A 72,089-nucleotide genomic window follows, 5' to 3' on the forward strand; every position below is an offset into this window, starting at 1 on the left:
GCAGGCACCCAGCCCGCCACAAGGAGTCACTAGAGCGCAATGGGACAAGGAAATCCCGGCAGACCAAACCCTCCCCTAACCCGGACGACACTGGGCCAATTGTCATGGGTCTCCCGGTCAGCTGTGACACAGCCTGGGATCGAACCTGGGTCTGTAGTGACTGCGATGCAGTGCCTTAGACCGCTGCGCCACTTGGGAGGCCCAAATTGAAGCTGTTCTGAGGGCAAAACTGGGTGCAACTCAATATTAGGAAGGTGTTCCTAACGTTTTGTACACTCAGTGTATATCACTACATTATAAACTGGGTGGTTCGAGCCCTGAATGCTGATTGGCTGACAGCCTGCTCTAATTACGTTGGTAACCAGTTTATAATAGCAATAAGGCACTTCATGGGTTTGTGGTATATGGCCAATATACCATGGCTAAGGGCTGTATCCAGGCACTCCGTGTTGCTTCGTGCCTAAGAACAGCCCTTAGCCATGGTATATTGGCCATGTACCACGCCCCCTCTGGCCTTATTGCTTAATTATAGTTGTATTTGTATGATAAAGACGATGGGAAAACAGCTTATGCCATGACACCCACCCCAACCAAACAGAATTCCAGAGCTTAATTTGGCTTCAGTGACTTTGACATATTCAAATGTTAATGAATAATGCATGATCATTCCTTACTTTAGGAAGTCAAGTGAAAACACTCAGTCTATTTGATTTAATGCAAGCACTGTTGGGTTCCCCGTGGGACGGAACGTCAACCACCAACCTCAGCCACTCGTCATCCTCACATCCCCTGTCACCCGGGCGATGAGCACTCTACATGCATGCGCCAAAGAGTCCAAAGTGGAGACAGACCAGGAGAGCGGAGAGGCAGACAACAATTGGAGGGTCATTTGGTGGAGGAAATCTTTAGAGCTGTACGCAGGGAGAGGAGTGCTGCTTTCACATCTCACCACAAACAAATCCATAAAACATGTCAGATACAATTTTCAGAATGGGAATGCACACGGATGACAAGCCAACAATACACCACAATGACTATTGAATAATGCATACTGTTATTAAGAAGTAAAAGAATAAGAGTTCATGTGAGTGAGTGAGAGAAGGACATTATACTTAATTCAGGGTAACATCTTGAATAGAACAATGAATGACAGCATAATTTGCAGCATGCACAAGACGTCTACTGGGAAAGCTTCAAGATAACATCAAGTGGACCATAATGAAGATAAAACCATGCAAGTCAAGAAGCATCTCCATCACCAAAGTTAAACTATCTGACAAAAGATTATTCATTGATGATGAACCAATACCAACAGTGTCTGAGCAGCCCATCAAAAGCTTTGGAAGATGGTATGATGCAAGCCTCAAGGACACAGACCAAGCCCAGGTGCTAAGGCAGGAGACCATCAGAGGCCTCGAGAGCATTGACGAGTCCATGCTTCCTGGTAAACTGCAGCTTTGGTGCCTGCAGTTTGGACTGTTACCCCGTCTGATGTGGCAGCTAACTGTCTACGACATTGCCCTCACAAAGGTTGAGAAGATGGAGAGGATGAATCGCTCCTACACAAGGAAATAGTTAGGAGCTCCACAATGCCTCAGCAACATTGGCCTCCACAGAAAAGGAGTCCTTTAGCTGACTCTCTCTGGTCTGGCAAAGTTCAAATGTACTAAAGTAAGACTAGAGATGACACTGACAGTCTCGGGACACAGCAATAAGAGCTGCTGCACCAACCTTGTCAACGGGACGGAAGTGGACTCCAAGGGAAGTAGTTCAACAAGCAAAAGCAGCCCTCTGACACAGGGACATCGTAGGGCAAGTGGAACAGGGAAGTGGAGGCTTCAGTCTCAGAGAAAGTCGGCCCTCCTGGCACAAGGCAACACCTCCAGAGATGTGGAGGCTAGTTGTGGATTAAGTGCGCTTTCAGGAATATGTGTGCCGTCAGGAATAAGCAGCAAGGTGCGCCAATGCTTTCTCATAAGCAGGGGCAGTGGATGAGGTGGGAGAGCATGGAGAGCATAATCCTTGTCAGATCGACATGATGTGCTTCCGTCACCCCAAAATCTCAACCAGTGGGTGGGTGAAGATCCATCGTGCCCACTGTGTTCAACCTCATCCACCAGATTGCTGAAGGACCTTGGTTTCCACGGCAAAGCCTTACGCCAAACCATCAAGGCAACGTCAGAGACTGCTGAAAGGGGTAGCCAGTGGCTCTGGCTAAAGAGAAAATACCCCAGCTGGGCCCCAGAGTGAGCGGGAAGGAGACTGGGCAGGTATAAAGGTTCTGGGATGCCAGAATTTACTGTTGAACCTTCTGGATATGTCGTGGGCTCATCAACAAAACATTTAAGATGGAAGGTGCCCACTTGAAAACCCCAATTAAATATCTGCCCCATCCCCATCCTCGTCTCAACAGCATCAAGCAAGTTTTAGGTTAGTGCTCGCAATCAACTATTGACACAATAGAATTATAACACAATGTCCTGTGTATTCGGAACTAATCTCTGAACATCTTTGCACCTCAGCTTTACAATGTTACAAGTATAAAGGGGAGTTCGAGGAGTTTGACTTCCCTTAAAGTAGGCCTAATGTATACAAAAATACTATGTACCCTGCCAAGGTGTGCTCTCTCTCTCACTCTCTCGCGCAACAGGTACAGCAGTGAGAAAAGACCTTGCCTGTTTTAATCTCTATAATGAATAAGAACATGCCAACGTGGTAATGGACGCCTGCCACCATGCTGCTGAATTATTCACTGTCTGGGGAACCGGAGGAAAGGTGGCCCGGATCAGATGGAAGTACTGTGTCACTGGCCTGCCTGGCTCTTCTTTCTACTGCTGGGAGAGGCAGTCAGCCTGCCACATGAGATATAATGCACTGAGGACAGGTGTTCACCTGGATGGAGGATAGAGAGCAGAGCAAGGTACTGACCTGCTCCAATTCAATTCAGCCAACATTGCTTTTGTGTGTAGGTGCCTTATCTATCTACAAGATCCTGTAATCAGATTTAGCCAATGTAGATCATCTTGAACTGACACTATCCCAATGCAATGAAGGGAAGGATTAAGACCAGAAACCAGAAATATTTGTAAATAACAAGCATGTCCTTTTTGATAGGCAGCTTAAAAGTTATCACTATTTGGGTCAGTCCTGATTAAACTACAAAACTTTTGGCTTTAGCCTGTTAGCTATCTGGGACATTCAGGTAGCTGCCAAAATATAGAAAACACCAGTAAAATAAGTATACCAAGTATACTGAAAGCAGGTGCTTCCACACAGGTGTGTTTCCTGAGTTCATTAAAGGGATACTTCGGGATTTTGGAGATGCCCTTTATCTACTTCCCCAGAGTCAGATGAACTTGTGGATACCATTTTTATGTCTCTATGTCCAGTATGAAGGAAGCTAGAAGTAGTTTCGTCAGCCAATGCTAAATAGCATTAGCACAATGACTGGAAGTCTATGGGTATCTGCTAGTTAGCAATTGAGCTAGCGCTAGTTAGCAATTGCGCTAGTGCTAGTTAGCAATTTCCTTCAAACCCCACGCAGAGACATAAAAATGGTATCCACAAGTTCATCTGACTCCGGAGAAGTACATAAAGGGCCTCTTTGCCAAAATCCCGAAGTATCCCTTTAAGCAATTAACATCCCGTCATGCTTATGGTCATGTATAAAAATGGCTAGAAGAAGTAACTTTCAAAGGCTGCGTTTACACAGGCAGCCTAATTCTGATCTTTTTACCAAAATTGGTATTTTGCCCAATCAGATCAGCTCTGAAAAAGAGCTGAGGTAAAAATATCTGATGTGATTGATCAAAAGATCAATTAGTGGAAACAAAGATCAGAATTGGGCTGCCTGTGTAAACTCAGCCAAAGGAGCATAGGGGATTTAAAGTGTGTGTGTGTGTGTGTGTGTGTGTGTGTGTGTGTGTGTGTGTGTGTGTGTGTGTGTGTGTGTGTGTGTGTGTGTGTGTGTGTGTGTGTGTGTGTGTGTGTGTGTGTGTGTCACCAGATCTCAACCCAATTGAAAACGTATGAGAGATTCTGGAGCAGCGCCTGAGACAGCGTTTTCCACCAACATCAACAAACACCAAATTATGGAATTTCTCGTGGAAGAATGGTGTCACATCCCTCCATTGAGTTCCAAACACTTGTAAAATCTATGCCAAGGCGCACTGAAGCTGTTCTGTCGGCTCGTGGTGGCCCAATGCCCTAATAAGACATTTTATGTTGGTGTTTCATTTATTTTGGCAGGTAACTGTATGAGCAAATAGGAGAGGGCTTCAGTTTCAGAAGAATTGTTAAAGTAACTGGCCAGTGAAAATCGAACTTTAAATGTTTATATTCTGTTAGCTCATACCCAAATAATGTCGTTGACTTGTCCTATACTCGTATTTGTGGCCAAAGCATAACATTTTAGAAAAAACACTTTAAAAACTCCACCTCAAACTTGTATCTCAAACAGACTATATAAAACATGCTCATGATTTCCTCATAGAACATGATGTCATCTCCCTGAGGAGAATAAGCTGTCCAATCAGCGGTCTAGAGGAGGATGAGCTGGCCAATCAGCTGTCTACTTGCGTTCATATACCAACCGGTATATGCCCACACCATTCCAACACGGAAAAACTGCTTTTTAACATACTTAATTGGAAGGAAAACGATTTCCCTCATATTGTTAGTAATTATAGATCATATTTCATAGAAATCTGGAAACACTGGGCAGTTCCTTTGAGATCATATTGTTTGATAACTTATCATTTATTAACTAATCATGTAAATGTTTTATTTCCCGGTTGTTGCTTGAGAGATAGCCATGGGATTAATACATAAACCAAATCATATTTCCAAGGGAAATCCTAAATAGATTGCTCTTTCGTTTTTGGAAAAGTATGTAGTGTGAAGTACAACAGTTCTTTATCTATAATTAGAAAGTTTGATCAATGAAGAAAAGTTTGACAATGTTTTGATGTATTTCTGTTTCTTTTAACGTCTTGAAAAAGTGTTTGTACAGTAAAAAAAAATTGCATTTTGCACAGTTGTTTCAGATTCTCAGCATAACGTGATTGGGTAAGGGATTTGTTAGTCTATTTGTGTTGGCTATTTCATCTACACATTTCATAATGTCATTCATGTTATACAACTTGTGTGGTATTAGATTTCACACATCTGCTATTAATTTGTCCAACCTCTGATTGTTGAAGAGTGGTTGGGGCAGGAAGCCTAGCAGTTAAGAGCGTTAGGCCAGAAACCGAAAGGTCGCTAGTTCGAATCCCCGAGCCCACTGGGTGAAAAATCTGTCGATGTGCCAATGAACAAGGCACTTCAACCTAACATTATTATTATATGTTCCCTCATTTAACTGGGAATCACAAGACTGGCGCTGTCCATGGTGCTGAAGCTAACCACTCTCCTGTTTTATCCTTGATGCAAAGAGAAAGGAAACATGCCAAATTAAGAAAAATAGACTGCATACATTCTCTGTGTTCATTTTATTACGCTTGGAACCACAAGTTAATGTAGAAATCTAGAGGCCTAGATAAAGTAAGGTATTAAGATTATTGAATTGAAGTCTGTGCCCAGTGGGATGGGCCTAATCATGTTTATAATCCATTACCACATGTTGTGCATGGCTGATGCTGAGGACTATAGGCCCAAACGTTTTGTTTCATGGGCCATTTAATTGCGTTCACTTTCAAGCGTGCATCACGCTTGCGCACAGCACCCAGGCCATTCCCATGACTTGTAACTTGTAAGTTGAGTAAAGGGGCAGGTGGGGGGAGAGAGAGGCAGACCGGGAGGCTCTGCCAATGGAAATAGCGCACTAACAGCAGCGAGCCAGAGAACCGAGCCTGCCTCTATGTCAGGGCCACTTACCTGCAAGGTGCGCAAGGAAGATGATGACCATGAACAGCAAGCAGCATTTCTCTATGCACCCGGTGCTGCAGGAGCCCAAATACTCTGGCCTGCACGCGAGTTCGGAAGGCATGCGCAGGGTGTGTCTGCCTGCCCCGCAGGTATGTTAGTCAATTATTTGAGGCACAAATTTATAAATATAAAAAAAAACATTTAAAACGTTTTAAGTGGATCAGAAAGGACTTTGTTCTTATCCACTCCAGTCCTTGTTCTTTCTCTCCCTCCCTCACAACCCCTCCCTCCCTCTCTCTCATCCACATGTCTATTCAAGCAAAGCTGCTGCTTTCATATTAATTTTTATGACCTGTGCTTTGAAGAGGGTTCTCCCTGTGCTTGAAATGTTTTTTAATCCTGAGTTGACAGAATTCCCCACTGACTTCGATATGCTCACTCTTGCTTGCAGCTCCAGGGCAATATATTCGGTTGCTTTGATGAGAGTCCACTGGCACGCGCGGAAGCTCTGGCGGCTGCTGACATTGTCTCTCACGTCAAGAGTCACTCTTTCAAGCCAGACGTGACTTACCATACCATGAGTAGTGTCCCCTGCACCTCCAACTCCTCTACGGTGCCCATCACCCACTCCTCCACCCTGACCTCTCACCACCACCACCACCTCAACCAGAGCTTGGAGGGGGATCTCCTGGATCACATCTCTTCCAGTCTCTCGGTGAGCGGGATGGGGGCTCCGGATTCCTCTATGATGACCACGCAAGCCCACCAGCACCACCTCCAGACCATGGGTCACCTCCACCAGGCTATGGCCATGGGTCATCCGCACTCCTTGTCTGTGCACAACGGAATGTCGTGTGTCAATGACGTGGAGTCGGATCCTAGGGAGCTGGAAGCCTTCGCCGAGCGATTCAAACAAAGGAGGATAAAGCTCGGGGTGACCCAGGCGGACGTTGGCTCAGCTCTCGCCAACCTGAAGATACCTGGGGTGGGCTCTCTCAGCCAGAGCACTATCTGCAGGTTCGAGTCCCTCACCCTCTCTCACAATAATATGATTGCGCTAAAACCTGTCCTCCAAGCCTGGCTCGAGGAGGCCGAGGCTGCTTACCGGGAGAAAAACAGCAAGCCAGATATTTTCAATGGCAACGAACGCAAACGAAAACGCACGTCGATAGCCGCACCTGAGAAGCGCTCTTTGGAGGCATATTTTGCGATCCAGCCCCGTCCCTCTTCGGAAAAAATTGCTGCAATTGCTGAAAAACTGGACCTTAAAAAGAACGTGGTTCGTGTGTGGTTTTGCAACCAACGGCAAAAACAGAAAAGAATGAAATATTCTGCTGTGCATTAGTTCACATAATGCCTAAAATACGACATTTTAAAGAGATAACAGGGATCTATCAACATCTCATGTCCGACTGGAATCTATTACTGAGACTGTAAAGGATTTATTTAAATTGTAATTATCTAAATTATTTTGTCTCGTTCACTTTTCTTGTCCTCTAAAGCGCACATTTTATGTTGTTTAGTTTGGAATTAAACGTATCGTGCTAAAGGTCTCTTGAAGGAATTTTTCGTTGTTGTTGATTTTATGACTGCCTATGACAACTCTTCAATCACAGAACTGAACTATAGGGCCTAACAAATAGTGGGAGAAAATTACTTCTCTCTGTCATGTGATATGTCCTGTTGAATGCTCATAAGACCTGTTAGTTGTTTGGACAATTTCATAAATTACACAAATATTTTCACGTTTAGGCCTATATGTCTCGGATTCATATTTAGGATGGAATTAACGTGTGTTCACTGCATAGGAGTAACACACCCACCTTAGAAAAATATATATTTCAAATGAATGTGCTCTCTTTGTGAACTAGCTGAACTTTATTCACCATCGTGTGTAACCGAGGCAAATCACTATTCACAATATTTATGACACAGCACGAGTTGATTTTCTTTAATAGGCTAATTTGCAAAATGTCACTATTTTAACTAAGGCATGTCAAACTGGCATTGGAAGGCTGCTATATTTTGACATGGCCTATATTGATGTGAAAAATGTAAAACAGTTTAGAGTATCACTGAAATACTATGAGTATTTTTCTTCACTCTTGGATTTCACTTGACAAAATGTGTGAAGTTGAAATTTCATTAATAAATCATTGAATATTTTCTAAAATTCCATTGAATCAGCAATTGATCATTTTGATTACATTTTGCATGATTAATTTATGTTTTAGTCAATTGTAGACAATTAGACATATGTAGGCTATTATCACTTAATTTAAAGACAGGAATTAATTTTAAAACATGTAAGTTGAGCTTAAAGTAATTTTGCAATTTTTGTGAGGTTATGATAGTTAAATACAATACTATCTCCATTTCTCGGGTTGGAGTAAGGGAGTATTAACTCAGGGTTTGTTCCTGGTCTGAACAAATCATGCCTCGAGATACAGGCGATAAAATAATAATAATAATCACAGAGAACATGACTTGTTTTATTTATGAATTCCCAATGCTCTGCTGCATTAAAAATGAATCATATAGCACATAAATATGATTGAAAAAGGTACATATTTCAGTGCTGAATTGATAAACCAAACTCAAACACCATGCAACAATTATAGACACATATAATTTATGTTTTCCTTTTCATTGACTCAGGACCTTGGTCTTAATTAGATCGGTTAATAATTAATGCCCTTGTGTCACTGGGTTATATCTTGGGGTTTGAAATTATTAAGTAATGATGATGCAATATTAATTATATATTGGTATAAAACGAAGTTTGGAGCTGTGCGGAGGGCTGAGAGTGTGTGGGAGCTCGTGACTCGAGGGATAGAGGGGACTCTCACAATGTCAGGTAAGGATTTGAAGATTTCAATTGATCTTTTAAAGCAGTACGAAAATCAAGAGCATTTTCCACCGTTTTTATCTGTGTGTAGTCGTCGTCGTATATTTTTAGTTTTTGTACTCAAGTTAAATCTGTTATTATACCAATAACAATACAATAGAATTTTGAAATAGTATGTAAAACTATTATTATTGTTTAAACTTGTAATAATACCAACTCACTTCATTACTCTCTTCCTGATGAATAAGTGTAGTTGTATGAGTCATTTAGCATTGGATACTTTTTCTGTAAAAATAATTATTTGATTGGATTTGTGTAAATTCGATGCATATGTTAATGGGAGGTAAAAACAAAATAACATATTGTTGATGAAAATAGAAAACATTATTTTGTTATCGAATATACTGTATGTTATTCACCCTAACCTGAAGTTACAGGCTACACACGCTATTCTCCCAAGTGTAATAGGCTCTCCTCTGGATATTTTAGCCAGAGGATCAATATTTTGCAATTGAAAAGAAAATCAGTGGATTTGTTATATTCTCTTTGATCTTGAGATTTGATTAATTGCAATGAGTAATTTATTTTAATAAAGAGGAATTTGAAAGAGGGGAAAAAGCAATGCAAATACATCGCCTACTTGCTCATTATGATAATAACCTAATGGACATTTTCTCTCTTGTTCTGTGTCTTGGGATCATGTGATATGTGGCTGCAGACTGTTTTAAATTAGGTCAAATAAGCTTCACCAAAAAGTTAAATGCTCATATTGTTATATCTAACTGTTTTGTTAGAATTGTTTGAATGTGTTTGTTTATATTTTTTTTAACCAACTTTAGATAATTTTCTGAATGTATTTTATCTTTCTAACACTGTCTGAAGTTGTGCAAACAATTTTACCATATTAATGTTAAAGAAATGACTTGGAAAAGAAGGTGAAATATTGTTTGGCCAGGAAGCTTGTGTAAATTATTGATCGCTGTAATATCCCTATTGATATCATAACCCTCTTGCTATGAGGTAAGTTGAGCTGAAGGTTAGCAAAGACAAGGAGCATGTGGCGAGTGAGGCCCGTTCTATTATTCATTCCAAGTTGAAAGGTATTGCTATTTCTCATGCAATAATTGAGCTGCATTAGTTATGTAGGACATTTACGTATTAAACATTCCTACGTGCATTTTCACTTCAGTTCAATTGCAAAAGTGTTGCGAAATATAACTGAAATAAGGCTCTGAAATCTTAAGCGTATTTTTACAACGTCAAGGAATAATATTTTTGGGAAAAATGTAAGGTATTTCATAACTAGCTTAGATAACTTTAGAACTGTATAAGACGACTTACACATTGAAATTTGGACCACATCAATGTATTAATCAAATATAAAAAATTTAATGTGGTGGGTGGTGGGCTTGTTATGTCTGCATTTGTGAGTGTGAGTGAGTGTTTGAGGGAGAAAGAGAGTTAAGTTTGCTTGAAATGTTTTCATGGAGTGGAGAGAGACGGTGCTTGACAGAATGGAGATGAGAGCACTGTTTAATTGCAGCAGACTGCCTCCCGGACGGTGTTCTGCATTGCACACCCCTCCTCTCCCTCTTAGCCTATCCTGGGTGGTTCAGTCTTCGGCTGTCCCTGTGAGGAGAGCGAGTGGGGTAGGTAGGGGCGCTGGCAGAACCAAGACACCGCCATCTCAATTATTCATAAAGTGCCTGTAGCAACAAATGAGAATGTGACCAATGTGGAGGCAGACAGCTACCTCTGTGCATTTTATTAGTCGTCTCCTGTTATTATCACATGCCAAGCCATTCCAGGCCTCAGCCCACAGCTCTTCCCAAGCATGTCACCGCGTCATCCAGAGGGATTCTGTTACTAGGAAACATGAGGCTGCTCTTCATGCGTCCTCTATTCCTTCCATTTCCTCCCTCTCTACCTCTCTATGCCCCCCACTTTTCTTTGACTTGCCTTTTCTCTCTTCCTGGGCTTTTCATGAACCTTTCTATCAGGTGAAGAATCTTAATTGAGATGTTTCAACAAAGGTGACAATGGTGTGTCTGTATGACAATGGATGCTTGCCACAGCCACGGTATAAGTTACCAACATTATCAAAAACAATCTTTCCCACCTTGGCTACCATCATATCGGTGTACATTCCTACATATTGTACAGTACTAACCAGTTGCTTAAAGTACATAATGCACCCAGGTGGGGATTGTTTTTGTCACTTTTAGACTCTCTACCTGTGAGGAACCTTGTTACTTAAGTATTTCAATCTTTGTTCTACTGAGCCTGGGAAATATTTTTAAAACCAAGAATATAATTTAAAAGAGAATTCCACTCATAATCTATATTTTGGTATTTGTTTCATTAGTCCACTGTTGATACAGTACCAAACTGTTTTGCATGTCAGCAATCAAGTTTTCAAGATATGGAACTTTCAAAATACAGAAAGTGTCACAGTGTGATGTGTTTTGTATCATATGATATGTATTTTCTTTTAAGCACACTGGAATATTAACTGGGCTACATTGCACCTCTTCCTCTCTCTTAATGCTAAACAATACAGCTAGCTGCCCAGAATAGTCTCTCTCCATAGGCTCTTGAATAGCCTCTACATTATGCATGGTGCAGTGGTTATATCAGGCAGCTTGTCCCCTGACCTCCCACACTGATACTCTGCTCTTCATTTCAGCACCAGCACAACAGAGAGAGACTCACAACAGTCCAGACTAAAATCTATGGTTACCGTTGGACCGGACACCTAAATTGAACAATTTGACTGTATGCAAATGTATGCTGCTGCATGTGTGCAGTTTGCTATCTGTAGTTACCATCACCGTTTGGATACAATTTGTTACAAGGGAAAACACAGTATTAAAGATACACATTTCAATCTGTTTTTATAGCTCACATAAAACGATAAATATGTGCAAAGCCAAGAGCATTAGTATATTTTCTTTCTCTATTTGTATTTTTGTTTTACAGTCAAGCGTATGAAACAATGCTCGAATGTCCTCTTTCACTGTGCCACCCAATTCAAACAGTCAGAGGAGAGGGGGCTTCTGGTAGGACATACAGCCTGGGATGCCACCTGCTTAATTCACCGCCTCCAATAATAGTATTATACACCGCATGCATAATTTAACAGCGCTCCATTATAAAAGTGCCCTGAGAAATGAGATTAACCCACTCAGAAATAACTCACACTGGCGTGATTTCCACAGAAAAGCACTTAAAAGAGCTCATGAAACCAGAAACAATATGAACACATCTCTTCACAGTCTGTAGAAATCTTATCCAAAAAGTTAAGAGAGAGCGAGAAAGGAAAGAAGCTTTCAAAATAGCACAGCCATCTTGTTATGTCTCTACTTTTCCAAGTCGATCACATCAGATGGGTTCACTTTGTGACCTGTGGAGTTTGACATTAAGGTCTTGTGACAACAGGCGCCCATAGAAAGCATCCAGACCAAAGAACTAGAGTGGGCTCCAGGCACATTATTGTCAGGAGTTCATGCTGTCACTCTCCATGGACTGGCTTCTGAAGAGACATGAAAACAGGGCGAGTCCATAGAGGGGCCCCGGGATATCCCACAGCAGATTCAGCCAGTGGTCCCCTGCTCCCCAAGCCTGAAGGCTGCCCTGAGGCTAAACTCCCAAAATCACAAGATGAAAAACCCTGCCAATGGATCAGGGTCAGGCGTACAAATAGCTAGTATTCCTGAGCTCAATTATGAGGGGCTTTTATATGTGGTTCTACCTGCCCAGATCAGATCTGGGCACCAGCTCATTACTGTTTTATTAGGGATTCCCTGTGGGATTGTGATCCTAACTGTACCATAGAAAGATATATATGGGGAGGGAAACCTTCCTTCATATTTGGTTAACACTTTATTTGGATAGTCCATCTGTAGATGCTCTAAAGCAGGGATCAACTACATTCAGCCGCGGGCCGATTTTTTCTTGAGCAGATGGTCAGGGGGCCGGAACATAATTATGAATAATTTGTAGACTGCAAATTGACCGCAAGAAGCCCAAACAAATATAATATTTGACTAAAACATAATTTAAAACCTTGCTTTGGAACAGATTCAGTAAAAAATAATAATAATAACTAACAGTCTTTTATGTCCAACAATAAATATATACACTACCGGTCAAAAGTTTTACAACACCTACTCATTCAAGGGTTTTTCTTTATTTTTACTATTTTCTACACTGTAGAATAATAGTGAAGATATCAAAACTATGAAATAACACACATGGAATCATGTAGTGAGCAAAAAAGTGTTAAACAAATCAAAATATATTTTATATTTGAGATTCTTCAAATAGCCACCCTTTGCCTTGATGACAGCTTTGCACACTCTTGGCATTCTCTCAACCAGCCTCATGAGGAAGTCACCTGGAATGCATTTCAATTAACAGGCGTGCCTTCTTTCAAAGTTAATTTGTGGAATTTCTTTCCTTCATAATGCGTTTGAGCCAATCAGTTGTGTTGTGACAAGGTAGGGGGGGTATACAGAACATAGGCCTATTTGGTAAAAGACCAAGTCCATATTATGGCAAGAACAGCTCAAATAAGCAAAGAGAAACAGACCATCATTACTTTAAGAAATGAAGGTCAGTCAATAAGGAAAATGTCAAGAACTTTGAAAGTTTCTTCAAGTGCAGTCGCAAAACCCATCAAGCGCTATGATGAAACTGGCTCTCATGAGGACCGCCACAGGAATGGAAGACCCAGAGTTACCTCTGCTGCAGAGGATAAGTTCATTAGAGTTACCAGCCTCAGACATTGAAGCCCAAATAAATGCTTTACAGAGTTCAAGTAACAGACATCTCAACATCAACTTTTCAGAGGGGACTGTGTGAATCAGGCTTTCATGGTCGAATTGCTGCAAAGAAACCACTACTAAAGGTCACCAATAAGAAGAGATTTGCTTGGGCCAAGAAACACGACCTATGGACATTAGACCGGTGGAAATGTGCCCTTTGGTCTGGAGTCCAAACTTTAGATTTTTGGTTCCAACCGCCGTGTCTTTGTGAGACGCGGTGTGGGTGAACAGATGATCTCTGCATGTGTATTTCCCACCGTAAAGCATGGAGGAGGTGGTGTTATGGTGTGGGGGTGCTTTGCTGGTGACACTGTGTGATTTATTTAGAATTCAAGGCACACTTAACCAGCATGGCTACCACAGCATTCTGCAGCGATACGCCATCCCATCTGGTTTGGGCTTAGTGGGACTATCATTTGTTTTTCCAACAGGACAATGACCCAACACACCTCCAGGCTGTGTAAGGGTTATTTTACCAAGAAGGAGAGTGATGGAGTGCTGCATCAGATGACCTGGCCTCCACAACCCCCCGACCTCAACCAATTTGAGATGGTTTGGGATGAGTCGGACCGCAGAGTGAAGGAAAAGCAGCAAACAAGTGCTCAGCATATGTGGGAACTCCTTCAAGACTGTTGGAAAAGCATTCCAGGTGAAGCTGGTTTAGAGAATGCCAAGAGTGTGCAAAGCTGTCATCAAGGCAAAGGGTGTCTATTTGAATAATTTGTTTAATACTTTTTTGGTTACTACATGATTCCATACGTGTTATTTCATATTTCTGATGTCTTCACTATTATTCTACAATGTAGAAAATAGTAAAAATAAAGAAAAACCCTTGAATGAGTAGGTGTTCTAAAACTGTTGACCGGTAGTGTATATTTTAAAATAATCTTTGTATTCTTGTTCAGAAAAATTGGGGGGGGCCAAATAAAATCACCTGCCGGTGAAATTCGGCCTATGGGCCGCCAGTTGGGGAACACTGCTCCACAGACCATCAGTAACATTTCAACTATCTACTAACCCTAATGCTTACTCTAAACCTAACCCTAGCAAGCAGTTGCTTATCAACCGACAGTTTGTTGATATTATGGCCATCTGTAGAGCATCTACAGATGGACTATCCGGACTATCAAAATAAAGTGTGACCTCTGCAGCTAACCCAAAGAGGTTTCCTTGAGATATACAAATTTATGGCGGGCAAGGACGCGCAACACTCCAGAATATTTCTTAAATCTAGCTCACCCATGTTTACCTTTAAGAAATTATTAAATATTAAGCAAAGCTGAATAATTCAGCGTCTCCACGAATAGAGTCATATTCTCTCTGCCTCAATGAGTTGATAGGTCAGTGAGAAGAAGCTCCACCAGCAGGCTGCAGTGTTGCACTATAAAAAAGTGGCGCTGACGACAAAGGGAGGGAGCTGTTGGTTATATTTATACTGAACAAAAATATAAACGCAACATGTAACAATTTCAACGATTTTACTGAGTTACAGTTCATTTGAGGAAATCAGTCAATTTAAATAAATCCATTAGGCCCTAATCTATGGATTTCACATGACTGGGAATACAGATGTGCATCGGTTGGTCACAAATACCTTTAAAAAAAGGTAAGGGCTTGGATCAGAAAACCAGTCAGTATCTAGTGTGACCACCATTTGCCTCATGCAGCACGACACATATCCTTCGCATAGTTGATCAGGCTGTTGATTGTGTCCTGTGGAATGTTGTCCCACTCCTCTTAAATGGCTGGGCGAAGTTGCTGGACATTGGCGGGAACTGGAACACGCTGACGTACACGTCGATCCAGAGCATCCCAAACATGCTAAATGGGTGACATTTTCAGCTTCCAGGAATTGTGTACAGATCATGCTGAAACATGAGGTGATGGCGGCGGATGAATGGCACGACAATGGGCCTCAGGATCTCGTCACGGTATCTCTGTGCATTCAAATTGCCATTGATAAAATGCAATTGTGTTCATTGTCCGTAACTTATGCATGCCCATACCATAACCATGGGGCACTTTGTTCACAACGTTGACATCAGCAAACCACTCGCACACACGACGCCATACACGCAGTCTACGGTTGTGAGGCCGGTTGGACATACTGCCAAATTCTCTAAATGACGTTGGAGGCAGTTTATGGTAGAGAAATGAACATTCAATTCTCTGGCAACAGCTCTGGTGGACATTTCTGCAGTCAGCATGCCAATTGCACACTCCCTCAACTTGAGACATCTGTGGCATTGTGTTGTGACAAAACTGCACATTTAAGTGGCATTTTATGTCTCCAGCACAAGGTGCACCTGTGTAATGATCATGCGGTTTAATCAGCTTCTTAATATGCCACACGTCAGGTGGAGGGATTATCTTGGCAAAGGAGAAATGCTCACCAACAGGGATGTAAACAAATATGTGCACATAATTTGCGAGAAATAAGCTATTTCAGCGTATGGAACATTTCTGGGATCTTTTATTTCAGCTCATGAAACATGGGACCAACACTTTACATGTGGCGTTTATATTTTTGTTCAGCGTTGTAATGAGGTAGCACATACAGCAATGAATGGCTGCATAGTGAAGCTCCGGCTGCCGCTACTGTATGGCCTCCCTCCCTTCAGAGCTCACTTTGCATCAGAGCTCACTTTGCATCAAGTCACTGAGTGATCATTGTCCAGGGAACAAGGGGCAAAGCACGTTCACTTCAAAAGCTCTTCTGCCCCAGCATTTACAGTATGTCCCACCACAGATAGATGCAGAGCATCTCACATCAAATCATGGCTAGCAAACACAAATAGTGATTTCAAGGGCCATGAGAATACAGTTTAATTTAATTTATTTATTTAACCTTTTTTTAACTAGGCAAGTCAATTAAGAACAAATTCTTATTTACAATGACGGCCTACACCGGCCAAACATGGATGACGCTGGGCCAATTGTGCACCGCCCTATGGGACTCCCAATCACGGCCGGTTGTGATACAGCCTGGAATCGAACCAGGGGGTCTGTAGTGACGCCTCAAGCACTGAGATGCAGTGCCTTAGACCGCTGCGCCACTCGGGAGATGTTAGTGAGATGTTAGTAAGTTTAGTAACGAATAGTTTTCCATTTACATTTCAGCTACTGTTTCACACCAGCTCTACCATTTCAGTGGGAATGAATGACCAGTCTAACCTGTCCATTGACAATTCATGGAAATCCTGGAAACAATTCTGGAAAATGTTGAAGTTAAAAACAAGACTTTAAACTTTAGTCCTGAAAAATCTTTATTGTAATATCAAATTTTGCACATTGTTAACAGGTGTTCATAAATATGCAGCTCAGGTAAAAAAAAGAAAAAAAGATTCCTGTTACATAATGTAATTAAAATACTGCCCTTGGTAAAGTAATTTAACGACACTTTAACTTAAATAAAACTGTAAACAAATAATAAATAAGCATTGTGTTGAGTTGGTGTAGATCTTATGGTTTGGAGTTGATTTTCTGGCCACATCCTTTTAGGTCGTGGAGAAGTCTCCTCAGCTCCACCTGGTTGCCTTGGCTCTTCTCCACAACTTTGCAGTTTTTCTGTAATAAGCAAGCATCATCAGACGTCAACACCAAAGAAACTCCCTCACCCAGCGCATGTGCTTCTGTCCTTCATTTGGTCACGTCTTCTTAAGAGGGAGAAACCGCTGCAGGTCAATGAGCTGCTTCATTAATAGAACACTTTAGTAACTTACATGATTGTTGTAAACCCTCAGTAGTCGGACAATCTCTCCCCCCTCAAACTTGTCCTTTTTCACAGAGGCCAAGATTGTCTCAGCTTCGCAGAAAAACTCCTGTAAAATAACATTTGTTTCGTTAAATAAAGTTTCCACATATTCAAGCACCATTCATAAACATATCTTCATTTTTCACATAAACTGTAAATATTATTCAATTATTGCACATATTATATTTTTAACACCAAATGTCTAAGGGGGCAAAACATTTAAATCACATCACCTTGCATTTTGTTGTGGTCTCAGTCAAATGTGTAACATCTGTCACGAATGTCTGCAGAATATCCTGGAGTAAAGGGAAAAACAGTTGTGAGAGGTTTGTTGCACACTTTTAAAATGAAAAAACAATAAGGCTGAGGAATCCTATAGAATATAAGAACAGTGTGGCTCTTTGATCTGCTCTTACCTCTGGCAGTGTCTGTGTGTATTGTCCCGCCATTTTAATAATTTTCTCTAAGTTGTAAACGTGATTGCTACGTTGCTGGATCGCTGCAGCATTGGCAGGCAGAGCTCTAGAGTCAAGCAGCACCATCGCAACAGAGAGGAGAAGGATCACCGTCTTCATCTTTGGTTGGGTTGATTTGCCAAAGCTAAGTAGTACTAAATAAGTCCTTGTACGTCAGAGAAGTTGAGGTGCCAGCAGGTAATAATTTTAAGCCAAATGTGAGGACTACTCAGTGAACACCGATTATTTATACACAAGACCAAGGATTATTTTTTTTTCATACATTTTATTGCAGCGTCAGCTAATGCAGTCAACTGTATGAGACACATTATGAATATCTTGATTGAGATGTGGTTGATTAGCAAGCGTCACCAAGACAGAGGCGTTTCGCCGAAAACCGGATAAAAGTGGTAACCAACAACGGGGCCTCCAGGTCTAATCTGCCAACTAACTGAATTAATTGCATCCTTTCAAAGAACAGAAATCTCTGCTAAAACAACTGAAGTGAACAGAAACTACTGTGGTCTGCTTTAGGCACAGATCCCAACGCTAACTGGAATACAGTACTGTAGTGCACGTTTTTGTTCTGCAAACAGGAAATTCTTGGATAGGCCGCACACATATTTTTCAGGTCGGCATTTATCAATTGTTTTCATTAAATTTCTAGTGTAATATGCCTATGATAACTCAGTGCAGGTAGGAGGTGAGGGAGGAGACGCTGCACTTGGTGATCTCAGAGCACTGGTCCATGTTCTTCCTGATACGGTAGAAGTGTTCCACGTAGTTGGAGCGCCCCAGGAGCTCCACAAAGTCCTCGTCGTGGGTGATGATGAGCAGCTGGAAGTTGCGCTGGCGCGAGCGGCTCTTGATGATTCTGAGCAGAGAAAAGTAGTGTCAAGATATTGTACAAATAGTATTCCTATACTTTTAAAACGTACTTTTCTTCAATGACAACACCCACCCACTGCACGAATCCTTCAAAATTCTGCCGTCAGGTAGAAGAGTAAAGGTGCAAGCAAAAACAGCCTAAAGAAATCCTTCATCCTCTCAGCAGTAACCATCCTAAATAAAAATCTGCTGAACTAACATGTACTTGCCTTCAAACGTATTAATACTGGGGTGGATGAACATTTTTATGATCGCCTGTGTTCAGGTAAATGAGCTGAACACTGGATGGTTTCCAACCCAAAATATTAGATGACACGACTATAATTCATGTGCGTGTCCTATATTGAACTATGCAGCTGGAATCTGGGGTTTTGTACTCTGCTGTGGTCATACATTTGGGCATGGATAGATAGCCCAGCCTTCCTGGATTGCCGCTCAAGTTGCCGCTCAGCCATTTTCATGCCGCGCAGTTCATCAGTGTACGAGGGGGCCGAGCGCTAGAATGAAACTACTCTTTAGGGGGGCCAAGTCATTGAGAGGTGTAGCAAGAGTCGTCATACCGAGATACTGTATCTTCCAGTGGGCTGGGTATAAGGGCTGATAGAGCTTCTAGAGCCCCAAAGATGAGACTGGGGTTGAGAGATTTGAGATTGTGAAAAGACATAGTACACTAACTGCAGGGGGGGGGGGCTTTAAATCCATATATATTACTTTGTGGTCAGAGAGCTCAATGTCTGAACCAGTCAGGTTGTCAATGGTCAACAAGCTGGGTAAATCCAAGGGAGTCAAGCAGACCAAGGAATTCAGTGGCAAAACTGTCATTGCCAGAGTCTCTTTAGAAACTCTGGGTTAGGTTTGGATCAGATAGTTCAGTTAGAAACTCTGGGTTAGGTTTGGATCAGATAGTTCAGTTAGAAACTCTGGGTTAGGTTTGGATCAGATAGTTCAGTTAGAAACTCTGGGTTAGGTTTGGATCAGATAGTTCAGTTAGAAACTCTGGGTTAGGTTTGGATCAGATAGTTCAGTTAGAAACTCTGGGTTAGGTTTGGATCAGATAGTTCAGTTAGAAACTCTGGGTTAGGTTTGGATCAGATAGTTCAGTTAGAAACTCTGGGTTAGGTTTGGATCAGATAGTTCAGTTAGAAACTCTGGGTTAGGTTTGGATCAGATAGTTCAGTTTGACACTTTGGGTTAGGTTTGGGACAGCGGTAGATGAAGATGATAAACAATTGGTGGGGTGATGACAGTTTCCAGATTGCAAAGGACTTGGCTCAGCAAAATTAGATGACAACTATAATTAATGTGCGTGTCCTACAACTATGCAGCTGAAATCTGGAATTTTGAAAGAATCCCAAAATGTTTGTACATAAAGATACAGTGAGGTCCAAAAGTATTGGGACAGTGACACATTTTTTGTTGTTTTGAAATGATACAATGACTATGAGGTTAAAGTGCAGACTGTCAGCTTTAATTTGATGGTATTTTCATTTACATTTAAGTCATTTAGCAGACGCTCTTATCCAGAGCGACTTACAGTTAGTGAATACATATTATTATTATTTATTTTTTATACTGGCCCCCCGTGGGAAACGAACCCACAACCCTGGCGTTGCAAACGCCATGCTCTATCAACTGAGCTACATCCCTGCCGGCCATTCCCTCCCCTACCCTGGACGACGCTGGGCCAATTGTGCGCCGCCCATGAGTCTCCCGGTCACGGCCGGCTGCGACAGAGCCTGGATTCGAACCAGGATCTCTAGTGGCACAGTTAGCACTGCGATGCGGTGCCTTAGACCACTGCGCCACTCAGGAGACAACATTTTCATCCTTATTTGGTAAACCATTTAGAAATTACAGCACTTTTTGTACATAGTCCCCCCATTTTAGGGGACGAAAAGTATTGGGACAAACTCACTTACATGTGTATTAAAGTAGTCAAAAGTTAAGTATTTGGTCCCATATTCATAGCACACAATGACTACATCAAGCTTGGATGCATTTGCTGTTTGATTTGGTTGCGTTTCAGATTATTTTGTGCTCAATAGAAATTCAGGGTAAATAATGTATTGTGTCATTTTGGAGTCACTTTTATTGTAAATAAGATGTTTCTACCATGATTACAGATAATCCTGAATGAACAGTGAATAAAACCATTTATTTCTATTGGGTACAAAATAATCTGAAACACAAACAGCAAATGCATCCAACAAGTTTGTAGAGTCACAAGCTTGATGTAATCATTGTGTGCTAGGAATATAGGTCCAAATACTAAACTTTTGACTACTTTAATACACAAGTGAATTTGTCCTAATACTTTTGGTCCCCTAAAATGGGGGGACTATGTACAAAAAGTGCTGTAATTTCTAAACCGTTCACCTGATATGAATGAAAATACCCTCAAATTAAAGCTGACAGTCCACACTGTAACCTCAGTCATTGTATCATTTCAAATCCAAAGTGCTGGAGTACAGAGCCAAAACAACAAATGTGTCACTGTCCCAATACTTTTGGAGCTCACTGTAGTTGACCTTTCCTTGGAGTGCATAAGTTTGCTCCAAGGTGACCAAACGAGGGAAATGTTGCCATTCAGATGAAGCAGGCTATTGGACAAATGTACTCACTCCACGAGGGCGTGTGCGAGGGACTCAATGTTCTCCCTGTCTAGGTTGGTGGTGGGCTCGTCCAGGGCCAGGATGCCACAGTTCAGACAGAAGGTCTCAGCCAGAGCCAGACGGATGATGAGGGAGGCCAGGACCTATACGTACATGCACACCGACACGTCATCATCACATTTACCAACACACTGCCACACCTATATCCATAAGGGGGTAATGCCCTCCATGCCCTCTCACGATTATGCCAGATTATAGCTGTCTGATGTGATGAGCTACCTGTGAGCTCAATCAGTTTTAGCTACAGGAAGTAGGTGAAGCATCCAATACCGCACCTTCTGGCCGGCACTGCAGCGACCCCTCATGTCCAGTGCTGTGTCTCCCTTCACCATCACCACACGGTAATTATAGGTCCTCCTCTTCACTCCCGCCCCTGAAGAATTCTCATCCACATCAGAACGGATCTCCACATACTCAATGTCTGGAGGATAGCAAGGGAGGAAGAACATTTAGACTTAATGGATAATCGCATGACTAATTGATCCAGTATGGGGTGACAACACAGACACAAAGCGTGGTCATTACGCAGCAGGGTTGCCCAACCCTGTTCCTGGAGAGCTACCGCTCTTTAGGTTCACACTCCTAATCTAGCACACCTGATTCTAAAAACGAGTTGGTTGACAAACTGAATCAGGTTAGTTAGAACTGGTATTGGGCAGTCCTGTTACACAGCATACTGCTACATGCTGCTGAAGCGATACAAGATGGATGGGGGTTGAGGATACATTTGATCATTTTATAGAATTTATAACATTACAAAATGATACTCCAGGCAGGCACATGCTTTCAGTTGTGCAATTAAAAAACAAATCACTCAAAATAATACTAGCTCAGAGACCTTGTCCTCGGTATGTGCTGCGCCAGAGGTCCCGGATAATTTTGTTGATCTCCTCCATCTTCATACTGTGAAACTTCATTATGGTTCTGTAGAAGAGGACATTGGGTACAACTGAAAATGGGCAAAACCCACAGTTTTTAAGATGACGTTGGCATTGATGCTTTTCAACAGGATTAGGCATAGGCCTAACAGTAAGTGATAGAAAACAAAGTTCAAATAAAGATTGAGAGGGATAAAGATGTTAAGATTGGGTGGGTGTAGAGCTGGTACTATGAACTGTAAATCATAGACACCGACCACTTATCGAGGACATTTCACTGACAGTTATTTACAAATGAGTAGCCTATACTAGAACAATTTGAAGTTTGAAATGAAATAAGTCAAGCCAATATGGGTGACTGCTAACAGGACATTTAAAGCTAAAAATGTCAAAGTAGTAGTAGATAAGGGTATCTGTTGTGCATATTAATGTTAAAAACTTATCGTTTATTTAATTTATCATGATATGGATTATTGTCTGTATCACCAAGCTCTAGGTGGGTGCAAATAAAAAAGATGACCAGGCTTTGCGGTTTCTCTTGAATTCCCTTCGACATTTGGTATGGCCAAAAATACAATATATTATTCTGCTTACTAAATTATCTACAGGATGTGATCATATCTGTAAGTTATAAATTCGTTTCTTAGAAGGCAGTGATTACCATCACCATGAGAAGCTCATTGGGCGTGGGTTAGGTAACATAAGGGGACAGGAGCTCCTTCATATAAATCTGTTACTTCTCATGTTCAATTGGCCAAACAAACAAATGGCTCACTAAGGTGAGTCAATGACTTCTGCAATGAACAATATGCTTTGCGATGCATTTATTTTTATATACTTTTTTTCCCCTTCTTATTTATTATTTTCAAAATAGATCAATAAATCAACCATGACAATGGGACACACTCCACACATTAATATTTTCAATAGTATATATATATTTTTTTTATGGTATCTTGGACAAAAGACAATGCCATTCCTTCACTTCCAACCAAATGCAAACTCACAGGGTTGACTCACACTGATTGCATGGGCTCTATGCTCTGCATTGGATACATGATAACAACCAGAGAGCTGATTATCCCTACCACCGCTATGCTGCTGGCCTGCCTGCTGATGCCACTAAGCCAACACAGATGATATCTCATTGAGAGAGTTGAGCTGTCACTTCCTCCCAAGACCTGCCTTTATGCAGGCTAATCATACTGTCTGCCATCGACAGGGCAATACAGCTTTAACATATACACAGGACGTGTACAGTGCATTTGGAAAGTATTCAGAGCCCTTCCCTTTTTCCACATTTTGTTACGTTACAGTCGTATTCAAAAAAATTAAATAATCCTCATCAATCTACACACAATACTCCATAATGACAAAAGCAAAAACAGGTTTAGACATTTTTGCAAATGTATTAAAAATAAAAAACAGAAATGTATTTACATAAGTATTCAGACCTTTTGCTATGAGACTCGAAATTGAGCTCAGCTGCATCCTGTTTCCAATGATCATCCTTGAGATGTTTCTACAACTTGATTAGAGTCCAACTGTGGTAAATTCAATTGATAGGACATGCTTTGGAAAGGCACACATCTGTCTATATAAGGTCCCACAGTTGTCAGTGCACGTCAGAGCAGAAACCAAGCCATGAGGTTGAAGGAATTGTCCGTAGAGCTCAGAGACAGGATTGTGTCGAGGCACAGATCTGGGAAAGGGTACCAAAAAAATTATGCAGCATTGAAGGTCCCTAAGAACACAGTGGCCTCCATCATTCTTAAATGGAAGAAGTTTGGAACCACCAAGACTCTTCCTACAGCTGGCCACCCAGCCAAACTGAGCAATCGAGGGAGTTGGGTCAGGGAGGTGACCAAGAACCTGATGGTCACTCTGACAGAGCTGCTGAGTTCCTCTGCGGAGATGGGAGAATCTTCCAGAAGGACAACCATCTCTGCAGCACTCCACCAATCAGGCCTTTATGGTAGAGTGGCCAGACGGAAGCCACTACTCAGTAAAAGGCACATGATAGCCCGCTTGGAGTTTGCCAAAAGGCACCTAAAGGACTCGCAGACTATGAGAAACAAGATTCTCTGGTCTGATGAAACCAAGATTGAACTCTTTGGCCTGAATGCCAAGCGCCATGTCTGGAGGAAACCTGGCACCAACCATATGGTGAAGCATGGTGGTGGCAGCATCATGCTGTGGGGATGTTTTTCAGCGGCAGGGACTGGGAGACTAGTCAGGATCGAGGTAAAGATGAATGAAGAAAGTACACAGATCCTTGATGAAAACCTGCTCCAGAGCGCTCAGGACCTCAGACTGGGGCGAAGGTTCACCTTACAACAGGACAACAACCCCAAGCACACAGCTAAGACAATGCAGGAGTAGCTCTGAATGTACTTGAGTGGCCCAGCCACAGCCCTGACTTGAACCCAATTGAACATCTCTGGAGAGACCTGAAAATAGCTGTGCAGCGACGCTCCCCATCCAACCTGACAGAGCTTGAGAGGATCTGCAGAGAATAATGGGAGAAACTCCCCAAATACAGGTGTGCCAAGCTTGTAGTGTCATACCCAAGAAGACTCGAGGCTGTAATCGCTGCCAAAGGTGCTTCAACAAAGTACTGAGTAAAGGGTCTGAATACTTATGTAAATGTGATATCATTCTTCATATATAAATGTGCAAAAATGTCTAAAAACCTATTTTTGCTTTGTCATTATGGGGTATTGTGTGTAGATTGATGAGGCGGAAAAAACTATTTAATCCATTTTAGAATAAGGCTGTAACCTAACAAAATGTGGAAAAAGTCAAGGGGTCTGAATACTTTCCGAATGCACTGTATTACTGTCATTGTGCAGATATGTATGTAGCCTAATCACCTGTTGGTATGTATTGTTGCAGTTTCACAAACCAAGAGTGAAAACTTGTCAACTCACGTATTGTCTTGAAGGGGAGGACAGAGAATCAGTTTCATGTAATGACTCACTTCACATCAGCAAACCATCTGGAAAGTCTGCGGTAGGATAAATCGCCCACATATGTATGACTAGTGAGTCCAGATGAGTGTCACATCCAGGCATCAATACCTAAACTATTGATAACAGCAGCATTATGCACAGTAGTTCCCCTTTCTTTTCCTTTATCCGATTTTAAGTGTTGGCACCAAGTGTTGCCAGATGACCTGACAAATATTACAGATGAGAAAATAACTAAATTATATGGTCATATTAGTTTAGACTATAGGTCTACTCAATTATGATGTATATGATCAGACTAAATGGCTTATCCTTTGTGTTGTTGAGGAACTGGTATGGTTGCACATCCTGTAAGTCAAACTCACACGACTGCCTCTACAACCATGAGTCTTAATGGAAACAGACCCATCACCATCACCACCGCACCACCCTCCTCCCCCCTACCCACCCTGTCAACAACTCACTGGTCCAGGGCCTTGTAGTAAATGTCCAGGTCCTTGTTGGCCAGCTCCGTGGTCCTCATGACGATCATCTTGTCCCGGAAGCGTTCGTCGGCCTTGCCGTACTGGTCCTCGCGGAGCTCCTTGCGGAAGCGGATGATCTCCTCCTCGAAGCCCTTCTGTCGGCCCAGTGCCACACTGCGGTTCTTCTTCAGGTCGTCCACGCGCTGCTCAGACTCCCTGCGCTCACTGACAACCAGGGGAGAGGGACAGAGGACACAGAGACATACTACACACACATTTCATGTTACAGTGATAAAGGGATGGTGTCTCCAAAGAGATTCTGTGTTAAAAGGTTCTATGAGCTGACACCACCAACTCTCTGACTCCCGATGCTCACTAGTAGCCAGGGAAGAGGGCACACTTACAGCCTGATGTGTAGGCCTAGGGTATATTCTGAGGTATTTCAGATGGGTCACTTCGTAACAGGAGTCCTACAAGGGTTTCATCTCCACAAAGAGGGAGTAGGTCCTATGAACTGACACCACTAACATGGAATCTGGTTATGGAAGCTGTGAGGCACTGATTAGCAGCAGAAGCATTTGTGTGTTTTGGGACCACTCCCAGGTGCAGGTGAGCATGGACGAGGAGGCGGTCTTACTTGCGTAGCTGCAGGACCTGCATGTTCCCCATATCCTTCATCAGAGCCTCTCGTTTCTTGGTAACGTCCTTCAGCTCCTCGATGCGCTTCCTCAACGTCAGGTTGTCCTGCAGCCAACGCTCTTGGACCTTCAATGATAATGACAGATACGGATCACATGTCACACTGTCACCCAGACCTCAAGCTTCACAGATTTCAACATTTACAAACATGACCAATAGTTTATTGTTCCATCATCACAGCACACTGGTAACTTCCTGGATGGGGGAGCAAAAGGAGAGACAAAGACGTAATTAGGGGAAAGAGATATGCCACCTGAGCTCACCTTCTGAGTGTCTATGTCCTGCCTGATGTTTCCACTGTCTTTGTTAATCTTCTCCCGTTGCTTCTCTGCCTCGTGGACCTGAGTTTTGGCCTCTTGGAGCTCCCCCTCTTTTTGCTTCAATAGAAACACCACATGACAAATGCGCCAAGAGATTGAGATAATGCTTATGAGGGGATGAGAAACAAACAGAATCCATGTTTACCTCTTTGTATTCATCCTTGCCCTCTTCTGTGTATTTGGTAATGTCCCTTTCAACGTCGGCCATGCTTTTAACTTTGTCTTTGATGCCATTTATCTGGGATGGAGGGAATGAACAGGTGGTTAGAAGTGCTGCATTAAAATAAATAATGATACTGGCATGATTGAGACATGGTATGCAGTTAATCTTGTTCCCAGACACTTCCGCACAAAGGTGCCAAGATTCTAGTGGACCAACACGTCAAACTTTGTTAGCCAATAGAGAAAGACCGGGAAAAACTCCTGCCGCATCAGCACTGGCTTAATCTACCAACCAACTCTCCCCATTACGCGAGCACACCACAAGCACAGAGGCATACCTCGCAGCTGTTTGATTTCACTCCAATTAAATGACAAATACTTTATTCACTATGGTCACTTTGAATCATTGATGTACCAGGCTTATGGAACAAGGTTAGTAAGCGATAGACAAAGTCCTCCAGTGACTGGAGGAACACTGTTTTCAGACTTAATATGCAGTCCTCCATTAGCACTGACAGAATTAGCAAGAAAGGTTGGACACTTAAATAATAAAAAAAGAAAGAAGGGAGGGGTGATGGTGGTACCTTCTCTTGTCCCTCCTCCTGCCTCTGCTTCCTGCGCTCCATCAAATCCAGCCTCTCCTGCTGCAGCTTCTCCAGGGTGCTGGCCAGAGGGGACACCTGCTCCTTAGCTTCCTGAACACAACACAGGGAGGAGACAACATTGATACACTGATAAAGCTATCCACCATGACCATCTCTTAATACTAAGACTACAAAACTTCAGAGCCACTACAGAAGAAGAAAACATGTTATAACCATCAAACCACCTGCTGTTAGACAGTTCTACCAACACTGAGGTTTTAGTATGATTCCAGATAGTTTCCTCAGTCAGGTCACTGCTCTGAGCTGAGTGGAGTTTTACCCTGATCTCTCTGTGCAGAGCCTGGATCTCAGTGGTGAACTCCACGCACTGCTCCTCCAGCTGCTGCTGCTTCTGCATGTTACTGGAGATCTGCAGCTTCTTCACCCGGGTCTCGGTCACGCTGCTCTTCAGGCTCTGGATCTGGTCTTGCTGGTCCTGGATCAGCTTACGCTTCAGCTCAATCTTGCTGGACGCTGCAATGAATCAAATAACATTGGAATTCATAGTAATACAGTATAAGTGCAGTGGAATAGATATTATGATATACCTATGTAACACACGGGATATGAACCCGGGTCTCCCGTGGGAGCAACCAACGTCCAGTGGTGTAAAATATCTAAGTAAAAATACTTTAAAGTACTACTTAAGTAGTTTTTGGTGGTATCTGTACATTACTATTTATATTTGACAACTTACACTTTTACTTCACTACAATCCTAAAGAAAATCATGTACTTTACTCCATACATTTTCCCTGACACCCAAAAGCACTTGTTGCATTTTTTATGCTTAGCAGGACAGCAAAATGGTCCAATTCACACACTTCTCAAGAGAACATCCCTGGTCATCCCTACTGCCTCAGATCTGGCGGACTCACTAAACACACATGCTTAATTTGTAAATTATGTCTGAGTGTTGGAGTGTGCCCCTGGCAATCGGTAAATAAAAACAAAAACAAGGAAATGGTGCCATCTGGTTTGCTTAATATAAGGAATTTGGCAGGTCGTAACTTGTGTCCAGGCGGTGCTGGGTCTCCTGTTTCTCCTGGTTGACCTGCTGGATGGTACGGCTCAGGTCCACTCCCTGCAGCTTGGCAGCATGCTGGGCTATCTTCCTCTCCACATCCTTCAGGTCCAGCTGGAGACCAAGGACACACACAGGCAGAGGAGGTTACCACAACAGGAAGGAGGGGAAAGAGAGAAGCATAGAAAGAAACTAGGGATGGCCATTTGAAATTATTTCACTATTTGAGTAATAGTATTTTTTTTCAGATATCCGGATAGTCGAAATACATTTGAACGTTTATTTTATTTTATTTTGTACTTCAAATGGGGACTTTCTTGCGCGACTCGGGAGAGAGCTGGTGCGCTGTGCTCTGCTTGTTTCAGCAGAAGGGTGGGGGAGCGGCGGGAGAGGAGCAGGGGCCGGTGTGTGAGACAGTCTGTGTACTGCATGGAAGGAGACAGACGGAGATAAAGTAGCCAAACACAAAGTTGTTGCTGCCATAGGTTATGTATCATACCATCTGGTAGTGCCTGTCCTGACTGCATCAAATTGATGTAAAGAAGCTAGCTACTGTAGCCAACTAAGTTAGCAGTTTTTTATTTATTTTTTAAAATGGGGAGCACTCATACAAACTGTCATAAAACCGTTCTTTTATAAAAATGACAACTGTAATGGTCTATCCCTGTAGGCTATGTAGCAATGTCACATAGATCATTTTATTTTATACAAAGCCTTTTCATTGTTAAAGGTGCAATATGCAGTAGTGCTTTGCGATTAGTGCTTTTCTAGGTCGGTTCGGTTTCAGTTATATGATTTAAAAAATAATCATGGTTTTTGATTTCGGTTTAAATTCTTGTTTTACATGAAATGCATTATGAAATAATGACAATTATTTTAGAGCTTTTTAATGGAAATTCCAAAGCCCAAAATAGTGAACATTCAATTAGGGCTGGGCAGTATACCGAATTTTACTATATACCGGTATTGATGCACAGACGCTTGCCTTCAGTCTGCATGGTCAATGCGTCACATGCAACAATGTTGGTGACAACAATGCGGTTTCCACTTTGCTTCTTAATAGAAATCCACAAGTGTTATATAATTACACTATTAGTAACAGCTAACAGCTAGTTTGTCTTTTCTTAGCAAGTTGTGGCTAAGTCATGTTAGCCGCTAGCAAACTAATAAAATGTACTGAGTCAGACTAAACGTAGCTAGCTATACAGCCTGATACCAAATGATGGTGTAGGCCTAAATCAGCATGTTGTTTGTGCAACAGTATCAAGACCAAAGAGGAATAGGCGAAGCCTGAATACGTTAGCTACATGAAGTAGCTAAGAATTGTCTTTTTTTAATGTAGCCAAAGATTATAGGGTCACCTAGGAAACACTGACCAACACTTTGGTTCCTACCCTGTCACAATGACTCCTCCCTGGCATTTTCATTCGTATTCATTCGTGCCCACTGTGATCTTTTTTAAATATTTTTTATCGTGATATCCAATAGGTAGTTACAGTCTTGTCCCATCGCTGCAACTCCCGTACGGAGGCGAAGGTCGAGAGCCATGCGTCCTCTGAAACATGACCCTGCCAAGCCGCACTGCTTCTTGACACACAGCTCGCTTAACCTGGAAGCTAGCCGCACTAATGTGTCGGAGGAAACACTGTACACTTGGCGACCAAAATCAGCGTGCATGCGCCCGGCCCGCCACAAGGAGTCGCTAGAGCACGATGGGACAAGGACATCCCAGCCGGCCAAACCCTCCCCTAACCCGGACGATGCTGGGCCAATTGTGCGCCGCCTCATGGGTCTCCCGGTCGCGGCCGGCTGCGACACAGCCTGGGATCGAACCCGGGTCTGTAGTGACGCCTCTAGCACTGCGATGCAGTGCCTTAGACCGCTGCGCCACTCGGGAGGCTGGACCACTGTTATCTTCTAACTATAGAGTTAGAATAATCATAATTTTTCCATGATTCCAACAGTTCACCCAAGTGTTTTGATCTAAATCACAAGTCAAATTGCAATTGCAACATTTGGTTAAAAATAAGGCCTAGATTTTTTGCCCATATCGTTCAGCCCTCCGTGGCAGTGTGGAAATGATCTCAAATGAGTGCAGGAAATGCAGAAATTGATGAAAATGCAGAAAATTATTTTTGGTTGAAGTGTAATTGAACAGTATAAAACAATCAGAATGGAGACCCATTGAAATCACTTAGAATGTGTGTTATAAGCAAACTTATAACTTTTATTGTTCAAAAACATAAAATATAGGCAAATATTTGACATATACTGTAATATTATATTTTGGTCATATCCCCCAGCCCTAGGGGCCAATTGCCAAAACATTAAAAATATTCCATTGTCTCCGTCAGGTCCACATGGGTAGACATCAATAGGAAAAATAGGAAATTACTATGAAATAAAATATTTCAGTTGTGTATATTACTTATTATGTTTAATTCCTTAAAGTCATCATCTCATCTCTGCTCAGGCAGTAGCAGCCAGACAACGTTCTCTCTGTACTCCCCAGTGTTCTGTCTTCAGTCATCTTATTTCGCTAGGCTAGCTTCAGAGCTGTCTGACGAAATGCTTTTACTAGTTCTTCAAAGAAGACAAGGCATACTTTCACCAACTGTCTCTATCCCTCACTCTAATTGTTGCGTACATTCCTCTTTCATGCGGTCTATGCTGTCCGTGTGTATCTAACCTAACGTAGCAGGCGTAAAAGTGTATCCATCTCTGCCTGAGCCGGAAAAAACATGTGCAACGGATTACGGTCATTGCAGTCAATTACCACGTTTCTGCTCTGCACTAAGTTTAATATTTGCTTAATGAAAACTACAACTCCGTTCAGCCCAGCGTCCCACATAGTTCTTGAGTTGACTTCTCTCGTGAATGATTTCACAAAAAAACTAAACCATTATAAATGGAATTCCAAGTAATTGAACCAAACTTGGTCAATTAGTTATTTAATAACCAAAGAAAAAACTGAAATGTCGGTTAAATCGCACAGCACTAATATGCAGAAATTTCTGCCATTTCCTGGTTGCTAAAATTCTAATAGTTTTCCTAATTTCAGTTAATGTGACAAAAAAAGCACTGAGTGTAGAAAAGTAATATATATCCTAACATTGAGTTGCACCCCCTTTGGCCCTCAGAACAGCCTCAATTTGTCGGGGCATGGAATACAACGTGTCGAAAGCCTTCCACAGGGATGCCGGCCCACAGTTGTGTCAAGTTGGCTGGATGTCCTTTGGGTGGTGGACCATTATTGATACACAAGGGACACTGTTGAGTGTGAAAAACCCAGCAGCGTTGCAGTTCTTGACACACTCACACTGGTGAGCATGACACCTACTACCATACCCTGTTCAAAGGCACTTAAATATTTTGTCTTGTCCATTCACCCTCAATGGCACACATACACAATCCATGTCTCAAACATTCTTCTTTAACCGGTCTCCTCCCCTTCATCTACACTGATTGAAGTGGATTTATCAAGTGACATCAATAAGTAATCATAGCCTTCACCTGGTCACTCAGTCATGGAAAGAGCAGGTGTTCCTAATGTTTTGCACTCTGTAGTGTAGAGAAGCATTGTACCATCTAAACCGTGGTGAAATATATTTTCAATAACATTCTATTTTAAGCTATTTGGAACTGGTGTACAAAACCGAAAGTAAAAGATGCAAAAAATGAAACTTAACAGGAAGCATAGAAATACTGCACATAGAAAGAGATCTACTGCTTCTTAGACTTGCTTTCAATGAGAATGACAGATCTATAACTCATATTTCTGTGTATTTGGTCAGGTCGCCCCCCCCCCCCCAAAAAAAAAAAGTGCATTCGGAAAGTATTCAGACCACTTGAATTCTTCCACATTGTTACGTTACAGCCTAAAATGTATCAAATCAATCTACACACAATAACCCATAATGACAGAGCAAAAACAGGTTGTTAGAATTTTTTGCAAAAAAACCCTACTGAAATACCACATTTACATAAGTATTCAGACCCTTTACTCAGTACTTTGTTGAAGCACCATTGGCAGTTATTACAGCCTCTGGTTTTCTTGGTATGACGCTACAAGCTTGGCACACCTGTCCTGTTGGAAGGTGAACCATCGCCCCAGTCTGAGGTCCTGAGCAGGTTTTCATCAAGAATCTCTCTGTACTTTGCTCCGTTCATCGTTCCCTCGATCCTGACCAGTTTCCCAGTCCCTGCAGCTGAAAAACATTGCCACAGCATGATACTGCCACCACCATAATTCACTGTATGGATGGTGCCAGGTTTCCTCCAGACGTGACGCTTGGCATTCAGGCCAAAGAGTTGAATCTTGGTTTCATTAGACCAGAGAATCTTGTTTCTCATAGTCTGCGAGTCCTTTAGGTGCCTTTTGGCAAACTCCAAGCTGGCTGTCATGTGCCTTTTACTGAGGAGTGGCTTCCGTCTGGCCACTCTACCATAAAGGCCTGATCAGTGGAGTGCTGCAGAGATGGTTGTCCTTCTGGAAGGCTCTCCAAGCTCCACAGAGGAACTATGGAGCTCTGTCAGAGTGACCATCAGGTTCTTGGTCACCTCCCTGACCAAGGTCCTTCTCCCCCGATTGCTCAGTTTGGCCGGGCGGCCAGCTCTAGGAAGAGTCTTGGTGGTTCCAAACTTCTTCCATTTAACCCTCCCGTTGTCCTAGGGTCAAAATGACCCGCCACTGTGTTGAACCAACTTTATTAAATTTTTATATTTTTGGGATCATTTGTGAGAAGGAGGCAGTGAGACTTTAAAGAAAGTATCACTGCCTCCTTCTCACAAATGATCCAAAAAATATACAAATTAAATAAAGTTGGTTCAACACAGTGGCGGGTCATTTTGACCCTAGGACAACGGGAGGGTTAAGAATGGAGGCCACTGTGTTCTTGGGAACCTTCAAGGTGGCAGAAATGTTTTGGTACCCTTCCCCAGATCTGTGCCTCGACAATCCTGTCTCTGAGCTCTACGGACAATTCCTTCGACCTTATGGCTTGGTTTTTGCTCTGACATGCACTGTCAACTGTGGGACCTTATATATACACAGATGTGTGCCTTTCCAAATCATGTCCAATCAATTGAATTTACCACAGGTGGACTCCAATCAAGTTGTAGAAAAATCTCAAGGATGATCAATGGAAACAGGATGCACCTGAGCTCAATTTCAAGTGTCATAGCAAAGGGTCTGAATAACTAATTGTTATATATAAATATAAATAACTTAGCAAACATGTTTTCGCTTTGTCATTATGTAGATTGATGAGGAAATTGTTTTATTTAATCCATTTTAGAATAAGGCTGTAACTTAACAAAATGTGGAAAAAGTCAAGGGGTCTGAATACTTTCCGAATGCACTGTATATCATTTTTCTTCTAAATAATTAATACTCTCGCAAGTAATCGAATACTACGACCGTTTGAATTTTCGAATAACCTAGCCCATCCCTAAAAGAAACACAGAGAGAAACATTGAAAGATTGACATCTCTATATAGTGACTTTCACATTAAGAATGAAGACCACACAGGCCGTGTTATGTTAATTGTTATGTGGTCTGACCTGGTATCTGTCCATGAGGGAGATGTCCTGCAGGCAGGCCTTGGCTGTGTTCTCCTCTGACATCAGAGTGGACAGCAGTGTCTCCTGCTCTTCCACATCCCCCTTCAGCCTCTCAATGTCCCGGTTCACGTTCTGCAGCCGGTTCCTGAGCTCAGGAAGCTCCTTCTCCTGCAGCTCAGCAATAGACTGCCTGGTGGTTACCACAGCACAGAACAGGGCCTGGGTTAGCTACTCATGTGGATCAACTGAGATGAGAGTAGCATATGGCTTAGGTGGAGAAAAGGTTAAGATAATGGGCCATGAGTGGCGCAGCGGTCTAAGGCACTGCATCTCAGTGCTTGAGGCGTCACTACAGACCCCTTGGTTCGATTCCAGGCTGTATCACAACCGGTCGTGATTGGGAGTCCCATAGGGCGGCACACAATTAGCCCAGTGTTTTCCGGGTTTGGCCGGTGTAGGCCGTCATTGTAAATAAGAATTTGTTCTTAACTGACTTGCCTAGTTAAATAAAGGTAAAATAAAATAAAATGAGCAGTGGAGCAGGACATTTACAACAGTTTTGAGTGATATTTTTTTGCCCCAGTCAAACAGCAGCAAGCCATACAAAATGACATATCATATGGTTTTTACTTTCAAATCCATCTATTATGAAGTACCAGAACATGATCCTCTCTCACAGGTTATGTGCAGCGGCTGCCTGATCAAGATGTGTGCCTCCCCTTTGTACGGGCATCCACTACCATCTAGTGGAAGAAAACTACAATTGCAACCTAATCCACACCTATCCTCTCCAATGAAAATGCACAAGCAGTAAGTACTCCCCCGATCCATTCTGACCTGACAGGTTTGAGAGCCATCATGTCGTCCTTCCTCCTCTCCTTCCTCTTCAGGTCCTGCTCTGTGTTCTTCAGCTTGTCAGGGACCAGGCGCAGCTTGGACTGCATGTCGTTGATGACGTCCTGGAGCTCGGCCTCCGAGGGGAAGATGCGCTGGCACACGGGGCAGCAGGGCTCGCCCTCCTCTGTCAGCTGACTGATGAACTGAGTGTACACGGCTGTGGCACCCGCCAGCATGGCTGAGCACACACACAGATAAGGTTCATAATATCTCTGACGTTATTCAAAACAGATCAAAAAATATATACACCTATATCCCCATGGCCGGCAACAAACACCTCACAGTTTAAGAGTAAGGGGATACATTTAAATCACAAAAGGCTACAATACCTCAGGTAGAAATTAAACCTCATATTCAACTTGTGGGCCTGTTAGTTACCTCTCTGCTTGGAGGTCTTCTCCAGGTCGTCCTGCAGCTTGCCCAGGTCCTGCTGGAAATCCTGACTGCCACACACGTTGAACATCTTCTCCTCATAGCTGGCCAGCTGCTGCTCCTTCCTCCTGATCTCTGCTGCGCAATGGCTCTTATTCTGCTCCCCCGACGCCAGCTCCTTACTGCAAGCACATTAGAGAGTCACATACACACTTCAGCACCTTCTTACTGCATCAACACGACCAGACAGAGCAGATACTGTATTCATTTGGCCATGTGTGACAGAAGCACTCACTTGAGCTTGGCCAGTTTCTCCCTGGTGGAGTTGATCTCTTTGGATTTGGTGTAGATCCAGTCCTCCAGCTCCCTCTTCTTAGGGAAGTGACCCAGCAGGGACACCAGATCCTCATTGTGCCTCGACTTGATCTTCCTCACCTGATCTTCTTTATCTGTCTGAGGGAGGGAAAGAGGGAAGGAAAGAGGCCCACAGGCTCACGTTACCACTGGCCAGGGTGAGTGACCTCTTGTTCCTTGTCATGGGTCAGGTTTGGGCCACAAACTAAACAATGAAGAGTACATCTTGTATACTCAGGTAGTTGTGTGTATACCGAAAGAAAACTAAATGCACACCTGCACAGGGCTCACTACATTTCTCACATCTCAATTGTGTAGATTGACAATCTTTTAAGCTGTATAATGGAATTTAGCATTTGCTGGCATCTTTTATTCTTGTTCTGAGCGGACACTACCTTATCCTTCTTGAGCATGTCCATCTGTGTGCGGGCGGTGGTGTGTGTGTTGAGGATCTCCATTTCCTGGTCCAGCCGGCGCTGTGTGCGGTCCAGCTCAGCTTTGTCCTTCTGGAGCTCCAGCACCTCGGCCTTCAGCCCGTCCACATTGGAGCTCTGCACCGCGCTGTCCAGCTCACGCTCCTGCAGACACACACAGGTATATCACGCACTACAGTTTCCCCAACTACTACTTAGAGGCAGGACTACTCTGGATGTTCCTTTGGTCGCCTAAGAAAACAATCTATGGGGACACTATCATTTAAACCCAGAAGTAAACCACATCTAATAAACAGTCAGTAACTTTATCTAAACACATTCACAGAGAAATACCTTTTTTCTCCTTTTCTAGAGCATACACGCATCCTCATAAAAAAACATTGATTTAAAAAAAGATGACATTGGCTATGTCCCAGATGGCACCCTATTCCCTCTATAGTGCAGTACGTTTGGAAGAGTTCACTACTACGATATGGGCCCTGGTCAAAAATAGTGCACTATCAAGGGAATAGGGTTTAGACATCTGTTGTGCTCCTACTGCTTTGGTGAGCTCTGTCTCCAGTTCCTGCAGCAGGGTGGAGGAGCCTTCCAGTCTCTGCAGTTCAGACTTGACGTTCCTCAGCTCCTGCTGCTTCTTGCTCTGCAGGCCTTTCTTCAGCTCCATGGTCCTCTCCAGACCAGTCTTCTTGTCTCGGATCTCATCGATGCTCTGCTGCTTCATGGCCTCCTTCTCTTGTATATCCCTCTGGAACACAGTTTGGAATATGGATGAATGAATGGCTTGGAAGAACATAGTTATTAAACATGAATAGGGCCAGGAGTCAGTTTAGGGTCAGTTTTCTGACCGTCAAAAACATAATCGAAACATGACCAATGGAACAGAGCTGTATCTTTCCAAACTTTGTGTAGACGGGACATTCTCTTACCATGACCTGGTTGGCGGCCTCCGTCTCCTGGTCGAGTCTCTCTTTGACCTGGCGGTTGAAGCTCTGCAGCTGTCTGTCATTGAAGGGGGACCGGTCGTAGCCCTCCATCTCCAGGTAGGCTGCCAGGGCTCTCACCTGGGAGTCACGGTTCTTCATGTTCTGAGCATGGCGATCAGCCTCCAGCTGGAGACGACCTTAATGGAGGAGAAAAACGCAACATGATCAATATCAGAGTAGCACCACTAACGATATTCAACATGATCTATTACGTTTATTGGTTGTGTGTGTAGACCAACATTGGTTAATTGGTTAACACAGCTAATTTAAATAATCAAAGCTTGATGAGTCGGTTATTCGAATCAGCTTTGTAGCGCTAGGGCATAAACCAAAACGTGCACCCGGGGGGCCCAAGGACAGAGTTCGGGACACCCTGGTTTAGTGCAGGGGTTTCCAACAGGTAGATTGTGAGCTACCAGTAGCTAGCAGCCCACCTATGTGTGGCTCGCCAATTCATTCTGAAAGTACATGCATTTTTTTATGTGTCCAATGCAAACTGTGATAAACATAAAGCTCCTGGCTACTGTAGTCCCGTGTGGCTCATTTGGTAGAGCATGGCACTTGTAACAACAGGGTTGTGGGTTCGATTCCCAAGGGGGACCAGCATGAAAATGTATGCTGTCACTACTGTAGTAGTTGCTCTGGATAAGAATGTCTGCTAAATGACTAAAATGTCATGTAAAATGTACTATCCAATCAAAGCCCCACTGACATTATTCCACCCCTGGTTAGCCACCATTGGCTTAAAAATACAAATGTAACAATATCTGCCAATTAATTTCCAGCAATATTGCCCCAGTTTGTCTGTTTGGTGCACGCACGGTTGTCTATCACTCCATGTATGTATGTATGTATGTATGTATGTATGTATGTATGTATGTATGTATGTATGTATGTATGTATGTATGTATGCATGTATGTATGTATGTATGTATGTATGTATATATATATATATATATATATATATATATATATATATATATATATATATATATATATATATATATATATATATATCTCTCCAGTTAGCGATGATCACCGTCTTTTGGGTGGTACAGACTTCCCCCAAAAACCTTCTCAATTAAAAATGTTTTGCATGTCAGCAATCAAAGTTCTCCAGATGTATAACTTTCAAAATACAGCCAGTATGATGCATTTTAGGGTGGAATTTCTCTTTAAGCATTGAAATGGACTCTTCCAACTTCCATTTTTTTTGTTTCTCTATGAATAATTGTAATATTGAGAATAAAACAGAAAAAAATGCTAAACCAGTACAACATACAACGGGGCCACCTTATAGTTATTTGACCAGGTATATTGACAGAAAATACATCTCTTGTACACCAAGCACCCGGGAAAGAGTTGCAGGGTAAAGGAAAGGAGAATAATGTGCCAATTTGAAAGCTATAAAAAAAACGAGTAGCTCGCGATAGAAAAAAACAATTGTAAGTAGCTCTCATACTAGAAAAGGTTGGAGACCCCTGGTCTAGCGCACCGATTAAGCAAATCATCAACACTGACAAGCTGAAATATAAAATGACTTAAATGCTACCATCATAGAACTCTTCATGGTTATATAGTATAGTCACTCCAATGTCACACCTTGTTCTACTAGAAGTTCGGACTTGAGGCGGTTGAGTCTCTGGCACTCTCTCACGGCTCGTTCCATCTCCCTCTGGCACTCTGTGAACCTCCTCTCCTTCTCCTTCACTGTCGTCTGGTGATTTTGGTACATCTCCTGCAGCTGCTCATCTGAGCCCTGGAACACCTGAGTCCGGCCAGGCATGCACACAACAGGGCTTCAGTTACACAGGCCGCACAGATGGTCTGGAACAGGTCTCGGACATGACAGGGACACAGCCATTAAGGATGATGGAAAGATGCATGAAAGGGAGAGAGTTCCAAAAATGTGTGACAATATATTTGTCTGAATAAAGATCTGTACTGTACCGACTTGTCATCTGTAAATTAAAACTGCAGAGTCCGATTCGTTATCTAATAGCGTGATGTATTGTTGTCTCTACCTTCTTGCCCTTTGTGCTGTTGTCTGTGCTCAATAATGTCTGTACCATGTCTTGTGCTGCTACCATGTTGTGCTGCTGCCATGTTGTGCTGCTGCCATGTGGTTTTCATGTTGGGTTGCTACCTTGCTGTGTTGTCATGTGTTGCTGCCATGCTATGTTGTTGTCTTAGGTCTCTCTATGTAGTGTTGTGTTGTCTCTCTTGTTGTGATGTGTGTTTGGTCCTATATTTATATTCATTTTCTAAATCCCAGCCCCCGTCCCCGCAGGAGGCCTTTTGGTAGGCCGTCATTGTAAATAAGAATTTGTTCTTAACTGACTTGCCTAGTTAAATAAAGGTTAAATACAAAATAAAAAGATTATAGTGCATTTCCTATACGTTAATTAAGCTCTTCTCAGAATGGACTATTGGTTCTTTGTTAGCAGGTGTTGGGCTCACAAGCACACTTAAAAAGGTGTTCTCCATTGATGAGAATGGAATAGTGCTCTACACCATGTTCCTGTGAAATGCGTCAGTCACACCTGCTCCATTTTCTCCTCCAGTTCCTGGTTGTCTTCCTCCATCTGCCTCTTCCTGCTGTCTAAAGCCTTGATGTCATTATCGAGCTTCATCACTTTCCCCAGATTCTCATCAATGTCAACCAGTCGGTTCTGAAATAAAACAGGTAGAAATACTTAAATGACCTGTATAAATCTTCAGACTTTTTCGTCGCATGCCTACATTTTAATTGAGTTAACTATTTAGGAATTTTACTTTAAGTACCCTACTTTTAGATAGGACAAAAACAATTTGTTTAGCCTCTAAATTGGCTTCTAAATAACGCTCTATAAAACACTAATACAACATAAGGAGATGTACACCATTCATCTTGTCTAGAACAAATTCTCTATGGAATGAGGTCACACCTCCAGGGGTTCCATCTTGCTCTCAATCTTCTGTACGGCATCTTTGGAGGAGGCCAGCTGGGTCTCCTTGGTGGCAAGCAGCTCCCTGATCTCGAGGGCTTTCTCCTTGTTCAGCTTCAGGAACTTCAGCTCTACCTGGCACTCTCTCACCTCGGTAGACTGCTTGAGCCTCAGCTGCCTCAGTGTCTCCAGCACCTTGATGTACCTGACAGGGGGAGGGAGGGAGAATCGTTGGTTCACAGCTAAATCCTTTATATCCATCAGGGTTGGGGTTAATTCTACAAATTCTACTCTAATTAAATTACCTCTCCCTATAAATTCAATTTAATTCAATTCAAATTCCTCTCAATTCCAATGTTTGGTCAATTCAATAAATTACATTACCAATTCAATATTATCCCCAACAATTCCACTTATTCAAATGTAATTCCCTCAGGCGTTCAGACAGATCATGTCACGCTTCAAACAGCCTTGCTATGCTGGAAACAAACCCTGGAGTAAATGTTTGATAATTCGTGCATTAATTCCATTAACTGGGAAATGTACATATTGAATTCCAATTCAATTAATTTAGAAATATTCAAATTCCAATTCAACAGTTCAAACTGTCTAATTCCAATTCCATTACTTAAAGATTGTTGAAATTCAAATTGAATTACTTAAATTATTCACTTCATAAGTGAATTCAAGAATTGAATAAGAATTTCAAATTAAATTCCCTGGTCACTGAGTAAAGCAATACTAACCACAGACAAAATACAGAGAAAAGACAGTTCTGATAAAATGGGCAGTTGTGTGACTCTGAACAGCACTACTCGATGAGTACCTTGTGGCTGAGAAGATTGCATCAAATTTGGACTTGAGGGGCTTCCCTTCCCCCAGGGGCCAGTTAGACTCCTCTTGGTGACAGAAGATGACATGGTCGAGGACAGCTTTGGACACACCCAGCGCTGAGATCATCTCTCTGTCCAGCTCTGCACACTTAGAGCTCAGGCTCACCTTATCTCCATGCCTGGGACAGCATCAAAGTTTAAAGGCCCAGTGCAGTCAAAAACACACACATATACATACATACATATACACACATATATATATATATATATATACACACACAGTACCAGTCAAAAGTTTGGACACACCTACTCATTCCAGGGTTTTCTTTATTTTTACAATTTTCCACACTGTATAATAATAGTGAAGACATCAACACTATGAAATAAAACATATGGAATCATGTAGTAACCAAAAAAGTGTTAAACAAATAAAAATATATTTTATATTTGAGATTCTTCAAAGTAGCCATCTCTTTCATCGTTACCCAATGCTTAGGTGTCCCTCCACTGCACTCATATCCTTCCATATCCTTGTCTGTACATAATGCCCTGAATCTATTCTACAACGCCTGGAATTCTGCCCCTTTTATTCTCTGTACCCAACGCACTAGAAGACCAGTTCTTAAAGCCTTTAGCCGTATCCTTATTATTTTCCTCCTCTGTTGATGTAGAGGTTAACCCAGGCCCTGTAGCCCCAAGTATCACTCCTACTCCCCAGGCGCTATCATTTGTTGACTTCTGTAACCGTAAAAGCCTTGGTTTCTTACATGTTAACATCAGAAGCCTCCTCCCCAAGTTTGAGTTGTTCACTGCGTTAGCACACTCTGCCAACCCTGATGTTCTAGCAGTGTCTGAATCCTGGCTTAGGAAGGCCACCAAAAATTCAGAAATGTCAATCCCGAACTACAACATTTTCCGTCTAGATAGAACTGCCAAAGGGGGTGGAGTTGCAATCTACTGTAGAGATAGCCTGCAGAGCTCTATCATACTTTATTTTTAATTTTTTAATTTTATTTATTTCACCTTTATTTAACCAGGTAAACCAGTTGAGAACAAGTTCTCATTTACAACTGCGACCTGGCCAAGATAAAGCAAAGCAGTGCGATAAAAACAACACAGAGTTACATATGGGGTAAAACAAAAAGTCAAAAAAAAAAAAATACAACAGAAATACATATATATACAGTGTGTGCAAATTTAGCAAGTTATGGAGGTAAGGCAATAAAATAGGCTATAGTGCAAAATAATTACAATTAGTATTAACACTGGAATTATAGATGTGCAAGAGATGATGTGCAAATAGAGATACTGGGGTACAAATTAGAAAAATAAATAACAATATAGGGATGAGGTAGTTGGGCGGGCTAATTTCAGATGGGCTGTCTACAGGTGCAGTGATCGGTAAGGTGCTCTGACAACTGATGCTTAAAGTTAGTGAGGGAGATAAGTGTCTCCAGTTTCAGAGATTTTTGCAATTTGTTCCAGTCATTGGCAGCAGAGAACTGGAAGGAATTGCGGCCAAAGGAGGTGTTGGCTTTGGGGATGACCAGTGAGATATACCCGCTGGAGCGCAGACTACGGGTGGGTGTTGCTATGGTGACCAATGAGCTAAGATAAGGCGGGGATTTGCCTAGCAGTGATTTATAGATGGCCTGGAGCCAGTGGGTTTGGCGACGAATATGTAGTGAGGACCAGCCAACAAGAGCGTACAGGTCACAGTGGTGGGTATTATATGGGGCTTTGGAGACAAAACGGATGGCACTGTGATAGACTACATCCAATTTGCTGAGTAGAGTGTTGGAGGCTATTTTGTAAATGACATCGCCGAAGTCAAGGATCGGTAGGATAGTCAGTTTTACGAGGGCATGTTTGGCAGCATGAGTGAAGGAGGCTTTGTTGCGAAATAGGAAACCGATTCTAGATTTAACTTTGGATTGGAGATTCTTAATGTGAGTCTGGAAGGAGAGTTTACAGTCTAACCAGACACCTAGATATTTGTAGTTGTCCACATACTCTAGGTCAGACCCGTCGAGTGTAGTGATTCTAGTCGGGTGGGCGGGTGCAAGCAGCGTTCGGTTGAAGAGCATGCATTTAGTTTTGCTAGTGTTTAAGAGCAGTTGGAGGCTACTGAAGGAGTGTTGTATGGAATTGAAGCTCGTTTGGAGGTTTGTTAACACAGAGTCCAATGAAGGGCCAGATGTATACAAAATGGTGTTGTCTGCGTAGAGGTGGATCAGAGAGTCACCAGCAGCAAGAGCGACGTCATTGATATACACAGAGAAAAGAGTCGGCCCAAGAATTGAACCCTGTGGCACCCCCATAGAGACTGCCATAGGTCCAGACAACAGGCCCTCCGATTTGACACATTGAACTCTATCTGAGAAGTAGTTGGTGAACCAGGAGAGGCAGTCATTTGAGAAACCAAGGCTATTTAGTCTGCCAATAAGAATGTGGTGGTTGACAGAGTCGAAAGCCTTGGCCAGGTCAATGAAAACGGCTGCACAGTACTGTCTATTATCGATCGCGGTTATAATATCGTTTAGGACCTTGAGCGTGGCTGAAGTGCACCCATGACCAACTCGGAAACCGGATTGCATAGCGGAGAAGGTACGGTGGGATTCGAAATAGTCGGTGATCTGTTTGTTGACTTGGCTTTCAAAAACTTTTGAAAGGCAGGGCAGGATGGATATGGGTCTGTAACAGTTTGGATCTAGAGTGTCACCCCCTTTGAAGAGGGGGATGACCGTGGCAGCTTTCCAATCTCTGGGGATCTCAGACGTTACGAAAGAGAGGTTGAACAGGCTAGTAATAGGGGTTGCGACAATTTCGGCGGCTAGTTTTAGAAAGAAAGGGTCCAGATTGTCTAGCCCAGATGATTTGTAGGGGTCCAGATTTTGCAGCTCTTTCAGAACATCAGCTGTCTGGATTTGTGTGAAGGAGAAGCGGGGGGGGCATGGGCAAGTTGCAGCGGAGGGTGCAGAGCTGGTGGCCGGGGTAGTGGTAGCCAGGTGGAAAGCATGGCCAGCCGTAGCAAAATGCTTGTTGAAATTCTCGATTATTGTAGATTTATCGGTGGTGATAGTGTTTCCTAGCCTCAGTGCAGTGGGCAGCTGGGAGGAAGTGCTCTTATTTTCCATGGACTTTACAGTGTCCCAAAACTTTTTGGAGTTAGTGCTACAGGATGAAAATTTCTGTTTGAAAAAGTTAGCCTTTGCTTTCCTAACTGCTTGTGTATATTGGTTCCTAACTTCCCTGAAAAGTTGCATATCGCGGGGGCTATTTGATGCTAATGCAGTACGCCACAGGATGTTTTTGTGCTGGTCAAGGGCAGTCAAGTCTGAGGAGAACCAGGGGCTATATCTGTTCTTAGTTCTGTATTTTTTGAATGGGGCATGTCTATTTAAGATTGATAGGAAATTACTTTTAAAGAACAACCAGGCATCCTCTACTGACGGAATGAGATCTATATCCATCCAGGATACCTGGGCCAGGTCAATTAGGAAGGCCTGCTCGCTGAAGTGTTTTTGGGAGCGTTTGACAGTGATGAGGGGTGGTCGTTTGACCGCGGACCCGTTACGGACGCAGGCAATAAGGCAGTGATCACTGAGATCCTGGTTGAAGACAGCGGAGGAGTATTTAGAGGGTAAGTTAGTCAGGATGATATCTATGAGGGTACCCATGTTTACGGATTTAGGGTTGTACCTGGTAGGTTCGTTGATAATTTGTGTGAGATTGAGGGCATCTAGTTTAGATTGTAGGATGGCCGGGGTGTTAAGCATATCCCAATTTAGGTCACCAAGCAGTACGAACTCTGAGGATAGATGGGGGGCAATCAATTCACATATGGTGTCCAGGGCACAGCTGGGGGCTGAGGGGGGTCTGTAGCAAGTGGCAACAGTGAGAGATTTATTTCTGGAAAGGTGGATTTTTAGAAGTAGAAGCTCAAACTGTTTGGGCACAGACCTGGATAGTATGATAGAGCTCTGCAGGCTATCTCTACAGTAGATTGCAACTCCACCCCCTTTGGCAGTTCTATCTAGACGGAAAATGTTATAGTTGGGGATGGAAATTTCAGAATTTTTGGTGGCCTTCCTAAGCCAGGATTCAGACACTGCTAGAACATCAGGGTTGGCGGAGTGTGCTAACGCAGTGAATAACTCAAACTTAGGAAGGAGGCTTCTGATATTTATGTGCAGAAAACCAATACTTTTACGGTTACAGAAGTCAACAAATGATAGCTCCTGGGGAGTAGGAGTGATACTGGGGGCTGCAGGGCCTGGGTTAGCCTCTACATCACCAGAGGAACAGAGGAGGACTAGAATAAGGATACGACTAAAGGCTTTAAGAACTGGTCTTCTAGTGCGTTGGGTACATAGAATAAAGGGGGCAGTTCTCCGGGCGTTGTAGAAAAGATTCAGGGCATTATGTACAGAAAAGGATATGGAAGGATATGAGTACAGTTCAGGTAACCCTAAGCGTTGGGTAACAATGAAAGAGATAGCGTCATTGGAGGCACCGATTGAGCCGGTCTCGGCGTGTATAGGGGGTGGAACAAAGGAACTATATGAGGCAGTTTGAGAGGGACTAGGGGTTCTACAATGAAATTGTATAATAAGAACTAACCCAAACAGCAATAGGCAAGGCATAATTGACATGGGAAATAGCGATAACGTTTGGGCTAAGACTAAACAGAATAAACAGGACAGGGTATCGTGTAAAGGAACAGTCCAGCAGGCATCAGCTGTGCAGCTGAGTGATCGTAAGGTCCAGTGAACAGCAATATGTGAGTCCGAGAGCAGTTCAAATTGGTGCTTCAGCACAGCTAGCAGGGAGCACAGTTGTAGTTTGCGTGTACTAGCGGGCCGGGGCTGGCAGATGGATCTTCGTGGTCGTCGCAACTGGAAGCCTGATGAAACCACATCAGACTATTTAGTCGGCAAACCAGTCGTGTTGGATCGGCGGGGCTCAGTGTTAACACTAGGAGGTCGCGTCCGGTTGACAGAGAGGTAGATAGCCAGGAGATGGGCCTGAGGCTAGCTCAGGGCTAACTGGTGCTTGCTATAGGGCAATGGTAAATCAGCCACAACAGGTTGCAGCTAGCTAGCTGGTTGTGATGATCCGGCGCTAGGGTCCAGTGATTCCGGCAGAAAGTCCAATAAGCTCTGGGTCGATAGCACGCTGGGTCGATAGCACGCTGTGCAGACTGGCCGACGAATTGTCCAGGCTAGAGCTAGAGCTGGCTGGTGGATAGTGTAGGCCACGGACAGTGGGGAAGACGCTAACGGTGACTAATAACAGGTAGCCATTTAGTTGCGGCAACACTAGTATCAGCTTACGGTTCTTGATGAAAGTTATAAAGAAATAATAGAATCCTTTCCACGTTGGGTGAGGCGGGTTGCAGGAAAGTATATTTAGTTAAAGAATGAGAAGTAAAAATTAAGAGATATATACAAAAAAAACAAGAAACGGGATATTTACACAGGACGATGAAATAAAGCGACCGCACTGCTACGCCATCTTGGATCTACTATCCAGGTCTGTGCCCAAACAGTTTGAGCTTCTACTTCTAAAAATCCACCTTTCCAGAAATAAGTCTCTCACTGTTGCCGCTTGCTACAGACCCCCCTCAGCCCCCAGTTGTGCCCTGGACACCATATGTGAATTGCTTGCCCCCATCTATCCTCAGAGTTCGTACTGCTTGGTGACCTAAACTGGGATATGCTTAACACCCCGGCCGTCCTACAATCTAAACTAGATGCCCTCAATCTCACATAAACTATCAAGGAACCTACCAGGTACAACCCTAAATCCATAAACATGGGCACCCTCATAGATATCATCCTGACTAATTTACCCTCTAAATACACCTTCGCTGTCTTCAACCAGGATCTCAGTGATCACTGCCTCATTGCCTGCGTCCATAATGGGTCCGCGGTCAAACGACCACCCCTCATCACTGTCAAACGCTCCCTAAAACACCTCAGCAAGCAGGCCTTTCTAATTGACCTGGCCCGGGTATCCTGGATGGATAATGACCTCATTCCGTCAGTAGAGGATGCCTGGATGTTCTTCAAAAGTGCTTTCCTCTCCATCTTAAATAAGCATGCCCCATTCAAAAAATTCAGAACTAAGAACAGATATAGCCCCTGGTTCACCCCAGACTTGACTGCTCTTGACCAGCACAAAAACATCCTGTGGCGTACTGCATTAGCATCCAACAGCCCCCGCGATTTGCAACTTTTCAGGGAAGTCAGGAACCAATATACACAATCAGTTAGGAAAGCTTTTCAAACTGAAATTTGCATCCTGTAGCACTAACTCTAAAACGTTTTGGGACACTGTAAAATCCATGGAGAATAAGAGCACCTCCTCCCAGCTACCCACTGCACTGAGGCTAGGAAACACTGTCATCACCGATAAATCTACGATAATTTCAATAAGCATTTTGCTATGGCTGGCTATGCTTTCCACCTGGCTACCCCTACCCCGGCCACCAGCTCTGCACCCTCCGCTGCAACTTGCCCATGCCCCCCCCCCTCCCCTCTCCTTCACCCAAATTCAGATAGCTGATGTCCTGAAAGACCTGAAAAATCTGGACCCCTACAAATCAGCTGGGCTAGACAATCTGGACCCTTCCTTTCTAAAATTAGCCGCCGAAATTGTCGCAACCCCTATTACTAGCCTGTTCAACCTCTCTTTCGTATCGTCTGAGATCCCCAGAGATTGGAAAGCTGCCGCGGTCATCCCCCTCTTCAAAAGGGGTTGACACTCTAGATCCAAACTGTTACAGACCTATATCCATCCTGCCCTGCCTTTCAAAAGTATTTGAAAGCCAAGTTAACAAACAGATCACCGACCATTTTGAATCCCACCGTACCTTCTCCGCTATGCAATCTGGTTTCCGAGCTGGTCATGGGTGCACCTCAGCCACGCTCAAGGTCCTAAACGATACAATAACCGCGATTGATAAAAGACAGTACTGTGCAGCTGTCTTCATCGACCTGGCCAAGGCTTTTGACTCACTGCATTCTTATTGGCAGACTAATTAGCCTTGGTTTCTCAAATGACTGCCTCGCCTGGTTCACCAACTACTTCTCAGATAGAGTTAAATGTGTCAAATCAGAGGGCCGGTTGTCTGGACCTCTGGCAGTCTATGGGGGTGCCACAGGGTTCAATTCTCGGGCCGACTCTATTCTCTGTGTATATCAATGATGTCGCTCTTGCTGCTGGTGACTCTCAGATCCACCTCTACGCAGACGACACCATTTTGTATACATCTGGCCCTTCATTGGACACTTAAACCTCCAAACGAGCTTCAATGCCATACAACACTCCTTCAATGGCCTCCAACTGCTCTTAAACGCTAGTAAAACTAAATGCATGCTCTTCAATCGAACGCTGCTTGCACCTGCCCGCCCGACTAGAATCACTACTCTCAGCGGGTCTGACTTAGAATATGTGGACAACTACAAATACCTAGATGTCTGGTTAGACTGTAAACTCTCCTTCCAGACTCACATTAAGCATCTCCAATCCAAAGTTAAATCTAGAATCGGCTTCCTATTTCGCAACAAAGCCTCCTTCACTCATGCTGCTAAACATGCCCTCGTAAAACTGACTATCCTACCGATCCTTGACTTCGGCGATGTAATTTACAAAATAGCTTCCAACACTCTACTCAGCAAATTGGATGTAGTCTATCACAGTGCCATCCGTTTTGTCACCAAAGCCCCATATACTATCCACCATTGTGACCTGTACGCTCTCGTTGTCTGGCTCTCACTACATATTCGTCGCCAAACCCACTGGCTCCAGGTCATCTATAAATCACTTCTAGGCAAATCCCTGCCTTATCTTAGTTCATTGGTCACCATAGCAACACCCACCCGTAGTATGCGTTCCAGCAGGTATATCTCACTGGTCATCCCCAAAGCCAACACCTCCTTTGGCCGCCATTCCTTCCAGTTCTCTGCTGCAAATGACTGGAACGAACTGCAAAAATCTCTGAAGCTGGAGACACTTATCTCCCTCACTATCTTTAACCATCAGTTGTCAGAGCAGCTTACCGATCACTGCACCTGTACACAGCCCATCTGTAATTAGCCCGCCCAACTACCTCATCCCCATATTGTTATTTATTTTGCACATTTGCACACCAGTATCTATTTGCACATCTATCACTCCAGTGTTAATACTAAATTGTAATTATTTTGCACTATGGCCTATTTATTGCCTTACCTCCATAACTTACTACATTTGCACACACTGTATATAGATTTTCTATTGTGTTATTGACTGTACGTTTTGTTTATTCCATATGTAACTCAGTGTTGTTGTTGTTTTTAAAATCACACTGCTTTGCTTTATCTTGGCCAGGTTGCAGTTGTAAATGAGAACTTATTCTCAACTGGCTTACCTGGTTAAATAAAGGCTAAACATTTTTTTTTTTTTAAAGCAACACTTTGACTTGATATCAGCTTTGCACACGCTTGGCATTCTCTCAACCAGCTTCATGAGGTAGTCACCTGGAATGCATTTCAATTAACAGGTGTGCCTTGCTAAAAGTTAATTTGTGGAATTTATTTCCTTCTTTATGCGTTTGAGCCAATCAGTTGTGTTGTGACAAGGTAGGGGTGGTATACAGAAGATAGCCCTATTTGGTAAAATACCAAGTCCACATTATGGCAAGAACAGCTCAAATAAGCAAAGAGAAACAACAGTCCATCATTACATTAAGACAAAGGTCAGTCAATCCTGAAAATGTCAAGAACTTAAAGTTTCTTCAAGTGCAGTCGCAAAAACAATCAAGACCTATGATGAAACTGGCTCTCATGAGGACCGCCACAGGAAAGGAAGAACTAGAGTTACCTCTGCTGCAGAGGATAAGTTCATTAGAGTTTCCAGCCTCAGATTGCAGCCCAAATAAATGCTTCACAGAGTTCAAGTAACAGACATCTCAACATCAACTTTTCAGAGGAGACTGCGTGAATCAGGCCTTCATGGTCAAATTGCTGTAAAGAAACCACTAAAGGCCACCAATAAGAAGAAGAGACTTGCTTGGGCCAAGAAACACAAGAAATTGACATTAGACCGGTGGAAATCTGTCCTTTGGTCTGATGAGTCCAAATTTGAGATATTTGGTTCCAACTGCCGTGGCTTTGTGAGACGCAGAGTAGGTGAACGGATGATCTCCGCATGTGTGGTTCCCACCATGAAGCATGGAGGTGGTGGTGTGATGGTGCTTTGCTGGTGACACTCAGTGATTTATTTAGAATTCAAGGCACACTTAACCAGCATGGCTACCACAGCATTCTGCAGTGATACGCCATCCTATCTGGTTTGGGCTTAGTGGGACTATCATTTGTTTTTCAACAGGACAATGACCCAACACACCTCCAGGCTGTGTAAGGGCTATTTAACCAAGAAGGAGAGTGATTGAGTGCTGCATCAGATGACCTGGCCTCCACAACATTTTTACATTTAAGTAATTTAGCAGACGCTCTTATCCAGAGCGACTTACAGTTAGTGAGTGCATACATTATTATTATTTTTATTTTATTTTTTCCATACCCCCGTGGGAATCAAACCCACAACCCTGGCGTTGCAAACGCCATGCTCTACCAACTGAGCTACATCCCTGCCGGCCATTCCCTCCCCTACCCTAGACGACGCTGGGCCAATTGTGCGCCGCCCCATGGGTCTCCCGGTCACGGCCGGCTACGAGAGCCGTGACCGCGAGAGCTGTGACCGCGATGAAGTGAAGGAAAAGCACCAAACAAGTGCTCAGCATATGTGGGAACTCCTTCAAGACTGTTGGAAAAGCATTCCAGGTGAAGCTGGTTGAGAGAATGCCAAGAGTGTGCAAAGATGTTATCAAGGCAAAGGGTGGCTACTTTGAAGAATCTCAAATATAAAATATTTGTTTAACACTTTTTTGGTTACTACATGATTCCATGTGTTATTTCATAGTTTTGATAGCTTCACTATTATTCTACAATGTAGAAAATAGTAAAAATAAAGAAAAACCCTTGAATGAGTAAGTGTTCTAAAACTTTTGACCGGTAGTGTACGTACCATTGACTTGCATTGGATTTGTGCCACAACTGCTAATAAAAAGGTAAGCATTTGAAACAGTTGCCATGTAAACAAAACCATAGCATGGATTGCTGTCATACCTTGTCTACAGGGTAAGGAAACCAATGTCATTCTGAATTTTGGGTGAAAGAAAGTGTAGTTCACCCAAATTCCAAAATTACATATTGGTTTTCTTACCCAGTAAGCAGTATATGGACAAGGTGTGACAGCAATCCATGCTTTGGTTTAGTTTCCATGGAACTGTTTCAAATCCCATTCAAGTTATGGGAACGATATTAGCATTTTTACAAATTCTGTTCAAATCATCTATAAGTTTTAGATTCACTACATGGACAAAAGTATGTAGACACCCCCTCAAATTACTTTTCAACGTGGCACCGTCATAGGATGCCACCTTTCCAACAAGTCAGTTCATCACATTTCTGCCCTTCTAGAGCTGCCCCGGTCAACTCTAAGTGCTGTTATTATGAAGTGGAAACGTCTAGGGGCAACAACGGCTCAGTCACGAAGTGGTAGGCCACACAAGCTCACAGAACGGGACCGCCGACTGCTGAAGCACGTAAAAATAGTCTGTCCTCGGTTGCAACACTCACTACCGAGTTCCTCTGGAAGCAAAGTCAGCACAAGAACTGTTCGTCGGGAACTTCAAGAAATGGGTTTCCATGGCAGAGCAGCTGCAAACAAACCTAAGATCACCATGCGCAATGCCAACGCGTTCTGTGGAGTGATGAATCACGCTTCACCATCTGGCAGTCCGACGGACGAATCTGGATTTGGCAGATGCCAGGAGAACGCTACCTGCCCGAATGCATAGTGCCAACTGTAAAGTTTGTTGGAGGAGGAATAATGATCTGGGGCTGTTTTCTATGGTTTGGGCTAGGCCCCTTAATTCCAGGGAAGGGAAATCTTAACGCTACAGCATACAATGACATTCTAGATGATTCTGTGCTTCCAACTTTGTGGCAACAGCTTGGGGAAGGCCCTTTCCTGTTTCAGCATGACAATGCCCTGGTGCACAAAGCGAGGTCCATACAGAAATTATTTGTTGAGATCGGTGTGGAAAAACTTGACTGGCCTGCACAGATCCCTGACCTCAACCCCATCGAACACGTAGGTCTGCACGATATGGGCAAACAGAAATAAATTCGAGGACTTATTTTTAACCAAATATTGCAATTGTGATTTGACTTGCGATATAGATCAAAACACTTGGGGGAACTGTTGGAATCATGGAAATATAATGATTATTCTAACGATATAGTTAGAATGTAATTGTAGGCACTTTAAATACAGTGTTGTTTGACATGACAACGAATGATAAAGCCAGGAGGCGGTCATAGAATTGGGAATTAGAATACTAATTGGATCACTAATATGGTGTAATTGTGACAGGTTAGGAACCAAAGTGTTCATCAGGACCCTATAATCTTTGGCTACATTAAATATTCTCTCTTACTTCTATGTAGCTAACATATTCATGCTTCGCCTATTCCTCTCTGATTTAGAAGATACTGTTGCACAAACAACATTTTGACTTAGGCCTACACCAGCACTGGTATCCGTATTAGATAGCTACGTTTGCTCTTGCTTTTAGTACATTTATTAGCTAGCCAGCTAACTAGTGATTAACATTAGCGGCTAAAATGACTATTTTAGCAACTTGCTAAGACAAACTAGCCTTTTGCAAACAGCAAGATACAAACTAATAGTGTAATTACAGAACGCTTACTGAACAAAAATAAACGCAACAATTTCAAAGATCTTACTGAGTTACAGTTCATATAAGGAAATCAGTCAATTGAAATAAATTCATTAGGCCCTAATCTATGGATTTCACATGACTGGGAATACAGATATGCAGGTAGGGCATGGATCAGAAAACCAGTCAGTATCTGGTGTGACCACCATTTGTCTCATGCAGCGCGACATCTCCTTTGCATTGAGTTGATCAGGCTGTTGATTGTGGCCTTTAGAATGTCCCACTCCTCTTCAATGGCTGTGCGAAGTCGCTGGATATTGGTGGGAACTGGAACACGCTGTCGTACACGTTGATCCGCCATCATGGGACACTCGGTTCACAACGTTGACATCAGCAAACCGCTCGCCCACACGACGTCATGCACGTGGTCTGCGGTTGTGATGCCAGGTGGACGTAATTACTGCCAAATTCTCTAAAACGACATTGGAGGCAGCTTATGGTAAAGAAATTCAAATGAAATTATCTGGCAACAGCTCTGGTGGACATTCCTGTCGTCAGCATGCCAATTGCATGCTGAACATTTTAGAGCAGCCTTTTATTGTCCCCAGCACAAGGTGCACCTGTGTAATGATCATGCTGTTTAATCAGCTTCTTGATATGCCACACCTGTCAGGTGGATGGATTATCTTGGCAAAGGAGAAATGCTCACTTACAGGAATGTAAACAAATGTGCACAAAATTTGAGAGAAATATGCTTTTTGTGCATATGGACAATGTTACGGATACAGGTATCCTTAAAGCCACGGGGTTCGTAACAGACAATTTCTGGGATCATTTATTTCATCTCATGACACATGGGACCAACACTTTACATGTTGCGTTTATATTTTTGTTCAGTGTATATTAAGAAGCAAAGTGGAAAACTGCATCGTTGTCATCATCATATTGTTGCATCTGCTGCAGACTGAAGAGTGAACGGTCGGCAAATTATCTCTCATGGTTGAGCAACAACAACAACTGGGCTCATTGAGTGACAGGAGGCAGGGCTTGGTGAGAGTGGGAGAGAGTCGACTCAAGTAGCAGAGTAAACTATAAAAAATAAATACCATTATAGAAGGTAAAGTAAAAACCCAAACTGGTCCGTTCATCAATAATGGTATATAGTCAAATACGGTATACCGCCCAGCTCTAATCCATTGTGATTTAATTATAATGTCAATACTAGCTACAGTGAGCGTGTACATTTTACATTTTAGCAGACGCTCTTATCCGGAGCGACTTACAGGAGCAATTAGGGTTAAGTGCCTTGCTTAAGGGCACATCGACAGATTTTTCACCTAGTCGGCTCGGGGATTAGAACCAGCGACCTTTCGGTTACTGACAATGCTCTTACCCACTAAGCTACCTGCCGCCCCAGGTATATCTAAAAATGACCATATATACTGATTGTTTCAAGCAAAACTACCAGAACTATTGCTGATGGTGAACATGAGCAATCGAAAACAATCAACCAGCATGTAGCCTACCTATAGCCAGATGAGAGTTGTTTCTCCAGCGGTAGCTTAGGCTACGATTCCGGTAAAACACAATTTTCAACAGCTCATTTGACATAAATTACCTAGGCAAATGATATATTGGTTGTCGTTGATCACCGCTCGAAGCTGCGTACAGTGCGCAGTTTGACTAGGCTACTGATATTGCCTGGGATTTTTCAGCATGCAAAATGACTTGTAGATCGATGACCATCAACATAATTACGTGTTAAGTTCAACACAGAAGGAGAGGACGCAGTTGTCACCAAAGGATGTATTTTCGGAAGAATAATTGGTGAACGGGCGATACGTAACGATTTTCTGACCAATGCATGTTGCATTTGGATTGCTGTCCGTCCTCTCCCTGTAGTGCTGTCTTAGGCGTCTCACAGTACGGACATTGCAATTTATTGCCCTGGCCACATCTGCAGTCCTCATGCCTCCTTGCAGCATGCCTAAGGCACGTTCACACAGATAAGCAGGGAACCTGGGCATCTTTCTTTTGGTGTTTTTCAAAGTCAGTAGAAAGGCCTCTTTAGTGTCCTAAGTTTTCATAACTGTGACCTTAATTGCCTACCGTCTGTAAGCTGTTAGTGTCTTAATGACCGTTCCACAGGTGCATGTTCATTCATTGTTTATGGTTCATTGAACAAGCATGGGAAACAGTGTTTAAACCTTTTACAATGAAGATCTGTGAAGTTATTTGGATTTTGACAAATCTATCTTTGAAAGACAGGGTCCTGAAAAAGGGACGTCTTTCGAGCTGATCGTCCTCGCAGTGGAACACCACGTGTAACAACACCTGCACAGGATCGGTACATCCGAACATCACACCTGTGGGACAGGTACAGGATGGCGGCAACAACAACTGCCCGAGTTACACCAGGAATGCACAATCCCTCCATCAGTGCTCAGACTGTCCGCAATAACTGAGAGAGGCTGGACTGAGGGCTTGTAGGCCTGTTGTAAGGCAGGTCCTCACCAGACATCACCGACAACAACGTCGCCTATGGGCACAAACCCACCGTCACTGGACCAGACAGGACCGGCAAAAAGTGCTCTTCACTGACGAGTCGCGGTTTTGTCTCACCAGGGGTGATGGTCGGATTAGAGTTTATCGTCGTAGGAATGAGTGTTACACCGAGGCCTGTACTCTGGAGCGGGATCGATTTGGAGGTGGAGGGTCCGTCATGGTCTTGGGCGGTGTGTCACAGCATCATCGGACTGAGCTTGTCGTCATTGCAGGCAATCTCAACGCTGTGCGTTACTGGGAAGACATCCTCCCCTCATGTGGTACCCTTCCTGCAGGCTCATCCTGACATGACCCTCCAGCATGACAATGCCACCAGCAATTCTGCTCGTTCTGCCATGGCCAGCGAAGAGCCTGGATCTCAATCCCATTGAGCACGTCTGGGATCTGTTGGATTGGAGGGTGAGGGCTAGGGCCATTCCCCCCAGAAATGTCAGAGAACTTGCAGGTGCCTTGGTGGAAGAGTGGGGTAACATCTCACAGCAAGAACTGGCAAATCTGGTGCTGTCCATGAGGAGGAGATGCACTGCAGTACTTAATGCAGCTGGTGACCACACCAGATACTGACTGTTACTTTCGATTTTGACGTCCCCTTTGTTCAGGGACACATTATTCAATTTCTGTTAGTCACATGTCTGTGGAACTTGTTCAGTTTATGTCTCAATTGTTGAATCTTGTTATGCTCATACAAATATTTACACATGTTAAGTTAGCTGAAAATAAACGCAGTTGACAGTGAGAGGACGTTTCTTTTTTGCTGAGTTTATGTATACGTTTTCATTGTTTTTGGACAGAATTATGTGACGTGTTATGTGTTGTTGGAGGTGCGTAGATCAGTTTAGCTCGGAAAATGCCGCCCTCGTAAATCTGCCGCCCTAGGTGGCTGCCTAATCCTGCCTAATGGGCGGGCCGGCCCTGTGTACAATATAGCTTCTGCCACTTCTCTTGAACATATTCTGTGGTTAAGGTAGAGTGACGCTTAAACTCACTTGATCCTGGTGATGACCCCCTCCAGACTTCTGAACTCAGTCTTCTTGCCCTTCTGTGTTGCCTGCATGGACCTTTGAACTGCCACCTTCTCTCCATTTAGGTCGGTGAACTGCAGTCGGATCTGAGCTCGCACGTCAGTCTCATGAGCATCCTAACACACCAAAGACAATATTAGGTACCGCTTATGCATGAAAACCAGGGCCTAGGAACTGGATATGTCAAGGAGGATGTTATACAAAAGGGTTTTCGCTGACAAGAAAAAACTCCAGGCCTTCGTTATGAGTAATGTTGACAAACCATAAACATTCATATTTCTCTGCTTTGCCTTGATGTATAAACAAACTCACTTACAAAGCCAACCAAGATGGACAGAGGTCCTCACCTTTGGATCATGAACAAATGTATTCCCTTTGCTTCCTGGGGGAAATTCACCGGCTGTTACATACTTCAGACACTCAATGATAGTCTGTGGCCAGAGGAGGAAAAAGGTGGATTAACATAAGCCCTTAAATCTACCAGCATGGCTAACTGTCTGCAATACACACCAACAAATTGAAGCAGGCTAGGTCAAAATCATGCAATACTGTGTATCTATCACACCCACTATCCCATCAAGAAGTGTGATAAGGGTTTGTATTTATCGCCTCATCGGCTAATGATCCCTCTCTATGGTAATGTCAATTAATGTAATGCTATGTGATACTACCTTTTTTTCTGCAGGGCAGCATACAGGCTGTATACATCATGCAACTTACCGTTTTACCAGCACCATTGGGTCCCACTAACACAGTCAAGGGATTAAAGAATGATATGACTTGTTTGTCTTTGTCTTCCACTCCAAAGCTCCTCACACCGAGGATGCTCATCTTCTCAATTCTGGACATCTTTGCACCTTTATTGGGTTCAGCTGGGGAACAAGAACTTAAATTAGCAATCTCAGCAGATGCCAACTTCTGATAGCAAAAGTAATTTAATTACTGAATGGGCAAACATGCATGTAGCTGGCTCGGGAAAACACCCCCTAGTCTCTCTGGTCAGATCTTTGTTTAACGTTTGCTAGCTAACCCATCGTGTGATGTAATGTGTTTAGCTCTACACAATGTACAAAACATTAAGAACACCTGCTCTTTCCATGACAGACTGAGCAGGTGAAAGCTATGATCCCTTATTGATGTCCACTTCAAATCAGTGTAGATGAAGGGGAGGAGACAGGTTAAAGCTGCACTATGCAGAAATCGCTCCGCCATTTCCTGTTTGCTAAAATTCTAGTTTGCCTAATTTCAATGTGACAACACATGAATGTACAGTGCCTTCGGAAAGTATTCAGACCCCTTGACTTTTTCCACTTTGTTACGTTACAGCCTTATTCTAAAATGGATTTTAAAAATAAATAATCCTCAGCAATCTACACACAATACCCCATTATGACGAAGTGAAAACAGGTTTAAACATTTTTGCAAATGTATAAAAAATAAAAACAGAAATACCTTATTTACATAAGTATTCAGACCCTTTGCTATGAGACACGAAATTGAGCTCAGGTGCATCCTGTTTTCATTGATCATCCTTGAGATGTTTTTACAACTTGATTGGAGTCCACCTGTGGTAAATTCAATTGATTGGACATGATTTGGAAAGACTCAAGGCTGTAATCACTGCCAAAGGTACTTCAACAAAGTACTGAGTAAAGGGTCTGAATACTTATGTAAAATGTAATTTCAGATTAATTTTTTATTTGCTAAAATTTCTACAAACCTGTTTTTGCTTTGTCGTTATGGGGTATTGTGTGTTGATTGATGAGTAAAAAAAACAACTATTTAATCAATTTTAGAATAAAATGTGGAAAAAGTCTGAATACTTTCCGAAGTGTAGAGAATCATTGTACCATCCAAACCGCTGTGAAATATATTTTTCATAACCAAAAATATTGTATTTTCAGCTGTTTGAAGTTCGTGTACAAAACGGAAACGAAACTTAATTGGAAACACGGAAATTGCTCACAAGAACAGTCTGCCGTTTCTTAGACTTACTTTCGATGAAGAAGATCATCTAAAACTCACATTTCTATGTGAATTTGGTCGGGTTGGCCAAAAAGTTCAACCTTGATACAATTGAGACATGGATTGTGTATGTGTGCTATTCAGACGTTGAATGGGCAAGACAAAATATCTAAGTACCTTTGAATGGCTTATGGTAGTAGGTGCCAGGCGCACCGGTTTGTATCAAGAACGGCAACGCTGCTGGGTTTTTCACGCTCAACAGTTTCCAGTATGTATTAATAATGGTCCACCACCCAAAGGACATCCAGCCAAAAGGATTGGAGTCAAATGGGCCAGCATCCCTGTGGAACGCTTTCGACACATTGTAGAGTCCACGCCTGGACGAATTGAGGCACTGTGAGGGCAAACTCAATAGTAGGAAGGTGTTCTTAATGTTTTGTACACTCTGTATATTGCAACCTAGAAGCTAGCTATTCATTTGGAAACATTGCAAAAGCACAGTATCGATTTGGACTACATGGGCATGTGTGATTAGCAGCACAAAATTGGGCAAACGGGGTGGAGATAATGTCTGACAAGCTAGCACACTTGGAAAGATAACGTTAGCTTAGACTATCAGCGATGTATTTTTCACAATTTGACATGTGAACACAACGACCAACACTTGCAATATGTGAAGAGTGTACTAAGGCATCATGCAGAACAAAAATTACCTTATTTTTTTTAGCTGCGAAAGTTCTTACTAGACTTGCCGCGCTGACCAAAACCGTGACGTCGCAGCATCCGCTCGTCAAAATGCGACTACCGGTGTCATTACTTTCTTGTCCAGTAGAGGGCAGGCAAAAACTCTGTGGGGCAGGTGTGTTGTGGCCTTGGTCGAAAAAAATTAATACTTTATCTTCTTCTTTGGGATTCGCATCCAACTGTTATGTACTTACACCGCCACCTATTGTACTGGTGTGTGAGGCCTTTCACAGCCTACCTACATTATATTATTTGATACAGTAAAACAAAATTGGGAAAAAGGAAAAACCCACCACCCATTCCTGTATTTAACTCTATCTAGTCCTACTCCAGACCAACGGTCTGAGAGGACATACAGTGCCTTGCAAAAGTATTCATTCCCCTTTTTTCTATTGGTGGATGCTCTCTTCTTACAGAGCCAACCCAGGCAGAGTATTGTTAAACTAAGGAAGTGCATTATACCTATGGATACTACAGATATTGATTCAAACGAGGCCCCAGAAGGGTCAACCCCTGAATGAAACTAAGTATGTTGGTGGTACGTTAACCACGCCCCGAGCCCAAAGGAAGGGTTCAACAATAAAATATGGTTAACATCCCCCTATGGGTCTTCATTTCATCATATACCATGGATATTCATATACCATCTGAGGACTCCAATATGGCGTGGGTACCAAACCCTAAGGACTCGGATATGCGTCTCAGCCCTCCCTTCTACTCACCCCATTCATGCCCTCCGAGACCCCCTACATATACAGTGGGGGGAAAAAAGTATTTAGTCAGCCACCAATTGTGCAAGTTCTCCCACTTAAAATGATGAGAGAGGCCTGTAATTTTCATCATAGGTACACGTCAACTATGACAGACAAATTGAGGAAAAAAATCCAGAAAATCACATTGTAGGATTTTTAATGAATTTATTTGCAAATTATGGTGGAAAATAAGTATTTGGTCACCTACAAACAAGCAAGATTTCTGGCTCTCACAGACCTGTAACTTCTTCTTTAAGAGGCTCCTCTGTCCTCCACTCGTTACCTGTATTAATGGCATCTGTTTGAACTTGTTATCAGTATAAAAGACACCTGTCCACAACCTCAAACAGTCACACTCCAAACTCCACTATGGCCAAGACCAAAGAGCTGTCAAAGGACACCAGAAACAAAATTGTAGACCTGCACCAGGCTGGGAAGACGGAATCTGCAATAGGTAAGCAGCTTGGTTTGAAGAAATCAACTGTGGGAGCAATTATTAGGAAATGGAAGACATACAAGACCACTGATAATCTCCCTCGATCTGGGGCTCCACGCAAGATCTCACCCCGTGGGGTCAAAATGATCACAAGAACGGTGAGCAAAAATCCCAGAACCACACGGGGGGACCTAGTGAATGACCTGCAGAGAGATGGGACCAAAGTAACAAAGCCTACCATCAGTAACACACTACGCCGCCAGGGACTCAAATCCTGCAGTGCAAGACGTGTCCCCCTGCTTAAGCCAGTACATGTCCAGGCCCGTCTGAAGTTTGCATTTGGATGATCCAGAAGAGGATTGGGAGAATGTCATATGGTCAGTTGAAACCAAAATAGAACTTTTTGGTAAAAACTAAACTTGTCGTGTTTGGAGGACAAAGAATGCTGAGTTGCATCCAAAGAACACCATACCTACTGTGAAGCATGGGGGTGGAAACATCATGCTTTGGGGCTGTTTTTCTGCAAAGGGACCAGGACGACTGATCCGTGTAAAGGAAAGAATGAATGGGGCCATGTATCGTGAGATTTTGAGTGAAAACCTCCTTCCATCAGCAAGGGCATTGAAGATGAAACGTGGCTGGGTCTTTCAGCATGACAATGATCCCAAACACACCGCCCGGGCAACGAAGGAGTGGCTTCGTAAGAAGCATTTCAAGGTCCTGGAGTGGCCTAGCCAGTCTCCAGATCTCAACCCCATAGAAAATCTTTGGAGGGAGTTGAAAGTCCGTGTTGCCCAGCGACAGCCCCAAAACATCACTGCTCTAGAGGAGATCTGCATGGAGGAATGGTCCAAAATACCAGCAACAGTGTGTGAAAACCTTGTGAAGACTTACAGAAAACGTTTGACCTGTGTCATTGCCAACAAAGGGTATATAACAAAGTATTGAGAAACTTTTGTTATTGACCAAATACTTATTTTCCACCATAATTTGCAAATAAATTCATAAAAAATCCTACAATGTGATTTTCTGTATTTATATTTCTAATTTTGTCTGTCATAGTTGACGTGTACCTATGATGAAAATTACAGGCCTCTCTCATCTTTTTAAGTGGGAGAACTTGCACAATTGGTGGCTGACTAAATACTTTTTTTCCCCACTGTACATCATGAGGATGTGTTTGATGGGGTGGTCAGTACTATTTTTGTGGATACCATCAAGGCCTCTGTAGCCACACTTTTAGATGTGGTGATTGGAGAGTATAAAAGAGAAACATGCTAAGGTTGCAAGATCAATCATCCCAGCCAGCGACGACATCCTTGTTTATATGACCCACCCAAGTACTTCTTCTTCAACCACTTTGATGAACTGGTGAAAAGACTGTGGTCCGATCGTTTTATAACAGAGCCCTGGACTCTGTGGGTTTTGTACCATCTAATTCTAGGGTTTATGGTGTAACAGAGGTTTTTCTACATGAACTGAAGGAGTCGATCTTCATCCATGAGAAACTCAAAGAAATCACTGGTGGACGACAACAAAGACTAGGAAACTTTGGTGGCGGATGTGGTGACTTTCTAGCTCAATAAGCCCCAAGAAAACGAATAACTTTAATTTATTTATTTTTTATTACATAAAGGAATAGGGAACTATTTGCATAATATGTTAGAGAGAATAACAAAAAATTTTTTTTTGAGAAAATGTACAACTCTTATGAAACAAATTATTGAAAATAAAGTGGCCAATGCCTCGCTCTACACAGCCAACAACACAGGGGTTAATGCAGAGCATGTGTTAAAAGTTGAAAAAATCACGAGTCATGTAAGACAAATGTCGGAAGACAATGGTCACAACTGGTCTCACGTCTTGGGGATGATTCTGAAGAACTAGAAACAGCCTTGTCTAAGATTTTAGTTTATTTGTTTGATCTATCCTTTAATTGTAACATGTATCATATTTCTTGTTTATATACTTATATAACGGATGTACAGTACCAGTCAAAAGTTTGGACACACCTATTAATTCAAGGGTTTTTCTTTATTTTTACTATTTTCTACACTGTAGAATAATAGTGAAGACATCAAAACTATGAAATAACACATATGGAATAATGTAGTAACCAAAAAAGTGTTAAACAAATCAAAATATATTTTATATTTGAGATTCTTCAAATAGCCACCCTTTGCCTTGACGACAGCTTTGCAAACTCTTGGCATTCTCTCAACCAGCTTCACCTGGAATGCTTTTCCAACAGTCTTGAAGGAGTTCCCACATATGCTGAGCACTTGTTGGCTGCTTTTCCTTCACTCTGCCGTCCGACTCATCCCAAACCATCTCAATTGGGTTGAGGTCAGGTGATTGTGGAGGCCAGGTCATCTGATGCAGCACTCCATCACTCTCCTTCTTGGTCAAATAGCCCTTAAACAGCCTGGAGGTGTGTCGGGTCATTGTCCGGTTGAAAAACAAATGATAGTCCCACTAAGCCCAAACTAGATGGGATGGCGTATCGCTACAGAATGCTGTGGTAGCCATGCTGGTTAAGTGTGCCTTGAATTCTAAATAAATCACATACTGTGTCACCAGCAAAGCACCCCACACCATAACACCTCCTCCTCCATGCTTTACGGTGGGAAATACACATGCGGAGATCATCCGTTCACCCACACTGCGTCTCACAAAGACACAGCGGTTGGAACCAAAAATCTCCAATTTGGACTTGTGTTTCTTGGCCCAAGCAGGTCTCTTCTTATTATTGGTGTCCTTTAGTAGTGGTTTCTTTGCAGCAATTCGACCAAGAAGGCCTGATTCACACAGTCCCCTCTGAACAGCTGATGTCAGTTGATGTTGAGATGTGTCTGTTACTTGAACTCTGTGAAGCATTTATTGGGCTGCAATTTCTGAGGCTGGTAACTCTAATGAACTTATCCTCTGCAGCAGAGGTAACTCTGGGTCTTCCATTCCTGTGGTGGTCCTCATGAGAGCCAGTTTCATCATACTGCTTGATGGTTTCTGCGACTGCACTTGAAGAAACTTTAAAAGTTCTTGAAATTTTCCGTATTGACTGACCTTCATGTCTTAAAGTAATGATGGACTGTCGTTTCTCTTTGCTTATTTGAGCTGTTCTTGCCATAATATGGACTTGGTCTTTTACCAAATAGGGCTATCTTCTGTATATCCCCCCTTGATTTGTTTAACACTTCTTTGCTTACTACATGATTCCATATGTGTTATTTCATAGTTTTGATGTCTTCACTATTATCCTACAATGTAAAAAATAGTAAAAATAAAGAAAAACCATTGAATGAGTGTCACGCTCTGGCTCCGGGACTGTGTATTTTGAGCCAGGGTGTGTTCATTTGGTTGTGTTGTATTTGGTTGTGTTTCATTGTTTGGTCGTGTGACTCCCAATCAGTGGTAACGAGTGTCAGCTGTCGGCTCGTTATCTCTGATTGGGAGCCATATTTAAACTGTCTGTGTTCACCTTAGTGTTGTGGGTTTTTGTTCCTTGTCAGTCATTGTAACGGAGGACTTCACGTTTCGTCATTGTTTTCGTGTTTAGGCTTTAATTTAATAAAGTAATGTTCACCTTCAACGCTGCGCATTGGTCCTCCTCATTAGACGATCGTGACAGAAAAACCCACCAAGATGGGACCAAGCAGCGTGTCCAGGAGCCGTCGCCAGGGAGATCCCTCACAGATCTCCTTCGCCTCCTGGACTGGGTCAAGCCGAGTGAGGAGGAGAAGGGCTTGACACTATGGCAGAAGGGCGAGAGGCTGGCGAGCAATATGGAGACCTGGTCCACGGGTAGGAGAGACGCCCCGAAAATTTTTAGGGGGGGGCTCACGACGTCGGACCAGCAGGAGGCCGCGATAGAGCGGCCCAGTGGGTTGCCGGAGAAGGCCGCCGGGTTACGGGGGCCACTGGTCGAAGAGGGGATGGAGGAAGTAGAGGCACGGCGAGAGGTACTGGCGTGTGTTGCCAGTCCGGTCCGGCCCGTTCCAGATCCCGGTGTAGGACCAGTGGTGTGTGTCCCCAGTACAGTCCGGCCCATCCAAGCTTCCCGCACCAAGCCAGTGGTGTGCGTCGTCAGCCCGGCTCTGCCCGTGCCTGCTCTCCGCATCAAGCCTGTGGTGCGTCTCGTCAGCCCGGCTCTGCCCGTTCCTGCTCTCCGCACCAGGTCTGTGGTGCACGTCGCCAGCCCAGTCCGGCCCATTCCTGCTACTCGCAACAAGCCAAGGGTGCGAGTCGTCAGCCGGATTCAGCCCATTCCTGCTACTCGCACCAAGCCAAGGGTGCGAGTCGTCAGCCGGATTCAGCCCATTCCTGCTACTCGCACCAAGCCAAGGGTGCGAGTCGTCAGCCGGATTCAGCCCATTCCTGCTACTCGCACCAAGCCAAGGGTACGAGTCGTCAGCCGGATTCAGCCCATTCCTGCTACTCGCACCAAGCCAAGGGTGCGAGTCGTCAGCCGGATTCAGCCCATTCCTGCTACTCGCACCAAGCCAGGGATGCGAGTCTTCAGCCTGGTGAGGCCTGTTCCGGCTCCACGCACCATGCAAAGGGTGCGTATCGTCTGCCAGGTCCGGTCCATTCCTGCCTCACGCGCCAAGCCAGGGGTGCGCGTCGGCAGTCCTGATCCAGCTAACTGGGTCAGATCGGACTGGGGACACTGCGGGGGGATTGTAGTAGGGTGGTGGTCAAGCCCGGAGCCGGAGCCGCCTCCGAGGAGCAATACCCACCCAGCCCTTCCCTATTTGGGGTGTAGGCGCGGTCGGAGTCCGCGCCTTTAGGGGGGGGTACTGTCACGCTCTGGCTCCGGGACTGTGTATTTTGAGCCAGGGTGTGTTCATTTGGTTGTGTTGTATTTGGTTGTGTTTCATTGTTTGGTCGTGTGACTCCCAATCAGTGGTAACGAGTGTCAGCTGTCGGCTCGTTATCTCTGATTGGGAGCCATATTTAAACTGTCTGTGTTCACCTTAGTGTTGTGGGTTTTTGTTCCTTGTCAGTCATTGTAACGGAGGACTTCACGTTTCGTCATTGTTTGTTGTTTTCGTGTTTAGGCTTTAATTTAATAAAGTCATGTTCACCTTCAACGCTGCGCATTGGTCCTCCTCATTAGACGATCGTGACAATGAGTAGGTGTGCCCAAATTTTTGACTGGAACTGTATGTGTTTAAAAAATTCAGAGATATAAGCCTGTAAATGTAAACCAAGTATACCATGTATTGCATGCCATGGTCATTGAGAAAATGGGTAATAATCTCTTGCTACATATCCTAAATTGTATGGATACGTAATACATAAAAATGTATGCAAAAACTGATTGTTATTTGAAATGGGTGCATTAATGTTATTGCGATCAATGAGGCAAGAAGGATGGCTGAGCAGCTGATGAAAACCATGTATTATACCCCCTCCAACCCAGGGTCTTTGGGTGGAAAGGAGAGGTTCCAAAGAGCTATAGCTGAAGAAACAGGCAGCAGGTTAAGCAATGATAAAATAAACGATTGGCTAGTAGAGCAGGATGCTTACACTTTGCATAAACCTGTGCAAAAACAATTTCCTCAAAATATAGTTTTTTCTGCTCATCCCTTATCACAGTTTCAGGCTCATCTATGTGACATGCAGGCACTTGCCGATAAAAATGATGGAAATCGATACATGCTAACGATTATAGACATTTTCTCTAGCTTTTGTAAGGGTCTTAAAAAATAAGAGTGGGGCAGAGGTGACCCGGGCCTTTGACTCTATCTTGGAGGAAGGAGAAACACCCAAGAAAGTGCAGACTGACGGCGGTCAACATTTTTTTAATATGCCTTTTCAGAAACTCATGAAGAATCACAATATAGTACATTTTGCTACAGGCTCGGATTTGAAAGCTTCGGTGGTTGAACGCTTTAACAGGACTTTGAAGGAGAGGATGTGGAAATACGGCTCACAACACCCGTAGATATGTGGATATAGTTTAAGATTTAGTAAAGGGCTATAACTACAGCTATAACAAGAGTATATGTATGAAGCCCTCTGAGGTGTCTTCAGAAAACTATTTTAAAGTCTTTAAGAATCTGTATGGAATGTTCCCCCTTCGCCGTAAGAAAAACATTGATTTTAAATTCATAGTGGGTGACTTGGTACATATCTCCAAGTTGAGGGGTGTTTTCGACAAAAAATATGAGCAAGGTTACAGCAATGAGCTGTTCACAGTTACAGAATGTTTACCCCGTATACCTCCTGTCTACAAGTTAAAAGATTATGATGGGGAGCATATAGAGGGTTCCTTTTATGAGAAGGAACTCCAGAAGGTAAAGATGGGTAATGACAAAGTCTTTAATGTGGAGGAGATTCTGGATCAAAAGAGAGAAAATGGTAAAACATGGGTGTTGGTCCATTGGAACAACTGTCCCCAAAAGTTCAACAGTTGGGTATTAGAGGAAGAGGAAGTGGAGGCAGGGGGCGTAGACTTAAACCCTCATGCATGATAAAGAAACTTCCATTCGAGTGTACACTGGAGTGCATCATGGAGCACTGTGGATTTTACCTGACTCTCCCCAGTAATTCATCTGCAGATATATATCTGAATAACAAAAGTTTGGATTATACAACCAATTTTCCAAAACCTATAGAGTTATCAGAGGCCAGGGAAGTAGGTCTCAGCGAGATTACATACCCCCATAGTTGGTATAAAGTCAAGGAAAAGGACCGTGATTTTTATTTTAAAAGGATATCTGAACTCCCTAAACCTATTAAGCTTAAAAAAGGATTCTATAGAACTGTAGAGAGGATCATCTTTGAGATGAACGGCCTCCTAGCCCTGAACCATATGAAATTACTGTTGACCTACCTCTCTATTCAAAAACGTGTACAAATCACAGCGGATGATGAGCTAGATATACAGACCAGTGGTAATTTATCCTACATGTTGGGGATGAAGCCCAATAAATGGGTGGCTGTGACAGATAGATTATTCACATACCCTGTGGATATACATGCAGGGTTTTACAACATGTTTGTGCATACCGACATCATATCCTATCAAAGAGTAGGAGAGAGTTATGTACCCCTCCTGCGAACAGTTCATATTGATGGAAAGGATGGGGATGTAGTCAGTGTTAACTATGACAAGCCACACTACGTACCTGTAAGCAAGAAATATATTGAAAACATCCAGGTTGAGATTAAAACGGATCAGAACCAAAATATAGAGTTTACTTATGGTAAAGCGATTGTAAAACTCCACTTTAGACCTGTCAAAGCTTCTCTACAGATCAAAAACATTTCTTATATATAATCATAATAAAAATGGTTATGGTACACAACCACCATCTCGATCCTAACCGCTATGTATCATACTATGTTGATCAACTGGGTAATGGATTACCCGGTTATTATGGAACCCAGACCATGTATGGTTTGGGGATAGGGGCTATATTTCGTAACTTCTTTAGGATGGTTATACCCTTTATGAAGAGAGGCATTAGCATAGCCAAACCTCACTTAAAATCAGCAGCTGAAAATATAGTAAGTGAGGTGGTGGCTAATGCCATGACTAGACGTGCGTCATCAGATCCTGAACATCAAGAAGGCTCAGGCCTCATGCTGTTGTCTCGAAGACCAAAAAAGAGACCTCCGGGTAGAAGACGTATGCCCGCCCTTAAAAAGCGGAGGTTAACCGCTGGAAGAAAGTCAGTAAGTCAAAGACGACGTAAAGTGAGGAGGTCTCGACCAAAAACTGCAAAAATAATACTCAGAAGCGTTTTCTAAAAGAACAATCAACATGGCTCTTTTACACCAGATGTCCTCTGAAGCTATAAAAACAGAGCTCGATCTTTTCACGACCCCCTTAACCCAATTTTCAATAGATAGGTCCTGTAATGTGGAGATAGCCCCACTCTCTGCCATTACAGACAATGGACCTATATAGTTTTTCATCCCAGGCCATGGTGACAACTACCTGGACCTCAACAACACCTTATTACATTTACGTCTCAGAGTGACCAAAAGAGATGGGACTAATATTGGGGCGGCAGGTAGCTTAGTGGTTAAGAGCGTTGTGCCAGTAACCGAAAGGTCGCTGGTTCTAATCCCTGAACCGACTAGTTGAAAAATCTGTTGATGTGCCCTTAAGCAAGGCACTTAACCCTAATTGCTCCTGTAAGTTGTTCTGGATAAGAGCGTCTGCTAAATGAGAAAAAATGATGCCAAGGTGAGCCTCGTTAATTATCTCTTGGCTACCATCTTCTCCCAAGTAGATGTGACTTTGGGTGAACGTCAAAGCAGTTCTACCTATCCTTATAGTGCTATCCTGGAATGTTTACTAAACTACTCCGAAGACACAATTCAGCGCTGGGCTGTTTAGCAAGGATACTGCTGGAGCTTCTATGGAATCCATGGACCCCACGAATGGTGAAAACAAAGGACTGGAGGCATGTGCGGTATACTGTGCAGCTTCCCGAGAGTTTCATCCGCTAGGACCTATACATTCTGACATTTTCTTTCAAGAACGTTTACTCTTAAATTCGGTTGATTTAAGGTTAAAATTAACAAGGGCCAAGGAGGAGTTTTGTCTGATGGCTGCACAAGACGGTGACTTTAGTTTAAAAGTGTTGGGGGCTACGCTTTTTATTAAAAAGGTGTCTGTATCTCCAGCCGTTCGATTGGGTCACTCACAGGCTTTGATTAAAGGAAATGCCCTTTACCTTCTCCAAAGAATTACCATGACAACATTCAGCCTACTTCTAGATTCGGCCCATTACCCCGTTACATAGTTATAGGATTGGTTGATCATGCCTCTAATACAGGCAGCTTACATAAAAAACCCTTTAATTTTCAGCTTTTCAATGCAGAGTATGTAGCTGTCTGTCAGGACGGACGTCAGGTCCCAGCTAAGGCCTTCCAACCACAATTCAATAACAACATATCCGTGCGAGAATTTTACAATCTATTCCTGGCTACAGGGAGGCATCTAAAATATCTGTTTTTACCTATTGGCAGAAATGATTTTTTGCAGAGGGTTACACATTGTATGCTTTCAATTTATCACAGGATGAAGACACCTCAGGAAATCTATCTGTGGTGTCCAACAGGCTGTAAATGTTCTTCCGTACACCTTTAGATCGTACAGTTAGTATGATTGTTTATGCATGCTCTGATTCAATCTTAGAAGTGAATGTTAATGTTAATATTAATTAAGATATTAAGGATCAATGATCAAAACATGAATACCCAAGAGCTACAAGGTCTCATGAGCCGCTTGATCGGAAAACAATTTAGTGGAGTATGGGCTTGTGATGAACTACCTATTGAGAAATGGCAGGATCGACCTGCCATGTTTATTGTCAATACCCATCCTAAACACATGCGTGGTGAACATTGGTTAGCTATGACATTAGGAGATGACGAAAGAAGTAGAAAGACCTCAACCTTTTTGATTCCTATGGCTTCCCCCCTGGATTTTCTCATTTCCCCCATCTATTAAACAGTTTCTTAACAAAAATGGATCAAAGCTCTACTACAGCATCAAACAAGTACAATATAACCTTTCTACTACATGTGGTCAACGCTGTGTATTCTACCTGTGTCAAAGAGCCCGTGGAGTTTGTTTTGAAGATTTTATGTCTCTTTATAATGATGATTTAAGCAGTAATAATAGCACAGTAGATCGTTTTGTTAGAAATTGTCAAAAGTGTTTAAGTATATGTCCTTTAAGACCCTATAATCAATGTGTATGCTCACGTCAAATGTTTAAAGAATGTCACAAAATGTTAAATTGTATCATTTCATTGAAATTACATTTATTGAATTTAATCAAAAGTCATTCAAAAGTCTAACCATGCTGAGAGATCAGGATTAGGAAAAGGTCCGGAGGAGGTCATGGAGGAGGTCAGGGGTGAGGGTTCATCCATATAGGAGGTATTATTAACCCATTCAAAGGGGGGAGGGGTTCCAATAACATCTTTAGGACTGCCATGGCTTTAAGAAACTGACGCCACCCCGGAGTTCTCCTATCATCCACAATCTTGTGAGATGCAGTGATACTTTTAAGCAAGTCCATCATATGAGAATCCTTGACAACATCCCCCTGAAAGATAAACTCTCCTTTGTCATTCCAAGTAGCGGCCCCCCTTGGAGTCTTTTATTTTGTTCATAATGTATCTAACATTTCTCCGGTTAAGAGCTGGAACATGTGTCAACATGTCATGCAGAACATTATCTTCAACATGTATTTGTATCAACATGAATAACACCACACGATAATGTCAGGTTTCTGAGATAATACATGTTCAGAATTCTCTAAAATACTTTTTACAAAACAAGTTTTACCGCTATTGGATGGTCCTGCAATTAAGGCTGAAAATGGTAGTTGCAACCAAGGATCAAAACCTTCTACAGCATCCATTGTATCTTCAGGGTTAAGACACACACAAGGATTGTAACATAAAGTCAGTAACCAAAGGGTAAAGTGGTCCCGTCAGGTAAAAGTCATCTCTTGTCATAGACTACCCGGAATCTTTTAGTAAGTGGGGCATTACGTAGATTGAACCCCTTTTTATCCCTAACAATCTTTTTGTACACAGTAAATTTGAAAGTGTTAAATCAACACTTTAAGTGTTACATTTAACACTGTCAGCGAGTACATATGGTCCCACAGAGTAAAAAGTACACTGATCAAAGTGTTACATTTATAGTGTTGATTTAACACTGAGGAGTGCAAAAAGTTAACACTGCACTACACTGGCCGGTGTTGATCAAATGTAACACTAAGAGGTAATCAACACTGAGTGTTACAGTGACACTCACTAGTGTTGATCTAGGGTGACTCCTATTAGAGTAAAAATGTGTTAAATCTATTCAGTGTTAATTTATTTACTCTTCCCCCATGTAAATGGAAAATATATTAGCTTCAAAACAACTTTAAATGCCTGCAAATTATCATCAAAACACAAGGTTTCAAGAGCTGACCCAACCAAATTTTTTTTTTCCTCTTTCAGAACAATAGCCTTAATTCTGTAAAATACTGGCATTTCAATGACTACTTCACCACATATGACCAAATCAAGACGATATTCTGTGCCATGGTGCTTTACCCATTTAACTGACAAAACATTTGTGTGCACTGAGACATTCAACTTGGCAGCAATCTCATGGCCTTCTTTCAGGTCATTGAGCCTTGACATCTTTCCTGGACCTATAGCAGGTCTATCCTGGCTGAACGTTTCCCAATTATATGCCATGTCATTTTGGTGTTTCTTGGTTAAGGTCATAGTGACATTCTTAAAACTCTTCAGTTGTTTTTTAAAGAAATTATGTTTTGCCTCGTAGCGCATACACCATGAGTGAAGAATGGGCCCAATATTCCTTACACAACGAGGATAATGTATCATGAAGTGGTGTTTCTGTAACAGATTTCTATCAGGAAACACATACTTGAAAAGCCTATGATGTTCAGCAATTAAGTGCTTCAGATAGATAGTCATGCCCTCTGTTAGTATAGGAGAAAACACAATATTTACAATTTGTAGATGTAACAGAAGCAGCTGCCAGTATTTATCATCTTTCTGTTCCAGATCACCAAATATCAATGGCAAATTACAGAGAAGACACCAAGACTGAATAGCATTTAGACCTAAATCATTGCTCCCATCATCCAATTTGTCTGCAGGTGGACGATTCCTCCTCTCTGTGTAGCCATAGTTAAATGATTGAATTCTACCGTACACATCTTTAGCAGTCACAAAGTTGGCTTGTATATACTGTAACACAAGTTTTACCTCAAATTGTGCAACTCCTTCTAAAATGTCATGCATTATATCAACAGAAATATTGTCTGTAGTATTGAAGTACTGCAGAGAGTTCAATAAGCAAGCATGCTTCACACCGTACACATGAGGTAGTGTTGGGTTTGACTGAATAGTTTGACAATGCTCTGAGCGCATGTGTTTTGTTCGTAAAGTCACTTTTGGGTCATCCTCAAAGAACACAGTTTG

At 42.8% G+C, this 72,089-nt stretch overlaps 3 protein-coding genes across 4 annotated transcripts; 1 reads left to right on the forward strand and 2 right to left on the reverse strand.

Moving 5' to 3' along the window:
- Window positions 1–5,894: 5,894 nt before the first annotated feature.
- Window positions 5,895–7,210, forward strand: LOC311135622 (POU domain, class 4, transcription factor 3; the record flags this gene model as incomplete). The annotated part of the gene is made up of 2 exons (XM_084169649.1): window positions 5,895–6,014; window positions 6,317–7,210. 2 exons carry the CDS (start codon window positions 5,895–5,897, stop codon window positions 7,208–7,210), a joined length of 1,014 nt encoding a protein of 337 aa, XP_084025775.1.
- Window positions 7,211–16,790: 9,580 nt separating this feature from the next.
- Window positions 16,791–17,968, reverse strand: LOC311136488 (uncharacterized protein). The gene is made up of 4 exons (XM_084170631.1): window positions 17,710–17,968; window positions 17,527–17,589; window positions 17,262–17,360; window positions 16,791–17,106 (listed from the first exon to the last, which is right to left on the reverse strand). Exons 1-4 carry the CDS (start codon window positions 17,866–17,868, stop codon window positions 17,002–17,004), a joined length of 426 nt encoding a protein of 141 aa, XP_084026757.1. The 5' UTR covers window positions 17,869–17,968; the 3' UTR covers window positions 16,791–17,001.
- Window positions 17,969–18,026: 58 nt separating this feature from the next.
- Window positions 18,027–59,003, reverse strand: rad50 (RAD50 homolog, double strand break repair protein). Of its 2 annotated transcripts, XM_084170629.1 has the most exons (26): window positions 58,890–59,003; window positions 56,932–57,083; window positions 56,559–56,642; window positions 56,176–56,327; window positions 40,824–41,009; window positions 39,998–40,202; window positions 39,614–39,742; window positions 38,673–38,838; window positions 37,014–37,207; window positions 36,626–36,832; window positions 36,049–36,231; window positions 35,595–35,752; window positions 35,306–35,481; window positions 34,868–35,105; window positions 34,031–34,220; window positions 28,455–28,581; window positions 27,725–27,918; window positions 27,385–27,495; window positions 26,784–26,876; window positions 26,582–26,695; window positions 26,257–26,384; window positions 25,620–25,844; window positions 22,147–22,232; window positions 21,584–21,729; window positions 21,258–21,391; window positions 18,027–18,622 (listed from the first exon to the last, which is right to left on the reverse strand). In XM_084170629.1, exons 2-26 carry the CDS (start codon window positions 57,058–57,060, stop codon window positions 18,436–18,438), a joined length of 3,942 nt encoding a protein of 1,313 aa, XP_084026755.1. In that variant the 5' UTR covers window positions 57,061–57,083; window positions 58,890–59,003; the 3' UTR covers window positions 18,027–18,435. The 2 variants fall into 2 exon arrangements, with proteins under 2 accessions (XP_084026755.1, XP_084026756.1); XM_084170630.1 differs by lacking the exons at window positions 18,027–18,622; window positions 21,258–21,391; window positions 21,584–21,729 and having other exon boundaries at window positions 22,148–22,232; window positions 25,604–25,844.
- Window positions 59,004–72,089: the final 13,086 nt, after the last annotated feature.

The sequence above is a fragment of the Coregonus lavaretus genome (assembly GCF_964263955.1).
Source record: "Coregonus lavaretus genome assembly, chromosome: 10".
In the NCBI taxonomy this organism is placed as follows: domain Eukaryota; kingdom Metazoa; phylum Chordata; class Actinopteri; order Salmoniformes; family Salmonidae; genus Coregonus; species Coregonus lavaretus.

Coding starts and splice junctions, on each gene's coding strand:
- LOC311136488 (XM_084170631.1), bottom strand. CDS start 17,868: ATGAAGACGGTGATCCTTCTCCTCTCTGTTGCGATGGTGCTGCTTGAC. Junction 17,361..17,526: donor AGACCACAACAAAATGCAAG/GTGATGTGATTT, acceptor GTTATTTTACAG/GAGTTTTTCTGCGAAGCTGA. Junction 17,107..17,261: donor TGAGGGTTTACAACAATCAT/GTAAGTTACTAA, acceptor TGCTTATTACAG/AAAAACTGCAAAGTTGTGGA.
- rad50 (XM_084170629.1), bottom strand. CDS start 57,060: ATGTCCAGAATTGAGAAGATGAGCATCCTCGGTGTGAGGAGCTTTGGA. Junction 26,696..26,783: donor GCAAGGATGAATACAAAGAG/GTAAACATGGAT, acceptor TTTCTATTGAAG/CAAAAAGAGGGGGAGCTCCA. Junction 21,730..22,146: donor CAGCACATACCGAGGACAAG/GTCTCTGAGCTA, acceptor GCTATCCTCCAG/ACATTGAGTATGTGGAGATC.